This window comes from Callospermophilus lateralis, unplaced genomic scaffold (genome assembly GCF_048772815.1).
Source record: "Callospermophilus lateralis isolate mCalLat2 unplaced genomic scaffold, mCalLat2.hap1 Scaffold_193, whole genome shotgun sequence".
NCBI lineage: Eukaryota > Metazoa > Chordata > Mammalia > Rodentia > Sciuridae > Callospermophilus > Callospermophilus lateralis.
In genome coordinates, this window is record NW_027512944.1 from 1,635,264 (window position 1) to 1,707,352 (window position 72,089).

Consider the following 72,089-nt stretch of genomic DNA (forward strand, 5'->3'; position numbering starts at 1 on the left):
AGATTCCAGCTAATGCGCAGACTAAACATACACATTGTCCTTAACAGCAGCTACAGCCTTCAGGATGTAGATTAACAATAGCACTTCTCACCTTCCATGGGTGTGTAGTTTTCTACACAAAGCCTCATGTCCTGTTTTCCCATCTCTCCTGCTTCAGCCCCTCTTCTTCCTGTGCTACTGAGTTATCTACATAGGTGAGTCCTACAGAGGCAGATGAAAATCAGGGGACAGGGAAGTAGGGTGCATCCATAACATCCATGCCCTGAAAGCAATCCCGTGGGATGATGATATGATTAAGGAATAAATTATACCATTTTACAGAAATAACTATAATTAGTACAAATGGCTTATTTTAATCTGTAGTTTTGCACCAAAGGAACAGATCGGTGCTGAAATTAAATGGAGGAACTTTTATCAATTGCAGAAATAAAGTCAGATCCATGGGTTAATTAGTGCTAATTAAAAGAAAAATGTGACCACAAAGAAAAAGATTTATTTAAAGAACATAATCCACAGCACTAATACTGGTACACTTTTAAATTCCGATGTTACCACTTATCAAATATATAGTATACTGGAAAATATTTACATTGTTTGATAGACCATTTGTAAAGCTGCATACTCATTCAGAAAGTATACTTAAAACACAAAAATATTTAATGATGTTGTAAATGTTAAGTTACCTTTGCATATGTTAAACTGAAATATTTTTATGTAAATATTTTTTAACTATTAAATGTACTAAATTGTTTTTGAGCTTTTTGAGACACATAAATGAATAACACATAAACACTGAGGAGTTATTAAATGAGTCCATGTTGAATTTCATTAAACTGAGATTTTAAAACCCAGAAAATTAAAACTATATATAACGTACCATCTGGTTGTTGTAAATTCAGGGTATGTTGTAAACAGTATAACCAGAATTTAGATAATATATATGAAAAATTATTCATTAACAAAAGGGTTTTTGTTGGCTGTTCTCATCCATTTTTGGTTCTTAACAGGGAAATTATGATAAGGTTAGGTTTAAAGGCTTTTCTAAATAAGCCATATACTTGATCAAAGTTAGAAATTGGTGGCAGAGCTCCATTGTGGCAAATTATATTCCCTAAGGAAAACATGTTTGTTCTTTTTACCACTTCATTATGAAGATCAAGTTTTGTCCACTTGGCCATGTAAAGGCTTCCTTGTCCCCTTCATGAGGACTCCTATCCAGTCTATATTCATTTCTCTCCACATACCCCATGAACTTCAACAACTCTCACATACTTGCTCACACCAAATAGGAATTTCTTAGCCTGAGAATCTCCTCTCAGCTCTTTCCATGCCTCTTTAGGAACTGTAACCTTTGCAGTTTCTAGATTTTCCGTCTGTATATGTGAATGCTCATAAGCAGAAACTTATTTGTTTCTCCAGATCTGAATGGCATAGATTTAACTCCTGTGCAAGATACTCCTGTGGCTTCAAGAAGATAAGATAAATATGTTCATTTTAATGTGGACATTGAGCTCCAGAAGCATATTGAAAAATTAACCAAAGGTTTGTAATTATCAGTTACTGACTTCTTAAGGACTTCTTAAGGAAAGTACTTATCTGGGTTTGTGTTGATAGTGTACTTAAAACAAGATCTTATTTCACATAGTTATGAATATTGACTTAAAGTCAAATCAACAATTTTTTTTTTAAATATGAGAATTAGCATTTGCATTATCTAGTTGTGTAATAATGTGGTTAAATATTATTTGACAGGGAAGTATTTCTCATAATACAGAGTTAAGGAAAGCAGGTTCTCTAATAATTACCTTAAGTCCTTTTAGGAACCTAATGATTACTTTCTAACAGTTAAGGAATTATTTTTTTTCTTTCAATAAGATGCATTGGGTAAAAAGATACTATAACTGGCAGTTAGTTTGTAAGAATATGGAAAGGACAATCTGGGCATGGTGGTTTCAGGAGGGAGAGAAATAAAATATCAAAGGAACTCTTTTAAATTTCTATTGTAATATAGGTGCTTATTGAAACCATTTCTATAGGTACTGCTGATACTTAAGTAACTTCTGTTTTTCTTGTGGTATTTAATATTTTATATTCTTTGGTAGTTTATGATTCTACCTGTGTACATAACTTACATTCTTGCTATACAATTTTGTTGTACTTTGTAGAATTAAATGATATGGAGAAATGTCACTCAGACATGGTAGAAGAGCTTGGAGTGACAGCCACAGTGAGTTATCAACAGTTGTGTCATCAGACTGTTTGACACATGTTACTTTGTAAAATCATAGGCTTCTGGTGACACATAAGAAATGTGTAGTCTCTGGCTTATGTGGTTTGTTTTAATTCCTTAGGTGCAGCTATCTTCTTTGAATTCAAACACTACAAGCCTAAAAAAAGGTTTACCAGCACCAAGTGTTTTGCTTTCATGGAGATGGATGAGATTAAACCTGGGCCAATTGTAATAGAACTGTAAGTGACATACATATAGGATTAATACTGTACTAATGGTTACTAGTTCATGTTTCTTCTTAGTCCCTCTTATCTAGAATGTAACATTGGAGTAAATCAATCATCAAAGTATTTTAAACAATCATCTTTCTATTGTGGTTACAGATACAAGAAACCCACTGACTTTAAAAGAAAGAAATTGCAGTTATTGACCAAGAAACCACTTTATCTTCATCTACATCAAACTTTGCACAAGGAATGATTCTGACATGAGTAATGTGGAATTTCTGTGAATTATACCACTCAGTATAAACCATCATAGCTCTGGGTAGCATATTCATCCTTCAGAAGGCAGGAAGTGAGCCGTACCTATAGGCCAGTGAGTCCATTGCAAAGCTGTACCACAGAACTAAAGTCCTGCACCTCATTGTTATGACTCCTTTGGATACAAGGTTTATTGTAGATTTTGAAACATGTTTTTACTTTTCTATTAATTCTGCAATTAATAGTCTTTTTCCTAATTTACCACTGTTCCTACCCTGCTTCCTGGAACAATACTGCTGTAGTAGGTATGCTCATCTTCAAACTTTAAAATACAGCAATAAGAATGTGCTAGAGTTTACACATTTGCTCACTTTTGCTCCAATATGGTCTTTTGACTTGAATTAACTTCAAACTTTTGAATTGAATTGGGTAGGATAGTTCCAGATTGCTTTGAAAGGAAATTGGATCAGTTATGGTCTGTCTTATAGGCTGTTTCTTAGAGCTGGACTAAATTCACCCTTATCTGATAGTTCTACTTAGAAATAGTGTGCCTTGACCAGATCAATATCTTATAGGGGAGTGACCCCCAGATTGTAGCTGTGATTTTTTTCCAGATGACCAGATTGTTTTTCTGAAAGTAAGCATATTTTTAGTCATGTTGATTAGTTGTTCTACATCACATTGCTATTGTTTCTAGGGTTAACATTAATGATTCTAGGGTTAACATTAAAACCATCTCTCTCAGAATAATTACAAATTTTTGGGTGGGTTTAAATCATGTCATCTAAATATAATTGAGTCAGATGCTAATGAGATACTGCAGGAACAACTGCTGTTTTTCTGACAACTGATAGTGAAACCTTAAAACCTGCATACCTTGTCTTTATAAAGTGATGGGTATGCAAAATCTGGAAAGATATTCTATTTTTTTTAAATATAGGTAGATACAACTGCCATTTATTTCCTATTTAGATATATTGACATTCATATGAAAATATGCAGATCATTAGCCTATTGTAATTTCACCATTTACATTACTTTTAACTTAATGATGAGACATAAATAAATCTTTCATAGTACACAAGGTGGATATTTTATACACAGAACATAAAAGTTTTGTGAGGAGCTTTTTTGTGGGTTACATGTAGAACCCATGTATTTTAATATTCACTATTTTAAATGAACAATGCATGAAGGGAATGCAATACTTGGCCTATTTTTAAACTAGTGTAAACCCTAATCATACCATCTGTTTGCTTTTTAAAACGAATAACAGTTATTTTAGCCCTTGCACTTCAAGACATCTAGTCTTTAATTTTTCAGTTGTCTGTTAGGTCAATTTTGTTTACTAGATGAATGTTAATAAAACTATATGAGGCTGAAAAAATTCTCAACCAAATTTAGTCTTTTCTTTCATCTGGATTGGGTTAATTTCACAAGTACAAAAATAGTTCAGTTTACAGTAGTTCTAGGAAATGAAGAATTTGCCTTAATAAAATGTTCACTCAACTGAAACTCTGAGTAGTCAAAATTTCCAGACTGTAAACTTCTCAAGAGAAGGGCCTCATCTTCTACATGTCATGCTTTCCAAGGTGCTTGGCAGCAATCTGTACCCTGTGGAGTACTCAGTACCTTTTTGTTTGATGTTACTGATGTTGAAGTTGCTCCCGTAAAATCTACTATTAAAATGTAGCAAAACTGATACATTGTTCTTTCTGTTTTTTCATAGACTATAAAACATGTATATCAAAGTGATAATTAAAAAAAAAACACCTTTTTTTTTGGTTGTAGATGGACACAGTACCTTTATATTTATATGTGGTGCTGAGGATCAAACCCAGTGCGTCACAGGCAACCCCAGCCCCTCAAAGTGATAATTTATATGAAGAAACATTTAGCATCCTTCACATAAGAATGCTTTTTTTAACCTCTATTTATTTATGTGATGCTGAGGATTAAACCCAGGGCCTTGCCTGTGCTAGGCAAGTACTCTACCACTGAGCCACAACCCCAGCTGCCACTAAAGAATGGGGTTATATGAAAAAAAAAGAGGATGCTTTGTAGGAATGTCTTTCATCAGCATTAAACAAACTTAAATTGAACATTGTCATTAGCTTAGCTTTAATTCAGACCTGAATGACCAAACCTCCCCCGCCAAAAAAGGTGGTTTTATCTTGAAGCAATTAACACAAAACAATCTGTATCTCACAAATTAGTTGTTTAAATTTACTTTCTAGTGTGGGAGGGGATGAGTCACTGGACAATAATTACAACTATAGCAGTAATACTTTCAGGTTGAAACACTACTGCTTCACAAATGAAATGATTTTAGTAACTAAACTCAAACACAATTTGCTGGAGAGGACTTCTAAAACTTTTGAGATACAAAAGTATAATTGAATCAAGGGACAGTATTCTCTCACAACTGGTATATGGGCAGCTACCTTGGGCTTTGCTACAGAAGTGGTACAATCAGATGGATGTAAGGAGAGGCAACTATGGGTGGGTTCAGAACTGCTCAGATAAACTACGTAGAATGCATTATAGCTTACTAATAGAATAAATACAAAAAAGGCTTTAGAGGGAAAACTACTGCTGCTTTGAATAAAAAAATAAATCTGGCTTTCCTTGAAAATCTATCTTCCTAGCTGACATCACCTTTATTTAAATGCTATTTTAAAATTAGAAGTTATAGTAACTTCAGCATTGCCTTGTGTCCTGTAGAGGTTGAAAGATACATTCAAAATTGGTGTTTGTGACTTAAATTTTATTTTACATGGTTAAAAATGGCATAAGCTATTATATGGTTTTCCTCTTACACACAGCTGCTGCTTCTGATATTAAATGGAGGCTATGTAGATTGAATTCTTCCTAACGGACTCATTCTTTTTGATTCTGAGTCATCTTCAGAAGTTTAGAGATTTTGTTTCACAGAGATTTTGTTTCACACTGAAGCTTTTTCCCCTATTTTGAGAATACTTAGGGGACATAAAAAGAACAATGATATATTCTAGGTTTCAACAATCCTATTACTTTCTAGTAAAGAATAGAAGAATATGGTCTAGCAGTAAACAGAAGTACCAGGCTTTTATAATTTTATTTAAATCTTAAACCTCTTAAAATGTACTGTTAAAATTGCTGAAATTAAAATTACAGCTCTGGAGAGCTAGTTGTTAGGAACATTGTTTTAAAGACTGTAGTTACAGATTCAGGACTTGCTTTAATTGATTTTTAAATAAAATATATTTGAGTATCTGTTAAAAAAAAGAATTTAATTCAGCCCATAGTTGCTGATTAAAGACATTATAAGCCTTAGAGTTTCATTCATTCTTTCTCAGAGGATTATACTTTTCTAATTTTTTTATCATATTCCTTGAAAATCAGTGGCAAGGTATGGGAAAGAGAAGAGTGTGTGTGTACAATTTTTTTAAAGAAATTTCCTTATTATTTTTTTTAAATTAATTTTTATTGTTGGTTAATTTCCTTACTTTTTATAGACACAACATACCACCCTATATTTACTGTTATAATGCAATAATGGCAAAAGCAGTAGAACTTCAGGCCAAACAACTCTTGCTACTAATGTAAACTCATTTTCAGAAAACCATTCTCACATGAACAGTGGTTAGAAAAAAGTACATGAATGTGCTACAAAAATAGAGCCACAAGACTTCTCACAAGTAAAAGAAATTCCTCTGTATAAGTCCACAGTTGACCAAGGTTCAGCCTCCTTAACAGTGAGCAACAGGAAATATGCTGCCAAGTCACCATCTTCAGTTCTGAGAGTGAGTTTACATGCTTCCCCAATGGCACAAAGTCTCATGACAATCCAATGAATCAACAGACACTTGGGAAATATTAATAAACAATTTTTTATGAACTATTACAACAAAGAACTTCAGCAAGAAGGAAAATGAAGTTTATGATCTTCGAGTAAACATTTTTAGCGTAACAGTCTCTGTGACCAGATATTTAAAGAGAAAAATCAAGGTTATAAAACACCATTTCTCTGTTATCAACTGGAATACACTAAAAATAGGATAATGGAAATACATGTTCTTAAAGCATTTCCACAGGAAATGTCCATAATTATGACATTCTAAATCATTTAGCAATTGTATATGCTACATTAACTAAAACAAAGGTATTCCTTATTGCACGTTTTAAAGTTGGAAGGATACTCTAGTTTAAGTGGGGGATATTTAGGGGGAAAATATTTTGGCTCCAAATGTATACTGCGCCAAGGCAGCTTCATTCTAAAAACATAAGGCATTTAAAATAAACTTTTATATTTTCAAGCCAATAATCCTTCAACACAATGAATAGTTCATAGTCCACTTTCTGACTAAGTGTCAGAGGTTAATTTTATGGGCCCTGTTTTAAGGCCTGTGAACAGCCCTCACTACTCTGAGAATCGGGTGTAGGTGGAGGTTCATCTTTAAAGCCTGAAGACATTAAGTCTTTTGCAGCAGGTGGTGGCCCATAGTCTTGGGGACCATGAGTTGGAGGTGGTAATGGGGCACCAGGAATGAAGTACTCTCTTGGGCCAAATGAGCCTAAAGGTCTAAATGGTGCAGGTCCTGGAAAAAAATCACGAGGGTCAAAAGGCAAATCCCATTGTCCAGGTGGAACACCTGGTGCATATTCTCTGAAGCCTATTGGTGGACGCATACAAGGACCTGGAAAATAAAAAGGAAGTGATGTAAATACCCAGAAATTTCTGAACTTGGGTGATTCCAAGTATGTTAATATAGTCTTTAATTTCTCCCAAGCCTAGAACATCAACTGGTGAACATCCTGACTTGCCAGATGAGGCAAACTGAAATAGAACAAGTTTAGGTTATAGCCTGGCCAACCAGCCATGAAGCAACATATTAAGGATTTAAACATGGCTCTACCTAGCTCCAGGCTTATCTTTTTTCTTTCCCTACTATATAATTGCAGAATTATTTCTATCTCAAAAGAGCTCCATTTATATTTGGAAGTACTATATTACCATGACAAGATGATAGATTATGAAATAAGAACTTGACTACATCAAAGAAATTTTGATAAAAGGAAATCCCACTATTTATTATTGTATCCATTAAAAATTCATGAAGTATTTCAGCATGGACTTTACACATGCCATCAGAATCAAAGTGCATGCCCCCCTGGAAAAGGCCTTCCACAGCCACCTAATTAAATCAGCAACATTTATTAGGTCACTGTTAAATCCTCCTCTTTAACACTTCCCTCTGACTTTTCTCAAGGTAAGGAGGGTTTGACTTTTCCTTTTCTATATTCTATAACCTACTGCTTATGCTTCCATTATGGGTGATTACAAACTTTATGTTATAGGATTTTCATATCTGTGACAAAATTTTAAGTTATGGCATGTGTCTCATCCACCTTTCCATCTATTGCAGTGCATATCAACATATTTTCAACAAACATCTGCAGAAGTAATATTTGTGGCTTTTCGCTATATAGCCCCTTATCCTTGTCTATGAGATAGCTATTGCCTATCTCAGTATAAGATTATGTAGTGTCCCATATATCCCAGAAAACTGGAGGAAAAGTTAAAATGTACTCAGTTGTATCCTTTCATTGTTAAGACCTGAGATAGCAACCAACTGTTTTAGCAAGCAATAGAAATGAAAGATGAATGTGATTTATAAGTCAATCACTACTGTTCAGATCATCATACCAAATGGTGGAGGAATTGGCCGAGGCCCAAAAGGCCCACCGAGCTGAAATGGCGGTCCATACCAAAAGGGAGGTGGTGGAGGCCGTCTCATCGGGGGTTCCATAGGGGGGCCCATGAAGGGTACCCCTGAGAAAGGAGGGGGCCCTTTCATAGCCATATTAACCTGCAATTTAAGATTTGAAAGCAGTTAAAAGTTTTAAAATTCCTATGTATTAAGACAAAGTACCAACAGCGATAAAAGCTAAAACCCAAAACAGGCACCTGTCCAGAGAATACCATCAGTGCAACAAAACTCTACCCACCCCTCCTGTGTATTCCCACTGACAGCTTACAGAAGTTAGAAGGATTCCACAAGAGGGAGCAGTTTGTTAGTGATTATATCTGCACAGGAAAGGGAAAGGCAAGAGGACTGGCAGAGGTTATTAACAGAGGTGATTTCTGACCAGTATGTCATGCTGTATTCACTACAACCTATTTCAAAGGGAGTCCCCCCCTCCCCATCACTTCCCTTTCATCACAGTAGCTCATTACTTCCATATTAAGAATGAACAGAATAAAATGAAAAATACATTCTGTACCCATGTAATAATAGCTACTATTCAGAGTATCTTCAGTAAGTCTTTCATAATTATTCAACCTCTAAGATCTTTAAGTAGACTGTCTTGTTTTAAATAAGAGGGAACAAAAGCAAATAGATTATCATAATTTGTTGAAGGCCACACTGCATATTAAAGGGTCTCAATCCCAGGTTTGCCTCCAAGCCATGCTTTTCCCACCTCTACTCCTCTATAACAACGGGTGTTTGCTCTCTTTTAAATCTTCTACTACAAAGGGGTTTGGGGGTCTTATCTAAGCTGCCCTTAGATTTCGCAGAAATGTATATTCCTGGAATATGTATACACTGGAACTTGAGAAGTATTTTCCAACACAATGCTATATACACAAATTAGGAAGACAAGGCTTTAATATTTACTTTCATTTTACTGTACACCATTTGAGGTATTGATTTATCATTTCCTATGAGTAGTGAGTTTGAAACTAAACAATTAAAAATTTATTTTATTATAGAGCTGCAGAAGACCTACCAGATATAATAGCAACACAGTTACAAGAGAATGCACTTATGTGAACAAATGAGACCATTGCTTGGGACTGGCTCAAGAGGTCATTTCAGATTATCATTGTTGCACTGAAAGAGTATTTCACTTTCAGAAAATCTGATACCAATCTAATTCAAATCACTCAAAATAGGGTTTGCACAAATGGAGGAATTCTTAAATAGCATTCTTCCAAACAAAAATAAAAATGATGAATTATATAATTTATAATGAATTTACTTTGCCTTAGAACATTCAACACAAAACACCATATAAAGTTAGAGTGATAACTTTTCACATTCTGTAGTTCATTATAGTTGTACACACTTAAGCCACATTTCCAAGGAGAAAAGTAAGCTCAATATTGCATGCAGTTTAAAGCAAACAAGATCAGTGTCATGCTCTGAATATCCTTCCCAGAAATGCACAGAATAAAACCCAATTCAGTTCTCAACCTCTAAGTACTTACTCCAACTGGATGCTCAGTTAAAGAAGTAATGGTAGAAACTGAGGGGGTCTCAGGTTCTTGGGGAACAGTTTGCTTTTTAAAAAACAAATGGGATAGTACAAATAGAACACAAAGAAGGATAAAGCAAAGAGCAAGTACTGTAGGAAAGCAACATGTTCCTGCACGACCACGTGATTCACAGTAACTACAGAACTTACCTTGCCCTCATCCGTCACCTTAGCTGGAGAAGAACTTTTGGAGCTGCTGTTCATGTGAGCTGGACCACATCCTGGGTCTGTTAGAGATCAAAGAATGGATTCAGACTTATTCTAACATGAAGAGAATAAAAATCCTGCATCCACAATTACAGATTCTTTAAAATTACTTGGTCTCTTTACCAGAGGCAACGGGTTTTCCAGATGCCTCAGAAGACCATTGAGTACGAGGTAAAGGTCCATCCATTGACCCTTGGGAAAAAAGATCAGAGCCCTTGTATGTATTTTTCAGAAGAAATAAACCACTGGTGGACAGGTCAGGGTTCAACAATAACTAGAAAGCAACATTAAAAATGGGTTGCTCAGGGGTTGGGGTTGTAGCTCAGTTGCAGAGTGTTTGCCTAGCATGTGTGAGGCACTGGGTTTGATTCTCAGCACCACACCATCTACAATTAAAAATATTTTTAAAAAATGGGTTGCCCAATACATAAATCACAATTTATGAAGAGACTTAAGTAAAATAAAGAACTGCCTTGGGTTGATAGAACAGCAAATTAATACGTACTGGTCCTAAACTTTAAGCTACAGACTTGAAGTATGTGTAAGTTGGCTTTTCTTTAGTCTGTATAACCTGACTTCCAATCTTACCAAGACTACAGTCCTATTTAGAATTGGAAATAAGACTCAGTATTTCATATTGGAAATATGTATGCTACATAAAGTTTAAGGCTACTTTTATAATATTTGGAAATGGAACACCATAGAGATTTAATTTAAAGATAAAGGTTTACACTTCACAGTGTAAAATTTAAAAGAAAAAAACAATACAGGGACCTCGAGGAAAAAAAATGTTTTCTATTCTAGAACAGATTTTACAGAAAACATTCATTAAGATAAAGTAAGAAATTATCTTCTATATATTGTACAGGCCCAAATTCTATGTTTTCATTAGAATATTCAAAAGGGAAAAAAAACCAAAACCTTGAAGTAGTTTACTATAAAGCAACATGTGAATGCTCACCAAATCCATTTCTAGGCATATCTCTTTGATTAATAGTAGCAGAAGGAGGTCTCCCAGCTGGCTCTGCTGTCAGTGAAGGGGAACAGTCTCCACCACTCACGGGGGATGGACCAAAAGAGCCATTATGGTTCAGTGGACCTAAAGACAACAATGCCGTGTTACTACTTTAAGGCAGCCTTCTCCCTGACACCAACCCCCACACCTCCCGCTTTAGCAAATCATGCAGATTATTTCATAACCATTACACACAGAAATAAAAAGTAATTTACATACATTCTGCACCAAGAAATAAAATAGCTCCTTTTACAAAGTGTCCCCTACCTCTCCGAGGAGGATTTTGTAAATTTAGTCTCCCTGGCATTGGTTTTACAATCACAGGTTCATCTTGCCGCATTGCCATCTTTTGGGTCATTTCCAGTAGTCTTGAATATTGAGAAAGAATGGGCTGAATTATGAAACAGCAATCATAGATAATATCTAGCATAACCTTAAAACACTATAAAACATACAGTAATATACCAAAAATCACATACTTCTGTCTCAAATTAGCAGCTTCCCTTTTCTCTTCAGCTATAGCTCTTTCTGCAGAACGAGCTTTGAGCTATTAAAGAGAAAATATTCAAATTCAGTTGCGGTAGGCTATGCAAAAAATAAAGAAAAGGGGAAAAAAATCTTACCCAATTATCGTGAGCTTTCTTCTCATGCATAGCAATCTGAAAAAGACAACACATTAAAAAAATGTTTTTAGGAATTCATTATTATAGCCTATAATTGTCTGTATTAGATATCAAAGAATTCTGCAACTACAGGACAGTATTAATTACTACCTGGTTTTTAAATGAGCGCTCGGTTTTCTGTAATTCTTCTTCCATCTCTTCAATTCTCTGCCTAAGAATTACAACAATTGAATAAAATTTGAAACATTCTGACCATTTTCCCTTTATTCCATCAGCTATACTTTTAAAGACTTTTATCATACATAAGAAAAACATTTCTATAGTTATATGAATCCAGTGTGATCAAAACTAATACTACAGGCCAGGTGCAATGCCACATGCCAGTAGTCCCAATGATTGGGAAGCTGAGGCAGGAGGATCACAAGTTCGAGGTCAGTCTCAGCAATTAAGTGGGAACCTATGGAACTGAGACCCTGTGTCTCAAAGTAAAAAAAAGGTCTAAGGATGTAGCTTAGTAGTAAAGCACCAAAAATAAATAAATAAAATAAAAACCTAATACTAATAACTTCTTTATCATTTAATTGCTAGAGATTCTGAATTGATAAATTATAATTTCCTTAACTGTTCATCAGTGTGTTCTCAAGTAATTCTGCTAGAAATATCTTCCTCCTTAAAACTTTTTCTTTTTTTCAAATTATATCCATAGAAGATTTCCAAGGTCTATCAAATGCCACACTTTTGTGGGTCTTGATATAACACACAGCAAACTGATTTCTTAAAGAATTACTACAACATACAAAACCCCCAGAACTGTTTGCATTGACCAAGTTCCCTATGGTCTTGCCCACTGGGTACAAGTAAATTTTTGTTAACATTTTTCATTTGTTAAGTTGAAATTTATTTTTTCTCCTGTGTGAATTGAATGTGTTCATATCCTCTTGTTATTTATACTTCCATGCTATTTTCTTCTATCTACATAATGTAAAAAAAAAAGATTAAAAAGAAAGCTAACACTAATTCATTAGACACTGACACCCTCCTTTAGAAACTGAACTCACTTGTAATTTTTAACTTCCTGTACAGCAGAAACCACCTTTTCATCTGCAGCTGACAGCTGCTGCTCTTTTTCTAGTCTCTCACATTCTTCTTGACTCTGTTTCCTAAAATAAAACCAGTTATCAAATCAAAAGTTTCTATTTGTGAATCCCACAATTCTATAAAATGCTTAGGCACATAAAATAGGAATTCAAACCTGCAATTTCATAAATCAAACTCTGGCAAATCACTTACATTTTCTAACTTCTCCTCTTAATTCTCTACTTACCAGTAAATAAAATAAATGTGAAAACAATATGTGCCCCAAGGGCAAGTCTCCTGTGTGTAAGATAATAAAAACTCACTTTACTTCAATGTGGAAGATCAGGACTGATCAACCTAACATAATTAAACATATTAGGATAAAGCAGGGGATAATTCTTTTCTCGTTTCTGCCATGGGTAGGACACTAAGTATATCTTTGTCATGGAGAAACTCTTTTCTCAATCCAAGACTGGTACCATAATAAACATATAGTCAGTCAAAGAAAAAATCTTCTAGAATATATCTTTTAGCTATGCAATTAACCACAGAACATTTTTCACACTTTAGATATCTATTTCAAAAGAATTGTAAATTAAGCAAAAAGACAAATCTGAATTTTGATAATGTCTATCAACCAGAAAAAGAAGCTAAACTGACCCACTATCAGAGTATTATCTACTGACAAGTTTTAACTCTGATCATGAAACTCAAGATGTTCATCTACTGACACAAAGGTAGCCACATTTAAGGATTTAAAAAATACTATTTTCTGCTATCCTTGTACTACTTTAGCCATAGTTCCAATTCAAAAGATAATTAACTTGAAACTTAATTTTCCATAAATCAGAACTACAGTAAAAAAGGATTACTGATACCAAATAGAAAAAGGGGATTATATATTCTTATATAGCTTCTCATTTAATTCTTCAGCAAGTATTTTATGAGTGGCTATAATATACTAGTTACCTTGTAAGATGCTAAAGAATAAAAGAGCTCACTGTTTCAGGTATAAATGATGCCTAAAGGAATATAATAATTTTCCCCACTGGCTTAAGAAAGAATATGGAGAAAACTGAATCTTGAAGGACAGAGAGAATTTTGTTTCCAATTATCAAAGAGTTAGTCTGAGAGCACTAAGAACAATCAAAACATCTTTATAAGAATATAAAACTGTGTTTGAAGGGATCCAAGCTAAAAAGTCAGTGAAGATATACGTATGTGGCCAAGATCCATTAGAAAAAGGAAACTCAGAATTACAAGTAAGGCTGGCACTTTAAGGTACTTTTCTCCTATTAAAGATAACACAAAGATATGAGTCTCAACCAAGCCTTCATTAAATTCCTGGGCTTAGAGGAAAATAGAGGCTACCAATAAAGGGACCCTTAATAAAAGCCCTAGTCTTTGAGTTTAGATTAGAAAGTACTGCACACTTAAGTGATGAACAGGCAAAAAATCCAAAAGGAACAATACTGAAACATTGAAAAGACAAGTCATTTTTGAATTATCTTAATTGCTGACTAAGTTTAAAGTGACAAACTTACTCAAGTAACCTCAACACTTTTCTATAAGAAGATAACTTCATCTTAGTCCTCAAATTTCATCTATAATTATCACAACAATGTTGGCTAATCAAAACTGACCAGGCACTCCATAAGACAAAATTCTGTGAGAAAAAATGCCACAGAAAAGGAAACCAGCTAATGGGGTTATCTGCACATGTTTTAAAATCACTGCACTTTATATAGTCAAAAAAGTAAAGTCAAGAATATGAATTTCAGGGCTGGGAATATAGTTTAGTTGGTAGAGTGCTGCCTTGCATGCACAAGGCTCTGGGTTCAAACCCCAGCACCACAAAAGAGGAAAAAAAAAGATTATGAATTTTGTCAAAGGATTAGAAACTATAAAACCAATAAATAGTTGGGTGTGGTGACCTACCTACAGTCGAAGATACTCAGGAGGCAGAGGCAGAATTATGAGATTAAAGATAGCTTGGAAAGCAGTAAGACCCTAGTCCCTTATGAGAAAGAGCAAGGAGTCTGGGGAGGTAGCTCAATAGTAGAGCACATGGCTCAAGGTCCTGGGTTTGAGCTGTAGTACTGAAATAGGACTGGGGTTGTGGCTCAGTGGTGAAGCACAGGCCCCACATGTGTGGGGCACTGGGATCAGTCCTCAACACCACATAAAATAAATAAAATATTGTGTCGGGCTGGGGATGTGGCTCAAGCGGTAGCGTGCTCGCCTGGCATGCATGCGGCCCGGGTTCAATCCTCAGCACCCCATGCAAACAAAGATGTTGTGTCTGCCAAAAACTAAAAAATAAATATTAAAATTCTCTTTCTCTCTCTCTTAAAAAAATCCTATAAAAATAATATATTGTGTCCATCTACAACTAAAATAATATTTTAAACCCTGAATTTTTTAAAATCCTAAACTCAATGAATGATTTTAGCAGCAGATTTGGGAAGTAAAATAAATCCTAGCACTTTTAAGACAGTTCAGAAGAAAATATCGAGAAGAAGTAAATCCAGAATGTAGGAGGCAGGGGAAATCAAATTCTAATATGCATTATTATAATCAGAAGAGAGAATGAGGTAAAATCAACATGTAGAAAAAGACTCAAAAATTCATCCCAAGCAACATAACTGCAAGAGGAAAAGTGGGTGGGGTGGGGAAAACTACACCTAGGCACTTCCCAATACAACTGTTAAAAAAAAGAGAAAGGACTACAGAAACTAGAAGAGGGATAAGACCAAACAACAATGATAATGGACTCCTTAAAGAAAAAATTTAAAACAGATGGTAATTAATTGGATATTTTAAAATTGCTAAAACTAAGTAACAGTCAAAATTCAGTAGCCAAAAGAAAGATCCTTTAAAAATGGAAACTGGGTTTAACTCTAATCATGAAGTTCATGTCAACCTAATACAGATTATAGCAATATTTAGTGAATAAAATACTATTCTCTGTTTATCCTTGTACTACCTTTGATACACTAATCAAATCTATCATTAAAGGACAATGTTCAAATAGAATGAAAATAATTTCAAATAAGAAACCAACAGTGTAGAATGCAGAACTACAGAAACTTTAAATATGTGTATAAATTGAATGAATGTCTTGTGGAGTTCACAGTATATGAAGTACTAACATACAATGCCACAACAGTTATCTGATTCAGGAGCTACTTAAAGCCCATAAAAAAAATAATAAACCTATTAATCTATGTCAGGTTTTTATTAAATCCAGAATATATACCATGGCCTTTAAAATATGAGAAGATGAATAAAATTATAATTATATAATTATAATTCCATTATAATATATGATTACATCAAGCTTATACAGGGGATGAGGAATATAATTAAAAATATTTAAACTATTAGAAAGATACAAGGAAGAAAAAAAGAACAGGTCATCAAATAGAAAGCAAATTCTTCATAAACCACAGGCACATATTGACATGGACAGACTTATATTTTAGAAAGTCCACTCAAGCAGCTATAGAGAAAACTATTAAGAATTTGAAATAAGTTATATACAAATATAAAAAATGGAGAATGAAGACAGATGATCTAGGTTAGAAACAGAAAAGATGACAGAGGCATGAACTAACATAGTACCTGGGGATGAGTAAAAAGAGTACAAACCACAGATGATGACTGAATAAATTTTGGAGGAGTTGAGAAAAATAGTGCTACAATTTAATTGCATTACAAAGAAAATTAATTGCCATTTAGGTCATTCAGATTACTAGTAGGGACAGAGAAAACAAGTGTTCTTTTAAAAAAAAGTGATAAAATGAGAAATGTTTCTTTGAAACAGGCCAAGAATTTAGAACTGGCCTGAACAAAAATTTGAGATTCTAAAAAGGTCGCTTGGAGATCACAGAATTTTAGAAAAGTTAATGGAAAGGTTTCAATATTTAATGCATTAATTAGGCAACAGAAGTCAAAATACCTAAAAATAGTTAGGTCTGTAAGAAGGTCTGTCTTTGCTTTACAAGATATATATATATATATATATATATATACATACACATATATATATGTATATATACATATACATATATATGCCAAAGAGTAAAATCAGGTGCAAACAAATAAAATCTGACACAACCTATTTTTAGAGAATTCAAGTATTTTTGTGGATTAAAAACTTCAAATGAACTTTCAAAAAATAACTAGCTCCACACTGAGAAGATTAATATATAAATACATACTACAAACAAGTACTTCTGTAATCATAACTCCTAAGGTCCTTGCCACAGTTCAATTTTGTGTGAACATCTGAGATATTCAAGTCCAAAACTAGTACCAATAATAAGTAAATATTATCCCTTTTTGAAGTTTTTATTCTACTAAAACATGTCATTCCAAATCACTCAGTATTTTTAAAGGTCCAGAGTTAGAGATACAAGTTCAAAACATTAGAATTACATAACTGATCACAATGAAAGGTAATTAAAATAAATAGGGGGATCATAGAAAGGGTCTAGAACTTTGAGAGGTATTTCCACATCAGTGACTGTTAATACCATTTTACCACTTCCTGCCTTCATATGAATTTGACAATTGATTACGATGTCCTCACAGCCTTAGTTTATGGTTCCAACTACCTCAGGACTCTTAAGACTGACGATGGAAAGAAAAATGCAACTTATAGGAAACAAAACACAAAGGAAAAAAGACAAATCTCTACTTATTACAACTAGAAGAAATTGTAAATAATCTTAAGAAAAGATAAAATTATCTATTAGTTCACACAGTGATAACAATAACAAACAATGAAAATCTTACTTTTGTATTGCCATCTCATCTTTCTGGTAGAGTTCATTTAAAATCTCCACTTTCTGCCTTAGAGTTTTGCATTCCTCTTCCAGTCCAACTTTAGAAGACTGTAGTGAATTGCAGTCACCTTCTTCTAATTTCTTTATTTGGTCTGTAAAGGATAAAACAGCTTATCTCTATATGTGTACAAAGACTTAAGAACTTGTTTGAGGGACTAGTGCCAAGAAAAGTAAGAAGCATGAAAGCAAGAAGCCATTCTTTATCTTTCCAATAAAATTTTAAGTCTTTCCAACATGGCAATTTCTTCTCAAGAAGAACCCACCTTCTAGATTACATTTTGTGGACATCGAGGCTCTTAGCTTAGGTTGTAAAAGTTTTAGATCCTCTTCAACTACTGATATTGTAGTTTGTGTCTAAAAATTGCAGAAAAGAGAGGTATTCTTAAAAGTGAGGCACAGGAAGAATTCACAGGCACTATGGGACTCTTACAAAGAACTATACCCGAGAGACATCCATCATCTGCTTAATTTGATCTTTGATCTTCTCATTCCGATCACCTAAAAAACAAAAGACTTTAGCTTTTTCTTTCCTTACTTTTAACTCTATATTCTCCTAACTTCCCCAAACTAAATAATGATTGTGTTCAAACACCAGAAGAAAAAAAAATCAATTGAATACCTAAACTGATTAGACTAATGACTTTTAAGAGAATTGCAAGCTTAGATTTAAAAAAAAACAAGAGAGAGAGGTGAATTTCAGGCTGGGGTTGTGGCTCAGTGGTAGAGTGCTCACCTAGTATGTGTGAGGCACCGAGTTTGATCCTCAGCATAAAAATAAATAAAAGTACTGTGTCTGTCTTAAAAACAAAACAAAAAAAGGTGAATTTCTAGTTTGCACAACTAAAATGTTATCTATGCTATTCTTGTAAGATAAAAGCTTTTCTTCTCTCTCAGATCTATCTTCACCTGGACAAGTAAGTCTTATTTAGAAAGATTCAATCCTCTATTTTCTCCCTGAATCTACTACCAGGTGTGGTTTGAAATACTTGCTATGTAAGCAATATCCAACTTGGGAGAAAACATCTGGAAATATTTTCCTCATCAGTAAACACTGTTACACTCCCTCTCTCTAGCTTTCTGATAGTCTCTAGCCTCTGTTCTCACAGCCTTAGTTTATGGTTCCAACTACCTCCGGACTCTTAAGACTGACTGTGGACCGTAAAACCACAGAGCCATAGAGATGATGATTATCAAAATCAACTATCATCTGCATAAGTTAAGAAACAAATTTCTCTTACTGTACAATGTTCAATACTCTAAGTATTGTATAGGATATGACTATTGTAGCTTCAGTGTACTTACTAATTTTCAATGGGATAGAAAAAGTCAGTGTTCTTCACATGCCTATTGCTACATTATACCCCAGCAACCCACCTCTGCCAATGCAACAGACATATCTATAGATCCAGTGATATGTGTCTACAACCCTGAAGCTTAAGAAGAAAATCAGCCAGCTGAAAAGTGGCATCTGTATAAATGCTTAATTAAAGACAGGAAAGCAAAAAAAGGATTCAACCTCCCTGAGACTGATCTTACCTGCTACCTCTCCGTTGGTTAATTCATCTGACTCATCTTCTCTATTTTGATCCTCAGATTCAGATTCACATCGTAACCGATTCAACTGTGTAATATAATTAGTCAAAACCTAGAAAAGAAGCAAAAGGTTGGAAGACTCTCGATTTTAATTCAGAAGATTTCAGGAGAATTCATGAGATGAAACATGTAATGTGATTCTGAAATCTTTGTAATGTTTTGAATAAAAAATAAATAAATAAATAAATAAAAAGAAACATGTATTTGGAGTATAAACTTACATTAATAGTATCATCTTTGTGATTAAGAGCTACAAGTAAATCTTTCTGGGACTTCTCAAATGATTTGATTTGTTCACTGAGTTCAGCATGTGATGTACTCCAGTCTTTGACTTCCTGCTGCAACTGAAAAGTCAAAACACATGAATTCCTGTGGGTTAGGGAGGGGTTTTGCACTGGATACATCAGGACTACAAGACTTAGACAAAGAAATAGAGAACCATACTCCTCGGTGGCCTGCCTCAATCGAGGGGGTTGAGACCTTGGTTAAGGAAGAGGGCCGAGTGGCCCCAACTCTCACAGCTGCAGTAAGAACATCAGAGCTCTCAGGAAGTTGACCCTGTTTATTGCATTCCCCAGAAAATTGCTGCCAATTCAAATAATTTACCTCCAGCAGGAATGGCTGGGCACATATGACTGTCTCCTAAATTTAGATTCCTTATTATGTAATCTTCCCTTGGCCAGTGAATCAGTAACTACTCAAAAGAGGATCATAAAATACTTAATTTTCTGGTTTAAAAAGTTTCATTGAGGCTATGCAAGTAAATAACTGATTGACATTTGATAAGAAAAGCAATAATCCAAAAATCCAAAACAGATGGAGAACATATATATGCACTCAATTTAGGGAGCATGTTTAAACTTTGCATATCTAGAAAAGGTCCTACATGAATATTCCTTACCTCAGAAACAGATCCAAGAAAGATACAAGATAATGATATTCACTTCTCTAGTTTACATTATGTATGACATCAAATTTTCTTTACCTGCTCTTTCGTCTTCTTAAGTATGGCATTTTCTTTCTGAAGCTGACAGCATTCCAACTTCACCTTCTCTTCACGAAGCTTAGCTTCATTAAAGACAATTTGAAGCTAATGCAAAACACTAGAGTTAGTGAATTAATTCCAAAGAAAAAACAAAGTTATACTTTCCCAAACCAGACATCATATAGTTCTCATTTTTTGCACATTTTAGCACACTTCAAATTTTTGGTCCGCAACAAAACTAAGATGTACTATTAATATCCCATTATGCCAACTATCCCATTAGCAAGAGTTGGCAGCTTTACCTCTGAAAATTCAGAAGTATTCACTGAAATGACATCTTCAAGCTTCTCTATAGATTTCTTATTTTCCATTATCTGCCAGGTGAAAACAGAACACAAAATATGCATTAGGATTTCAGTAGAAATAGTGATGTGTGTGTGTGTGTGTGTGTGTGTGTGTGTGTGTGTACACACATATATATATACTAAAAAAGATAAACACAACAAAATATTTGTCAAGCCATCCCATTACATTTCAGGTAAATGCAGGGGATCCAGCTTTGGACTAAGCAAAAAATCAAGAACTGAAAGAGATGAGGGAAAATGAAGTCATAAATATTTCATGGCATCCACAACCTTACTGTTTATGAGATAACCAGAAAAAAAGGTCAAAGTATAGAAAATCATAATGCAATAATAAAATGTTTTAAAGCATAGAAAATTAATTAATTACTGTTTCAAATAAACCAGTTCAAATTGGTAATTTTTTTCTAGTGATAGAGAAAAAAATTTCCCAAGATAATTTTTAAAATTTTCTTATCTGAAGTAAAAAATGATAAAATTTAAGGGAGAATAGACTAATCTCACATACAGAAGAATTCCCAAAAATTTATAAAGATATTCGCTCCTTAAGGAAGTGGACATAACTCCCCAATCTTTGTTTGCAATGCCTGGGATTGAATCCTGGGCCTCATGCATGCTAGGCAAGTGCTCTACCATGAGCTGCATCCTGAGCTCGTAACTCTTCATACTTTAACTGTGGGCTGTGCATGGTAACTTCCAAAGAATATAATATGAAAAGGATTGGAAAGAATTTTACAGTGAAGAAATCTGATAAATACTACCTCAGCTAGGTGATCAAGCTTACTTGGGGGTAGGATATTTCAGAACACACTCCCTACTATCTTTTGCAACTTTTATGTAATTACAGAAACTTATAGAAATTGAAAATGAAATATGTAAGTAAAATTTTTTTAAGTACAGAAAATTGATTAATTCATTACTCTTTCAAGTAAAAAGTAAACAAAGACTGTTCAATTGGACAATAGTTTTTAGTTGATCTGCATGTTTCCAAGAGCAGAGCAAAGCAATATGAAAATTATCCAAGGTTGAGAATAAAAATATTTCCTAGGCCCATAAAAATAATTTGTTGTATCAGTACTTAAAAGTTCCACAAAATGGGCACAGATGTGGGTTCAACTTCCTTGACTCCTAATCTTACTTTAGTTAACAGCTGGACTAATTTCAACTTAACCAATTTTACAAAATATTTCAAAAGCCAAATTAAAGCAACACTTAGCAGCAAAACTCTTACCAAGTCGTGATTCTTAGCATTCTGTTCTCTTTCAGATTCTAACATAACATGAAGACTTTTAGCTCTCTCATCCAGAAATTCTTTAGCTTTTTCAAGAAGCTTTATTTTATTCTGGGAAAAAAAGGTGTCAAGATTACTCACTCATTACATTTACTTTTGAGTTTAGAATGTAATTCCCCCCAAAGAAGGGATTTTTACCTTATATTTAGTTGCTTCACCAGAAAGAATCATATTTTGTTTCATGGTTTCTTGGATCTGTTTCTCTGATTCCTTCATCTATGTAAATAAAGCACTCAGAATTAAGATACACAAATTATAGTGCTACTATACAAGTTACTTCCAGACAAGTGACCCTTTCCAGAAGAAAGCAGTACTTAATACATATGACTGCTTAGAATTTGGATGATTTGTAGGAAATAATGAAATAAAAACTTTAAAATATGATTTTTAAATTAAAACAGGTAGAAATGATTCAAGCTAGAACCAAGGGAGAAAGAAACAAAAAAATAATTATACCTTCTCTTCATACTTTGAAAATTTCTGTATCAATTCTTCATCTTCTTTCATGAAATTGATTATCTTTTGGGCAATTTGCTGTTCAGTGACTAAAAGGGGGAAATACACAAGATTATTACAATCACTAAATGAAATTCAATTACTCAATCTACTAAAAGCAAAGACATGCTATATGGTACTATGAGGAAATACTTCTTAGCATAACTATTATGCTTTTAAAAAGCAATCTATGCTTATTAGCAATAAGAGTATAAAATTATTAAAATTTAAGAAAAATATAAGAACAATGATATTTTGCTGGGCACGGTGGTGCACACCTGTAATCCCAGTGGCTCAGGAGGCTGAGCTAGAAGGATACCAAGTTCAAAGCCAGCCTCAGCAAGAGCGAGACACTAAGCAACTAAGTGAGACTTGGTCTCTAAATATAGGGGGTTGGGGATGTGGCTCAGTAGAGTGCCCCAGAGTTCAATCCCAGGTACCCCTCCCATCCAAAATGATATTTCAATTTAAGCTCATTTCACAGATGGGAAATACAGTAAAGTGTTGTAGCTTGATATTCCTCCCTTCTCAAAACACTTTCTTTTCAGAAAATGGAATCATTTAATTCTTTGCAAAGAAAAACGGAAACGAAAGCATACTGATTCACATTACCATTCTTTAAATTATCTACTCAATTACTTAATGCATGATTAAAACATTAGCATAGAAATACTCTTCAAATGTAATACATCTGCATTACATCAACATTCAAAGTTAATCTGCCCCAAATTAAAACTTATCATCTCCCTATCCACAATTTGTTCCTCCTCTTTATCTCCTATCTCAGAGTTGGAACCATCATCATCTACTCAGTTATCCATGCTAGCAACCTAGGAATAGTAAAATTTTCAGGAGGTAAAAAAGTAATAGACATTAAAAGTCACTGTATCTACTTGTAACATACATAAAACACACATCAAACACCAATACAATACAAGTTTAAGAAACCTAAAAATTTACCTTGATATACTCTATCTTTTACCTAGAAGAGAGAAAAAAGATTAAATTTGATGTCAAACATCTGCTCAATAGAAACAGCATTCCTAAAACAACAGTCAGAATCATAACCAAGTGAGAATTTAATAACATTCTGGTTCAGAATAATAAATTTATAGGATTAAAAATAAGTAAAAGTTAACAAGCATTTTAAATTTAATTGGTAGTTATATTTCATAAATAGGCTCTGACATAAAAACACTAAGATATGTACCTTATTTCACAGTAAAGATGTGTGTGTGTATGTGTGTGTGTGTGTGTGTACTCAAAATCATTTACTTGAGAATTCTAAATAACCAGGATAAAGTCTAGAAACAATGACTATTCAAAAGGAATCTGAGGAAACGATATTAAGGCATAATCTTTGTACTAAGATATGCCACTTTCACTCACCAGAAAACATCTTAGAACTCCAATTTAAATTTGGCTATTGGCTGAATTTAGAAACTAATAGGCTACATCATCTTATTTCTACAAACCACTAAATATATAGCAAGAAATCTGAAAGGGAAGACTGCTAGAAGAAAATGCACAAGCAACAAGAGAAACGACAATTAACATATTCTGGAAAGGACAAAAACAATAATTTCCTAAAGACAGCAATAAACTGCCTGATAATAAAACCTAAGCAGAAATTTTTTTAAAAACATCACTAAATTTCTTTGTAACTTAGCATATACTTGTCCTTTCAAATGTTATAAATGGTGATGGGATACTCAGATGTGTCCATGGATCATCCATGGGATCTTCGTAATAGGAAATTGCATTCAGAAAACTCCAACACAGAAAGAAATGGCATTTCTTTAATGTCATAGCCTTGCTAACCTTTTACTCAAAATGACAACAGAAGAAAATGGGAAGTAGCATAAAAGCAGTCATCTAAGGAAGAGACTAAAGCTCCAAAGTCAAATGCTGAAACTGAGGAGCAACAGCTAGGAACCAGATCCCACATAACCTAGTGAAAAGAGAAACAGGTACTGGGGTTCTTGAAATGAAAGAAACAAGAGAGAAATATAAAGTGTTTTCATGTTTTTCCCTTCTCTTTATCCTTCTATTTCCTTTTTCCTTTTAGCTGAGAAAAAGTTCAATGAGATTGAACTGTGAAAATTCCTCACAGGAATCCAGGCAAACGATTCTTCTATTTAAGAAGGGAATGCTTTTTAAGAGATTTTACACTCAATTGTACAAGGAGAGGAAACTTATCTTAACAATGATATGTCTGATATAATTAAGAAATCAGAAAAAGAACACTCAGATTTGAAAAGATTTGTATCCAATGCTTTTGGCCTCTTTAACTGTTAGGCTTTTCATATGCAAAGTCCATTTACCTAAAATAATTTTCTTCCAATTATGTTAAATAACTATGAAACAGAATGACCTACAGTACAAACATATGTATGTATAAGCTTATATATATATAAGCTTATACATATATGTACACACATACACAGAGATAGACTAATTCTGCTCAGAAAAAAAAGACTTAATGAACAAAACATTTAATGGATTTTTGGATAACACATAATCTATACTTCCAAATAAAAAGGTATTTTCCGAACATATGATCAAATCATAAAATCTGGGAAAAATATATATAAAAGACTGGAAAAATCATCTTATCTCCTTTTTCTCATTTTACTGTATTTCTTTGTAGCATTTCCCCCTGTTTATATGTGTTTATATTAACATACAGTTCATCAACATTTAAATCTTAGTTTCTGCTTTTTTTTCCACTTCACATTTAATTGTGAGCATTTTCTGTACCTCAAAGCTTTGAAATAGATAAATCTGCCTACTATTCCATTAAGCGAACATACAATATCCCCTAAATGAATTATGTTGTGTTAAGTCTTCAATCTAATACACTGTTCCACTGAAAAACATTACCAAAATCTTCAAAGCATAGTTATTTCTTTAATATAGACTACTAGACATATATGCTACATAAAAGGATATCTAACCTATCCCATCTTTTATCCCACTTTTAAGACTTCTGATACATATGAAACTACTGGTCAGGATGGCTTTAAGAATTACCAGTTCTACCAACTGCACCCACACTAAATTATTTTATAAGGTTAGTTTGACTTAAACCACTAATTTGTGTTTTAGCAACTGAAAAGGAAAAAAGGGGGGGGCAGTGACTATATAAAATAATCCTTGTGCTTATGTGCTAAGGTATAAGTAAGTTAATTTACTCACAACAAGAACAGTTCTCCAAAAGAAAATGACAAAGGATACCAATCCAAAGAAAACAGTGAAAACTACAGGCTCCCATGGTAGTCCATAAAAATCAGGCCCAGGTTGATACTCATCAGGCAATATAGTAAACAGCTGAAACAGACAAATTAGAAGAAATGGGAAACCTTAAATTTATAACAAAACAGTCACAAAGAATCATGGCAATTCTAAACCAACCTCCTCGTCAGAAATCCACCTCCTCAATATTTTCCAATAGTTTCTTCAAGAGAAAGGATACTGACAGTCTCATATTTTTTGTTCACTTGCAGTGTTTTCAAGTATAATGAATCTAAATACTTTTTTAAAAAATTTATTTATGTATCTTTAGTTTCAGGTGGACACATTATTTTGTTTTTATATGGTGCTAAGGATCGAACCCCTAACCCTAACCATCTAACCCTAACCCTAACCCTAACCCTAACCCTGTGCCTCATGCATGCTAGGCAAGCGCTCTACCACTGAACCACAACCCCAGCTTGAATCTAAATACTTTAAATTGAGCATACTTTAAATTTTCCAGTTTGTAACAGGCCCTATATCATCACATTGTCTAACACCTGGCTAGAATCCCTCTGGATCATTCTTTTCTTTTAGATAACCTGGTTTTTATAATTTAAAAAATTTATTTAAGACAAAAACTTAAATATATGAAAGAACTAATTAATTTTATGGCAACAAATAAAAACAATGAAACAATAAAAAGATTTCAAGCCCCTTTGGGTATCATTTGATAAGCTAGAAGAATACCTTACTATTCTGAAAAGTGTTTAAATAAAGAAAAGGAATCAAATATTTATCTCCTGCCTTAACTATACAAACCAAATAACTGTGTAAAGAATAATCAATCATAGCCAGGCGCCGTGGCACACACTTGTAATCCCAGTAGCTAGGGAGGCTGAGGAGGGAGGATAGCAAGTTCAAAGTCAGCCTCAGCAAAAGGGAATTGCTAAGCAACTCAGTGAAACACTGTATATAAATAAAATACAAAATAGGGCTGGGGATATGGCTCACTAGCCAAATGCCCCTGAGTTTAAATCCCAATACCACCCGCCCAAAAAAAAGAATAATCAAATTTTTATTTGTGTAGGCATCCCATCCTTTAAATGAAGAAAGAAAAATCCAGCAACTCAGACCATTGCTATTTTGCAACCTATAATATATTAGCAAATCTCACCAACGTCACTGTTGACTAGTAGTCAACATCAAAGGAGAGGATATGCATATGTCAATGCAATATTTCCTATTAAGTTTTCATAAGAAAAAGAATTGAACCTAAACCTGACTATGAATTTCCAAGAAATATAAAGCAACAGAGAGAAGCTGAGGTTGTTAGCTCTGCACTTGCCTAGAATGCATGGAGCCCGAGGTTCAATCCCAGCACCACCAAAAAAAAAAAAAAAAGGCAATAGAGAAAACAGGTTAAATTGTTGTACCAGGGGGATGTCATTTATTCACCAAAACTACAATATATCCTAGAAGTCCCACAAACATATTTTTTTCAATTATTGCAAAAAGTTACAACAAAAGGAGAAATCAATTAACTTATATGAGACTTGTTCTCCCACTGAAAGCAACCAGAAAGTTGGAATATATATATATATATATATATATATATATATATATATTGGTACCAGGGATTGAACTCAGGAGCACTTGATCACTGAGCCACATCCCCAGTCTCAGCCCCATTTTGTATTTTATTTAGAGACAGGGTCTCACTGAGTTACTTAGAACCTCACTTTTGCTAAGGCTGGCTTTGAACTCATGATTCTCTCTCAGCTTCCTGAGCCACTAGGATATTAAGGCATGTGCCACCATGCACAGTCAAAATATATTTTTAAAGAGCTATTTTTCAGATAGAAAGCCACAAGGAACATGCAACTGTCACCCCTAAGAGAAGAAGAACAAATAGGTGAGCATTCTACCTTGAGGCACCCTCTAGACCTCAGTTTGGGAAGGGGAACCCAAATGGGGCCTAACAGTCTCACTGAGGAGAAAGAGACCAGAGTTCCAGGAGATTAAGCAGCCAAAAACATGTAGAGAAAACTACCAGAAAGATGGGAGCCACAAAGAAAGAGAGTTCCAGAAATTTGCATGGAGGTGGTCTTGAGTTTGGGGCTACATTCTAAGCAGTACCTGCGAGGGCCAAGAACAACTATAAGCTAACCAATCCCACAGTTGGCACTGAGCTGGGAGAAGTCTGGATTCCAGCTAGCCAGAGAGAGTTGACATACAAAAACAGTATGGTCAACAAGCTCATGAAGAAGTATTTGATCCAGGCATGATGGCACATGTCTGTAATCCCAGCAGCTCAGAAGTTTGAGGTAGGAGGATCCCAAGTTTGAGGCTGGCAACTTATCAAGAGCCTAAGCAAGTTAGTGAGACCCTATCTCAAAAAAAAAGTTCACTCAATATCATTAATTATCAGGAAATAAACTCACAAAGACATACCCACTAGAATGGCCCAAGTGCTAGTGAAGATGAAGTCAAGTGGAAGTCTCCTAAATTGCTGGTGGAAGTATAAAATGATTGTGGTCATTTATTAGCATGGCTTGACAGTATCACATAAGATAAAAACATACATTAGACGTAGGAGGCAATTGCACTCCTAGATATGAGTCCACTTATAGGGGCATACATATGAAATAGTACTGTAGGAAAAATGAATCTATAGTTTAAAAAAAAGTTATCAGTGGTTGCCTGGAACAGGTGGTGAAGGAACTCACTGGGAAGGATCCCAAGGAAACCCCTTTTCTAGTGAAAAAACTGTTCTATATCTTGATTATGGTAGTTTTTACATAGGTATCTACATTTGTTAAAACTCAGAGTGTGATTGCTTTGGCAGCACATATACTAAAATTGGGACAATACAGAAAAAATTAGCATGGTCCCTGAGCAAGGATGACACCCACATTTGTGAAGCATTCCATAGTTTTGTGGAAACAACTCTTCAACAGATGAATGGATAAAGAAACTGTGGTACATATACAAAATGAAATGTTACTTATAGCATTAAAAGAGAAAAAAATTATGGCATCTGCGGGTGAATGGGAATATCAGGCTAAGGGAAGTAAGCCAATCCCAAAACCCAAAAACTGTATGTTCTCTCTGAAAGTAGATGCTGACCCATAATGGGGGTGAGGTGGGTGGCAAGGGGCATGGAAAGAATGGAGGAACTTTGATTGGGCAAAGGGGAGGTAGGACAGGCGAGAGGGCATAGGGATAGGAAAGATGGTGGAATGAGATGAACTTCATTACCCGAGGTACATGTAGGACTACTACACGTGTTGTGTACAACTAGGAAAAGTTTTGTTCCATTTATGTACAATGAATCGAAATGCATTCTGCTATCATGTATAACCAATTAGAACAAATTAAAAAAAAACTCACTGATATTGGCTATCAAGGAATTACTGTTAAGTTGGGTGATGGCCCGTGGGTTCATTATACTATTCTCTATGCTTTTCTTTAAAGCTTTTCTAATTACATTTATTTTTTAATTAGTACATAGAAATAAACATTATAATTATTGAAGTAGGTAACATGACATTTTGATGCATGTATACACTATGTAAAGTTTAAATCAGGTTAAATATATCTACCTCCTCAAACATCATTTATGGTAAAACTTTCACAATCTTTTCTTCTAGTATTCTGAAATGTACAGTATGTTATGGTTGCCTATAGTCCCCTACTATTCTCTCTGCTCTTATTTGAAAGTTTCCATGATAAAAATACTAAAAATAATTTTTAAATTAAGATATAACTTCAAATATTTAAAGGATTTCTATGTAGAAAAGAATTCAATTTTATAGAGGAAATCATGTGGAGGAAAATTTGGAGTCAATACAAGGATGAACTAGACAACAGAAGAACATATAGCCTTGAAAGAGAGTGACTCATGCTAGGAAATACTGGTGTAGAGGCCTCATAACTACTCGTCAGGGCCACAGTAAAGAAAATTACACCAATGAGTGAGAAACTAGACTAACAGCCTTCCAAGGTTTCTTCTAACACTAAGATTCTACTAAGATTCCATTGATCAATGAATCTGATTGGTGCACATCTCCCAAACACATCAGAGCCTATTACTCTCCAGTCCTATCAGATATCATACTACTTGTTTAAGATTTTACATTGACTTGTTCATAATTTTTGCATATATTTGTTAAGTCCTTTTCTTAAGACTTTCAAAAATCACAATCATGCCTTACACCTGTTAGACTCTTTTAGTCCTCGCACAATGTCCTGTACATACTGGGACATCAAAATGCCTTTTTGAAGGCTCCTTTCAAATCAGTCTCATAACATTGTGCCTCTTCTTTGCCACTCACGTCAATGTCTTACCTATCACTGCAAAATCACTGAGCATACCTGCACCACATTCGTGTACCCTGACCTAGACCTAGAGGAGGGCTCTGTGCATACCTAAAAATATGAATAAAGAAAGCCTTCCCATATCGTGAGGCTGTAAACTTTCCAAGTGATGTTGATTCATTCTGATAATCAAATTATGACTGTGGAAGACTGGGCTTTAATCACTGGAAATATCATTATTCTAACTGCCTGGCTTGTACATACTCCTTACCCAGGTGGCTGCCACCACCATGAACAAACATGGAGCCAACTGAAAAATGATTCATTTCTCCCCATCACATCTTTTCCACCCTGGTAGTCTTTCCTCCCCAGGTATTCATTGTCTTTATACCACCTCTGACAGACTACATGAGAATTAGGGGGTGTGTGGGGGTAAAACACTACAAAATGCCAGACACCTCACCAGACACTTTACCTTGTCAAATCATTTAATTCTTATGATTGGAGTAAGCATTATCTACATTTTTCAGATGGGGAATCTGATATTCAAAAGTTTAGTTATTTGCCCAAACTTCTAAATGATAACCTTGGGATGTGAAACCAGATCTACCTGGCTACAAAATCTATACATTTTACAAGGAAAACAACAACATCACTTTTCTTACACAAGTCTTGAAATAACACAACCTACAGGGAACAACTTCAGTTGAGAAGGATTACTGTCACAATGGCCCTATGACCATCTTCACCTCCAAGCTCTAAAAGCTTTCTCATTCCTATAAATTAAACTCTAAAAGTCCAACATCAACAAATACCATGAGGGGGAGGTAAGTCCTAAAATGCTTAGATAAGCTTCTAGGCAGATTAAATGTCTTGTTTGGATCATGATTTTCTTTAGAAAGGTCAGCCTTAAGTGACTCTTTCTAAGAAACAGATCTAACCTAATTCCTTTCATTCTTAAAACTTTCTAAGGATCCCCAATATTAATGGTCTAATGCTACTTTGGCTCATGACTTCCTTTAAGATTTGCTGGCCTCTCCAACAGACCATTCCCCTCCAACTTCACACTTTATACAACACCAACTATTCACCTTCTCCTGGCCTCCCCAAATATCCTTTTCTTCATGTTTCCATTTCTCTGAACACATTTCTTCTGACTGCCAGCTTCCCCCACCATCCTCCACCCCAGCCTGACTAATCAACAACAAACCACATGTCACACTCCTGTTTGCCCTTTGCCTGTGCTTCAAACACATCTCAACTACTTTCTGACCTTATTGATCACCCTTCCAACCATAATAAATGCATTTATGGACAATAATGTTCTACCATCAAATAAATACCTCTGTTTCTGCCATTATCTTACTGTGTTTCAAGAACGAAAGGTTCTGAGGGGAAGAACCAAGTTTTTACAGGTGTACAAATGTCCAGCCTTGGTAGACAGCAAATCTTCCTCATATGCTAAACTAAGTAGCCATTAAGTCACACCCCTATGGCTTTTGTTTTAGGAGCTATCTACTCAAAGGGTCAGGAATCTTTTTCATAAAGACATTTTAAGTTCTTCACTTCATGACCAGAAGCCACTTAAAAACTAATAAATAATCAACATTCTAATTGAAGAAACTATGTCAAACTTACCATCTTAGTGAAATAAAGCAAGTATGAATATAACAAGGAAAGCATGTTGTCCAAAAGGGTGGCATCTGCTGGCTCTTCCACCTTTATCTCCTTTAGTTTTTCTTCTGTATCAGCATCATCAACAGGAGTACCTTCTGTTATAAGTAGCTCTAAAATTGAAAGGGGAAATGGCTATTTTATTTTATGCTATAGAATAAGAATTGTCTCTCTTCAGTTTCAATATTCATCGAGTGTTTCACTAAATATATGAGTCACAGTGCCTGGAATATGTGGCTCTCCTAAAGACAATTAACACAGAGAAAAAAACTTCAACATCCTAATTAGAGCTGTCAGACCCTTCAATTATAAAATGAACAATCTCCAGTCTACTCTCCACTACTTCCATGGCCATACAACTGCTACCAGAACAATATTTACTAAAGGAAAATTTTTAAAACCAGAGATATATAGACAGGGTCACATTCAACAAACATGGATTTAGTGCTGGTGAAACTTTGTGTTAAAAATTTTAGGAAAGCTGAAAGAGAGGGAGTCTTGGTTTGCAGATTTACAGGTGGAATGAGCCAAGGCTTAACACAGCATCTGGCACCTGGCAGAGATACTCAACAACTATTTATTGAGTGGACAGATGACAGCTATTTAAAAAGAACACAGTAATACCAAGAGAGACTAAAGAGAATTGGGTACAGACCTGCATTGAGGCTCTGTGAATGAGGTAGAATTCCAGTTAGACCTGAGAGCTTGTAGGGGTGGAATTTCAGTATGAGTTACATGAGCCTGGAGTATGTTTGATTAAACAGCTAGGAGTCCAACATGCAGTTATTAAGAAGTTGGACCAGTTGGGCTGGGGATGTGGCTCAAGCGGTAATGCGCTCGTCTGGCCGTGCGGCCAGGGTTCGATCCTCAGCACCACATACAAAAAAAAAAAAAAAAAAAGATGTTGTGTCCGCCGATTCCATTCACCACTATTTTTTTAAGCTTTTGCCTACTTTTTAAATTTTTTTTTAATTTTTGATGGACCTTTATTTTATTTATTTGTATGCAGTGCTGAGAATCAAACCCAGTGCCTCACATGTTAGACAAGCACTCTACTACTGAGCTACAACCCCAGGCCCTCCATTCACTATTGGTCTATGAATTTGACTGCTGGTGAAGTCTGCCCATTGGCTCAGCATCTCAGCACCTGAGACACATTAAATGACATTTGGGAAGATTTTACCTATAAAGGTGATTGACATCATTTTGTGGTGGAACCTAAAAGGGCAGGGAAATAATTCATGCTTAATTTTGTAAGCCAAGTTTTCCCTAATCTTGAAAGTTTTGGAGCATGAAAATAACAAATCTTAATGATGCGTTATTCATTTTCAGAACCTTATGGAGTTAAACACAGTTCATAAGTCAGTAGTGTTCATATATGGATGCAATGTCTTCTGGAAAATGGGAGAACTGATATGTTATTCCTTCCCAAATTAACTGAATCCCCCCCTGCTATGAGTTCTCCTACACTCTGTGTGCAGATGTGGGGGGTCAGGATCAGTGCTGCTAAGCCCTGCACTGGTGCAGGATAATGCTATAGCTATACTTACAGACCAGAACCTTTAAAAATACAAAATACAGTAATTATGGCTTCATAGCACCATACTGGATGGATAAAATAAAACAATTAGTCTTCATCTAATTTACTGATAAAATGAGAGTGAGCAACACAAAAGTAGAATGCTGTTGATGCCATTATTGGGGATTTTTTAAAAAAATTGTTTCTCATCTCCCACTGGATACTGTGCACTATGATGAAGTATTCATAAGTGTCAGTCTAAAATGGATTGCAGTTCTGTACTGTTTCCTGTAAGTATATAGTATAAAGATCTGGACCATTGACTGCATTTGAAAAAGTTTAATTACCATGTCCAGGAAGCAAGTCAAAACAGGACTTGAGGTATATTACATTCCATTTAGAAGAAAGGAAAAAAACACAGAATTTATGAGACTATGAACAGTGATTCTCAAGCTAACTTGTACCAGGCCAGACTTTCCTGGAAGGCCTGCTAAACACAGAATGTGGGTCCCACCCCCAGAGTTTCTGGTGCTGTTGGTCTGGTTGAAAATTAGTTTTAGAGCATAAGGCCTTTGAAGAATAATATTTTAGTTGTAAATGGTTTACACAAGCTAGTCATAGCTAAACATTTGCTTTTAGGTGAGTTACAGTCTCTGGCCTATTTTTGATTTCTAGTCATCTTTATTCTTTATTTTCTCTCACTTAAGAGATTTTTTTTTTGAACTCACATGTACCTAGATGACTCTCTGCTCTATTTTGTACCTTTGGCAACAAATATCCTTGAAAGCCTTCATTATGATAATGCCTCTACTTTGTAGAGAAAAATTGACAAGCTTTACCTGGGTCTACTTTCTCAGTATTTGGGATCTGAGACACTTCTAAGACACCCATGTCCTCAGTCACAGGTTGACTCAAGAGGCTGGGCTCTTCAGGATGGTTCATATTTAAATGATGACTCAGGAGGCGAGGCTCTTCATGAAGATTTCTATTAAGATTATTTGTGTTCTCTTTAGGAAAATCATCTTCATGGGGTAGCTGCATCTCTACAGGGGAGAAGAATGCATTGAGCCAGCTGTATGACACTATCTACCCCCACTTAAGCCCAATGATCAGCACTCCCCCTCAGCACACAGCTCCAGAAACCTCAACACTGCCCTCCATGTCCTGGCATGCGCCCATGAGAACAACTGGGCAAGGATATGGGAGGGTTAATTGTTTTCATCCCATTTAAAGGATGACTAAACTATACAGTCAAATTTATAAAGAAGCCTTTAATCCAAAGTATTTTATAAACAAATACATTTATGATAGAGGCTTCAATAACTTACCTTCCCTTGGCAAACCAACATACAGCCACATGAATAAATGTGCAGAAGAGAATTCTGGTCCAGAACAAAAATGTGAAATGTCTATTCTGCTCAGAAATAACAGGAACTCTTTCATTTACAAGTGTGCTGGTCTCACCGAGCCAGTATAGAGAAGGGAATTCCGTAAGTCTAGCTTGCTAATGTGCCTTTCAAATATGTTCAAAGTAACCTAGGAGCCAAATGGTGAACCTATCTCCTTCCTGAACTCAGGACATAGACCAATAGGATCCAGAGCAAAGATTATCTCTTTACAGCTTCATATTCTACCCTGAACATTCACTTGTACTTTGCATTCTTATCCAAAATATATCTGCTTTGATTAAATGTACAACTGTTTTCTTCCCCAAATTATCAGGTAAAAATAGCATTCTTGGGAAGTAAATTTTTCCAATGGCTTTATGTCCTTCTGAAATTGTTATCATATACTCTCAGTTGAAATATTTCATTTTGAAAAACAATAGATAGAGATGATCAAATATGAAACCAGGAAACAGAAAGCTTTCATCAGGATATTGGCTCATTGTCAGTTTGTCGAATATTTAATTGAAAGGCTTCTATGTGTCAAGCACTACATTATAAGGCTTGTCATCCTGGTTCCATCCTTGATTAATATGCATGCAAGGACCTTAGAACCCAGTGGAGTAAAACCAGAATAAGTGACCTCTCCCCCAAGAGACTGGAAATAGCATGGTATCCACAAAAAATAAATGCTGGGGAGGGGAATTCAGGCAAGCTATCCATTAAAAGTTATTCTAGGGCTAGGGTTGAGTGACAGAGCACTTGCCTAGTGCAGGTGAGGCACTGGGTTCGATCCTCAGCACCACATAAAAAGAGATTAAATTATAAAAAAAAAAAAAAAAGTTATGCTAGTCACTCCACACCCACATGATCTAGTACAGATATTTTATGATTAAGAAATTATGTTTAATAAAGCCCTTTTATAATTTTAACATAAAATCTGTACTGTTAACAGGTCTACTTTTGTGCATTAGTTTCTCATTTATATCTTTCTCTTTAGCTTTTTATAAAATTTCTCTTTGAACATGCTAACCAATCCCAACTGTCCTAAAGGAAAAAAAGAATAAGCAATGTCCTTTCATGCTCTAGCCCCAAAGAATGAATAAAGGAACATATGGGGCTCCTGAGTCAGCCTTCTTTCTCCTTTAGGCACATGGAAACTGAACAGAACTTTACAATAATACACAAAACACCTGGATGGAACAACTCCTTTTCTCCAGCTCAAGCCGCAGGCAGTTATTTACCTTCAGCTTTAGCCCAGATTTCCTCTAGAGGCGGCGCTGTTATCAATGGAGCAGTCTCCTCCACTGTGGAGTGCTTGTACCTCACAAAATAGATCAAGTATTGGATATCATCCAGCACGGCAGCCTCTTCAAATATGTTACTTTCCTTTATTCCTATGTCTCTAATATCATTCACACGATTATCAAGCATTTGCTCTGCTACGCTCAAAATGTGTGACTCAGAGGCACGGAAGACCTTATCTAGAACTTTTTCCACATTATAGGGCAGGCTCTCCTGCTGTGCCGACTTCAGCTTTAATGACATTTCCTGCAACATGGCTTCCAGTTCTTGGCCATCAAAGTACTTCAGGAAGCGTTGCAAGGACTTTTGTTCTGTAAAGAAGCTGCGGATTATGGGCAAGTCTTCCTCCTGATCGCAAAGCTCTGGCTTTAGGGCTATATGTGGACTCTGTGGAAGTATATCATCTTCAAGGTCTGCAGAAGCAGGACCCTGGCTTTCTGTGTCTGTGATATGCCCTATGTCCTCAAGGTCCTCTTTTGAGATTTCTTTTCCAGTAGCCTTTTCTGTAGACCCTGAAGTGTTCAGATGTTCCTTAGGGTTGTCTTTTTCAAGATCGTCAGAATCTTTATCCTGAAATACTTCACTTATCCCTGAAGTCTGAGTGTTTTCCTCATCACTTCCATCAAAGAGTCCCTGGGCTTCCTCATCTGCCAGAGGACTTTCCTCCTTTCCCATTTCCATATCACCTCGTTCCTTGTTCATCATGTCTACCCTTTTGGCTGTGGTTTCACTTTTCTTAAAAATCTCCCAAATTATACTCGTTTCTTGTTTGTTTTCTTTGGTTTCTAGATCAGGATTGATAGTCTCTAAAATTGCTTTCTCAAGAACGTGCTGGTTAACATTCTGAATCCCAGAATGTTTTTCTTTTGACTGTTTTGCACTTACAGCATTTTCATCCTCCAGTAGCTCTTCAGGGGGATAATAATCCTCCTCTACTGCTGCTGGCCTTTTGGTATGGAGACCCGGTACTTCTACCTCGTCAGTTTGCTCTGTTTTTTTAATTTCCTGTGTCCCCTGTGTTGCCTTATGCTGAATCAATTCTTCAGCCGAGGACTGCTCTTTACCCTCGTCCTTGGAAAGCCCTATCTTCTCATTTACATGACTAACTGTAACAATCACATCTCTTTCTTGTTGCCAAGAAAGATTTTTTCCGGGACTGGGGACCTCTTCTTCCGGTTCTCTTAACAAACCAATTCCATCTGGAGAGGAGAATCCAGATTGATTTTCAGTTTTCAGAACTAGTCCCTCTTTAATTTCCTGAGGTTGATGCTCCACTGAGTCTATGTGCAGGGTTGGTGTACTTACTGAACCTGGCTCCTCCATTCCATCTTTGGATGCATCATTTTGATTATCTCCCAGGAATGTTGCAATACCCAAAGATTCTGGTGGTTTACTCTGTTCTTGGGTCATCAGACTCCCTACAGCTTTATGTAGAGATTTATTCTCTAAGCTATCTTCCAAAATCTTCTCTCCAGGTGAAGAGAGTTCTTCATTCACTTCTTTTGAGATATGGATAACTGCTTCTTTTAGGTCATTCTCGTTGTTTTCAAAGGCTGATTTTAATGTGTCCTTGCCCTTTTCAACAGCTGGCAATGAGCTGAGCTTATTGCTTTGGGGAGAAGTATATGCAATCATCCCTTCTATCTTCTCATCCTCTAATTCTGAAACATCTTGCATCAGGTGCTTCTTAGGCTCCTGAACATCTGTCTCTTTTCCTTTAATATGAAGTTCGATGTCCACTTTTGGCTCTTCATCATTATATGTCTTAGAGGTTTCCACAAAAAGACCATATTTTGCACTTTCAGGATAAATATAATCTGTTGCTGCTTGTGGTTTCTTCTGTTTTCTGTCTGGAACTAAAGCTTCCTCATCTTCTTTTTCTTCTTCTGAATAAGAATTCCACAAATCCATCATATCTGTTTTCTCATCACCACCTGTGCCAATATATAAAGTATCCTCCAAGGTTGTCAGTATATTTTTATCATCCTTGATGCCTGGGGGCAGAGTTACCTCAACCTTATCTTCTTCATTTGAATTTTGCTCTTCACCTATTGAATATTTCTTCACTCCAAACTCCACTGAGAATTTCATGCCTTCTTCACTTATAAAGGTTAGTAATGGGAGCTCCCCAAAGCTTTCCTCATTCTCCTCTTCTTCCTTATCAAATGCATAATAATCAGCATCCAATTCCTCATCATCAAAATCTTCGTCTAATGAAGTCACCAGTCTGGTCGTCTCATAATCAGACACAAGTGCATCAGCAGTATAGCCAAATTTGGTTTTCAAGTCTAATGTCATTTCTTTTTTCAAAAGTGTATAAGCATTAGTCTTCTGTTCGTTTGAGACCTGAGAACTGTTGCTGGTTTTGTTGTTTTCACTTTCTTGCACTTTCAATTCATCTTGTAGTATTTCTTCAAAGGGTTCAAATGAAGTTTGTTCACCTTGAGCATTATCTGTTTGACTATCTGCATGAGGATGGTTCTTCTGAGCCAGAAATTGTTCCTCAAGATCCATAGTGTTTTCTGAGAATGCACTTTCAATTTGCTCAGAGTTTGCTACTACTGGTTTAGGTTCAGGTTCAACATCCTGGGACACTTCAGGAAATTGTTCCACTTTTTCTATAGCTTTCTCAGAATCTTCATCTGCAGAATCATACAATTCCAAAAATCCTAGAAGTTCTTCTACACTATAATTATCAAAATCATGTCTTCCACCATCAAAACAGACTAAATCTGTCTCCTGTAAGGAAAAGGAAAACATTAGTGTGTCAATAACAAAGTGTCACAAAAGCAAACTCATCCATGCTCCCAAATTCAGGATTGGTTCTAAAGAATCTTTGGGGTCAACCAGATTACCCTCCTCCAACCCCCATTGGCTAACTCCTTCTATGGCTGAGTAAATCTGTCTTTTTCTAGACTACAGTGTTAGAAAGTCTATTCTTTCTTTCTTTCTTTTTTTAACATGGGTCATATTCTTTAAAAAGCATAATGAGTAAAAATGGTGACAATTTGGTTTCCAACAGCCTGACTCTTGGGTCTCTCTCAATTTGCTCTGAGCATAAGTAGGGAAAGGCAAGGTATCACTTGTAGGATCCTCCAGCTCTAAAATCTACACCTATGTTTCAGGAATTTAATTCTTAATCATTTGCTCAGGAGAAGCTGGAAGATCCTGCAGCATTGAGAAAGATGAATCAGTTTTAAAGTATCTTACTGAGATACAAGTACATTTAATGGAATAAAGAATGATATTAAGGAGGCTCCTCACATTATTATTACCACAAGAACAAACTGAAAACAAGATTCAACAAGTTATACACCTTCCTCTTCATCAGGGTTTCACAGTCACTAAGACCTCTCTCAGGACTATCTATATATTTATTTAGTCTTCCTTCTTGCCACTAGTAAGCAAATTGACATATAAATGGAGCCATAGTATGAATGGAATTTTTTTTAAAAATTTCCATCTCCTAATTAAATCTTCATAATATTCTGTGGGGGTTCTGGGGGTGGGGGAGGCAGTTCAATGTAGTAGGGATGATTGATTTCCTCTCCCCATCACATGCATTTCTAAGCCATGAGGGATGCATGTAATGGGAAACATAATGAAAAGGCAGAGTTCAAAACAAATGAGTTCTCTGTAATCAGTGAACTGCTGTCACAGCTTAAATCCCAAGAACTAACTCTCTTTACCAACAATGAAATCCAACAAGCAACAGAAGTGATTTTATGGCCCCTGAGATTATGAAGAAATTTTAGGAACAGCAACAACAAACAGGATGACTTTATCCATTCACCCCATCTAATCTAAGAACTATCCTAGCCTAGCAGCTTGCATATTCTACAGCCACTACAAAGAGCTGCCCAAAGATGTTTCAATGTTGGTGGGCATCAATTACTACACAATTTAAAACTCTAGAAAATAATCAGCTGAAGTGAGAATTCTAGAACACGAAATCCTTTCAGTCACAAAATCAATTTAAGTCAGAGCACAATACAGGAATGCTGTATAAAGGAAGCAGTTGGGGCCTTAAAAGATCTGAGACTGAACATCACCTGAAACGCTCAGGTCCCCTTTTCCAAATCTATAACATGACTACGATCCCATATATGACTAAGAATAAGAAAACCTTTGTAAGTACGTATTTCTAGCCTAGTATAAAAGTTAGAGTTTATTAATTTAACCTAAATATACTTAAAATGTCTAATAACTATCCAATGAGTAGTTTTCAAGTTGGAATACCTCCTTTTGCCTGTAAAATGAAATTATTTACCTCTTAAATTTAATAGCCAAGTACAAATATATTACATTATTTATTTTTCACACATAAAACAGAAGAGAAAAGCCCTATAGTTGAGTAAACAGCCTTCTATAAGAATATCTGTTTCAATATATTAGAAAAGTCTCAGATTATAATATAATCACCCTTGAATGCCTTTCAAACTTTTTTTATAGATAGTCTGATTTCAAATGAAAATCTGATACACAAATGTTATAAACACATTATAAAACTTTCAGAAGCAGTTAACTGAATATAATGGGTGGATTTATAAGCCAGTTTACAATTGAGAACAAAAAAGAAATCCATAACTTACAACTGTTGAAATTTGTAGCTCTTCTTTAGTATATTCACGAACTACCTTGATGAAATCTTTTGGAAAATATCGAAAAATATGGCCAACCTATAGTGCAAAGGAGACAAATATAAAATAAATTCTGTACAAGGAATATAAATAAGAGATTCTCAGAAGTGGCAGGAAATATACACATAATAGATAGGTATATGGTATAACCAAGAAAGAAAGTTGCTATAACAATTACACTGAGATTATTATTCCAAATAAAAATTAAGTACAGAACTGTTAAAACAACATTTCCAACCACTGAAGTTTTCTTTTTTACATTTAGCTTAATTCTCAACACAGATCATATAAAGTTAAGACTTCTGAAGTAAATAAAAGATCTGCATAGGAGATTATTATATATTATATGGTTAAAACTATATAAATCAAAGCTGGTTATAAATGCAATTCCAAATAACCTGTAGCAAGAATTTACCTGTACATTTTGTAGCATTGCTCATAAACCAATATTTATGTCTTTCTTAACCAATACACAACAGTCATGAAAATTAATAAGTAAAAACCATACAAAATCTCTAAAATGTATTACCACTATAGCAAATGTATTGATAGTATATGCTTTCCTAGCTTTTTCCAAATCTACTTTTACAAGTACTTGGGGAGAAAATAATATTCAATATAATGCATACTAAACCACATATCAAGCTTCAGTTTCACCCAAAATAAATCCTCTGCAGAAAAGAACCCCATTTATTTTCAGCACCAACAGCTAAATTATATGAAGTTACATAAAGTGTACAAAAGGTATATAAAGTTCCCCTTGAGAAAGATACTCTTATTACTAACTACTGACTAAAAGGAACAGAAGATTCTTGCCAATAATTAAAGGAAACTGATAGGCAAATCAAACGCCCAAAAAAGAAAATTAAAAAAGGCATCTTATCACTAACTCTAAAATATCCCCATTCATGAATGTTCTTGTTATATCTAGAAACCATCTGAGAGCCAGTATTAGTGGTAGAATACTGCCATGAAGATTAGATAAGATGGAGCAATTAAAAGCTTCATCACTGGCAGATAGAGTCTGAGACTCTAGAAAACCAACAACATTGCAGAATGAAAACTAAAAACTCAAAAGGAGAATCATTTTGAAAACTAAAGAGTTTTTAATTTCCTAAGTATAACATTCATGACATGAGAGGCGAGTCTGAGGGGAAATACACTTTTCCCTTCTGATGAAAATTCTATTAAGGTTAAATTTGGAAAAGGAAAAAAAAAACAGAGATGTATGGAGAAAGGAAACACATTTATCTCTTCTTATTCTGTGTCAATTGAGACCATAGATTATATAAAGCTCCATAATTACACACTGGGTGGTATCCCATTTCTTGTGATATGAAAAAAAAAATGATGCAGAATCATGGAGGCTCATGACTGGAAATAATTTTTATACCTAATTTTTCATCCATACATCATCCCTGCCGAGGTGCTGCTGATTTGATTTGTGGGTGGGGAGCAAAGAACTGCCACAAGAGAACAAATTCTGCATAAGCTACTATCAGAACAAATGTACTTAAGTGCCACTGCCCTGAAAGGAAATATTCAAAAGGAAGATGGATTAGACAGGGGTCCTTTCCTAATGGAGTTTTTCACTTTATAGGGAACTAAGATAAAACACAACCTGACTGAAGGCAAAGAAGACAAATGAATGCCACAGGAGCAATGCAAAGAAAGTGCCACCCAAACACTCATCAGTCGGCAAAGATCCTTTCTGGTCAGGTGCTGAAAGCAGGGCTCCTCAGGAAGACAGGATGAGTGCTGCCACCCAGAATGGCAAGAGTCCTAGGGATGAACATAGTTAACAGGCTACAATGTGACAGGAGAAAATGTAAATCAAGCCCATTTATCCAAAAGTTCAAAGAAGGGGAGAAAGACGACTACTGTATGAAAAATGCCACTTAGGTACATGGAAAAACAGTTCCAAGTTTAAAGATTACGAATCCTATTTGGTATACTTGAAAGAAACAATAGATGGTTCTTTATATGGAGTACTGCAACTGGGACTCTGTCCAAATATAAAGTTTGTACCTAAAGGCACCAAGTTTCAAGATCATTCCCTAAGAATCAGAAATGGCAACAAAATGAAACTAGTTTTCCCATAGGGATTACTCTTATTTTCTGCTGTGTGGTATTTTATTTAGGGTGAGAACTTTCAGGGATGCAACCCGGAATGTCTCTAAACTGGAACATTCCTACAGTCATCAAAGACCCTTGCTACTATTTTAAGTAAACAATCCACATATCACATTTAAATGAAAAGGACAATACTCATAAGTCTCTCAATGAGGTCACTCCTAGTGAATCTCCCCATTTAAAATATCAAAGCATGATATAAACAATGTCATGTCTTTCATCAGAAGATCCATACAACTGGCTAGAAGTAGAACCCCTGGGGGAACCTTCAGGCATAGATTATAGGAAAAGCAGGAAATGGATGACCCAGAAGTTGCAAAAAAGAAAAAAAAAGCACATAATGAACATAATATTCTGCTTTTTTAGAGTAAAAACTGCACAAATGATTAGGTAAAATACACAAAAAAATCAACTTTAAATATGCATGCCTGAGTTACTATCTCAGACTTAATTTACAGGATTAACTCTAATGTCCTTGAATCCTTCCTTTTTGAAGCAACAAAGCTAAGAATTGTCAGGTTTTCACCATGACAACCTTTATGATGTGTAGAGCCTTCTGGAACTTGATGTGAGGGGTAGCAACCACAACCAGTTCAGTTCTGTTTCAGAAAGTCTACTGACTTTCTATGCTGTGCCAGGCCTAAGGCATGTTAGGAGCACAAGGCCTGGCAGAGAGGTTAGGTTAACTCTACAAAGACCCCAAGAAATCAGTCATTTAAATCTACACTGCTGAAAAACCCATCAAAAGTAAGAATATAACACCTGTCAAACTTTTACTTACACTTCTGGCCCAAAGTTCTGGTGATACCTCTGCCAGTTTATAGTAGACATATACAGGGTCACCTTTTTTAAAATTCACAAAACGACAATCTGGGCCTCTGAAATCTTCAAGAGCTTCACCTCGGTACATTAACACTGTATATGAACATTGAAAAAAGAAAAACAAACATTAGAATTTGATTTTTCACAATCCACATTGACCCATCAGGAAATATGAATCCCACTATGAACAAAAATCAAGTTTTTCCAGTACTGGAATCACTTTTAATTCACCTGCTCAAAGTATCTAAAATTCTTCAAGATTTTATTGCTATAAAATACAATATTCCCTGCAATTAGACAAGGGAAAAGGAAGCTTCTCTATTTTTCTCTGTGCTGAGAAATAAAAAGCAATGTGGCTACCACCAATCATGGCTGGTTTCAGTGAAACTCTTGGTTCTTGCAGGCCTCAATTTTTTTCTGATTCATAATCATAAAAAGCTTCATTTTGCAAATATGTAAATCCAAGTGTAGACACGGACAGGCTTAAGTATGGCTTCATGCAGAGGTAATAGGGAGGGAAGAGGGAAGAATATCCAGGAACCCCCAAGGGGTTAATTAACTTGAACTAACCGCTAAAAGATATTACCTTTAAGTGGCTGCAAGTGCTACCATGCAGCCATAAACACTGTCAATTTCATTTGCAGCAGAGTTGCTGTCTCTGTGTTCAGGATCTGGGTAAATTACCAGGAAATGTATTTTCTCTGAGCAAATATTGTTGACTATATCCAACATTAAGATTGTTTCAAAACATCCTCATTCGTATTTTTTTTTTAATAAACAAAATCAAAAGTGGGTATCCTGTCTGACAAGGAACAAGTTTAACCATGAGAAAAGGTCAGGCAATACCTTCATGCTTAAAATGCAGGACTAGAATCACAATTGATCTAGAAACTGGTAGAAGCAACATTTTTCTTTTGGTTGACCAAATACACAGTTTCTGATTTAAGATGAAATGGACAATAGATGTATGTACAAAGAAGAAATGGAAATAACACTTTTTCTAAAGGCCAATTAGCAGTAAAATACACAAGAATGTGTGTTTTATAAAAATATATGTCTGAGGAACAAACACAGATTTGGAGAGGGTAACTTGTTATTTTGAAGCTAAAATAGGACTATTTTCAAAACTGTCAGCATCCTAATTCATATATAATTAAGAGGCCAACTTGAAGGTGAGAGACACTTTAAGGTGGGGAATTCTCATCACAAGTGGAAATGGCAATGTTTCTCTTGTTCCCCCTTAGGTCATAGAGGATTTACAAATCAGTAATATATTAGGTGACAACATAATGCATACTATGGAGCACCTATTTAGTTATTTTTTTTTTTTGGAGCACTTATTTGGAAGGCACACAAGGACACCTGACATACACACCTCACTACTTCCTACAACACAACACAGACCCACCTGTTGTGTTTGGTCACATCTGTTTGGACACAGGCCATTTCTCAAGTTATGTTACCCCACTGAACCTTACCAACACCATGTCTTAGTACCGAGGAAGCATCAGTGATGAGATTGTCCAGGTAGCCCACGTAGGATAGCGCTTGATAGCCAAGAATAGCAAACATTCTACCATGCTGGAAGCCTGATTTTGTTCACCCAAAACTGAAAGGAAATATCATGGCAGCTGCTTTGCTTTTCTGAGTGTTTATTTACTCCAGCCTTAGGGTTACCTCTAGGAACTGCTTAACATATATTGGAGACATCTTTTTTCTTTATTGGAGTGGAACAAACAATTCAAATTATAAAATTTGTTTTTGGTAACACCAATTTAGGCATAAAGAGCTCAATGGTAAACTTCTTGGCCTTTTTAGCATGAATATTTTAAAATATGTACTGCTTACAATTTATGGACAACACGGTCATCAAGTTACAAGGTTACTAGAAACCAAGCGGGAGGCCATAAGAAGTATTCTGGGCCAGTAAATATATAGAGGAAAGAGGTTCCAACAACACTAGCGACTGAGTCTAAAACTGAATTGGCTTATAAAAATCTTGGAGTATTTATTATTGTTATTGCAACAAACCTCTTCATCTGAATCTGAATGGCTACATCCTCCCCACCGCCCACCTCCAATCCAGGACTGGGAAGCAATTCTGTCTGCTTCCTGCGCACAGAAAAGGCTGCAGTTCCCAGGTGGCCAGTGCAGATCCTTGGCCTCTTTCAAAAGCAAAAGATTACTGGCCCACCTGCTACCCTACCTCAAATATGAAGGGAGGCTTCTATGCACAGAAATGACAGGATTGAAGCAGAGTCGGGGCCGAGACCTCGGAACACAATGCGTGCCTGGACTCAGTGCTCTTCCCAAGCCTAAACTCTAGTCCCTGTTAAAAGGCAAAACCAGCCCAATCCCCAGTGCAGCAAAAGGACAAAGGGGCCAGTGAGCCTTTCGCAAGGAGCCCCACCATCAACCTGCCGCTGGGATTAGGGCCACCGAGCCCTGGAGAGCATCTGCCCTGATACTGCACCGGCCCAGGTCCCTGTGGCGGGGGCAGAAAAGCGCTCTGCTACAGCGTGGGGAGCCCCAGGCGCGTGGCGCGCAACCCTGTCACCCACTGAGATCCTAGCCGAATCCTGGAAGGCAATAAACTGAGAGCTGTCCCTGGGGAATCCTGTTTCCCAAACCGCCTCAATCAGTAGAGAAAAATAAAACGCTGGCAACAAGTGGGAGTCGAAGCCCCCGCAACCCGAGCAGGCTGGCCGGGGTGCCAGCAGAGTCGGAGGGGACACACTCAGGGTCCCGAGGCTCTTGTCACTCCTGTGCCCCACCCATCGTCCTGCGACCCCCTAGCCCAGCCTGCGGGGCTGGGGACTGGGGGGGATCGGAGCCCCATGCAGCCCCGAAGAGCCACCGCGGAGACCCCGGGCCGCCCGCCCGCCTGCGCACTCACTGCTGCATTCATCGTCTGCACAGAATTTGTGCTTCCAGAAGCGCTGGCCGGTGCTCGGGTCCAGTTGGCCCAGCACTCGCCAGGTGGGACAGAGCACGAACAGCCAGAAGAGCAGCCCCGGTGCTGCAGCCATGTTGTGGTCACATCGGGGAGCCGGTGACGCTGTGGAGTAGGCTGCTGCGGGCGTCGGGGCTCAGGGGGCGGGTGGGTAGCGAGGCGCGGAGGGGCGGTGCCCGGGAAGGCCTCAGCCTTTCCCGGTTGACACGTCAGCAGGGATATATGGGGGTCGATGCACTGGCTCTACTGGGGAACGCACGGAGCCAGAGCTCCCCGTCCTTCTCTAGTGGAGACCTTCTCCTCAACTGAAGACCTTCTCCTCTAGTCGCTGCCATGGCAACTAGGGACTCTCTTTCTCGTCCAATCACCTGCCTTTGCTTCTGTGCCCTCAGAAGCCACCCTCTGCGTGATTCCATTTGTCACCCACCCATCCCCCGCCACTCCGCCAACTGGTCCTTTCTGGCTTTCCTCAACGTCTCATTTCTGGTCCATCCTGAACTAGCCTACTCCACTTCACCATCACTCCCATCCCCCATTCCAGGTCTGGTACCTCCTTTTCTGAACTACCAAATCCCACCCATGACTTGTGAGAGCTAGTCTATGGTTCCAAGCTCCCTCCCCTTCAAACTCCTAGAGGTTCCTTGAAGCCCCACCCCAAGATCCCTCTGATTAGGAAAGGGGAAAGTGGGAAAGTTAATGGAACTGTGAGTGAGGGTGTAAATTGGAGACTATGGCCTGCTTTTTTTAAGGCGGGGACAAGTGAGGGCAGAGAGATGGACAGTAGTCTTCAGGCTAAGATCTTGAGATTCTTATCTTTATCCATAAGGGAAGAAATCATTTAATTCAACAGCATATTTTTAACTTTCATTTTGTGCTACCATTCTTGCCAGATGCTGGACAAAGCCCTAGCATGGTGTGGGAGTGGATGAAAATCAAAAGACAAGATATCTGGTCCTGGTCCAAAAAAGTCCACAACTTAGTGGGAACCAACTGTCAAAACCGAGTGTCAGAGAAGAAAGCTATTAGCTAACATTTCTTGAACACTTTCTTTATCTCCAGTTGTTATTCTGAAGGTTTTATACATATCAATTCATTTAATCTTCATAACAATAGTACCTTACAGTAGTAGTAGGTCCTATTCCAATCCTTATTTTAGAGTAAATTGAGGCAGTCACACATCCAGTGAGTAATGGAGCTAAGTTTCAAACCCAAGGAGTAGACTCCATTTCATCACAACCCATCAACTAACAAGCAAATGTTGTACTTTCTGACAAAAGGAGCAAAATCTGATTTAAATCATAATATAGCTGAATTACTGATATGTACAGTTAAGAGGGGGAAAGGCACAAGCTAGCCAGCCCAAGGAAGAGTGTCTGCAATGCTCCCATCCATGGTGGAGCCATTCTCATTTGTCTGTGACCAAGGGCTTGTTACTATAGTCTCTGCTAAAGTTATTCATCAACCTGCAACAATGAACCCATCAGTTGTTTCCCCAAATTAACTGAATCTTTAAAACTTAGAGAAAAGAATGTAGTCCACCATGTTCATAATGTTAAATAAAGAAAACAATGGAAAAAAGGTGTGCACAAACATTTGTCTACAGGGGCCATGAGAAGTCCCCGTTGGTCCAGTGTACTTCTGTGCTTTCTGGAGAACCAGTGGATCATAGAGAGGAACTGAGTCATTCTTCATTTCTTTTCTACCATGTATTTATTATGTTATAAAATGTATCTAGTAGGCATCTCTAACAACATGTTGAAAACTGAACTCATTTTTCTCTCAAAATCTGCTCCTTTCAGTCTTCCCTATCTCAGAAATAAGAATGACAATTTAATTCCCATTATCCAGGTGCTCAAAGCCCAAAACTTACAAACCATCTTTGATCTCTTTTCTCTCACATTCCAACTCCAGTCCATTAGACAATATTATGTCTTTATTTTTATAATTTTATTGAGATATAGTTGACCTACAGTAAATTCCAAATGTTTAAGGTGTACAATTTGATAAGTTTTGACATGAATATACCCATGAGACTATCACCAAAATCAAAAGAGTCTTTCATCCTTCTTTGTAATCCCTCCCCTCTCCTTTTATGGCTGTCTCCAAACATCTCCTGTCATTATAGATTGTTTTGCATTTTCTAGAATTTGATATAAATTATACAGCATTTTATTTATTTATTTTTCTGACTTCCTTCTTTCCAAATAAGCATTTGAAACAGGCCCAGAATCTGACCACTCCTCTGCATCTGCTAAGCCAATATACAGGCTAAACCCACATCATAAGTTACCTGAATGATTTCCATAGCCTTCTTCTGTCCTTGCTTCTGCCCTCATTTTCCCCCAATATGTATTGTCCTGATGGCAACTAGAGTGATATTTTTAAATATAAATTTGATTGTCTCTCTCTCTCTTCAAAATCTTCCTGTAGCTTCCATTTCCAAATAAAAGGCAATGAATTTAGCCAGGCCTGGTTGTACTCATCTGTAATCCCAGAAGCTCAGGAGGCTGTCAGGAGGATCCTGAGTTCAAAGCCAGCCTCAGAAATGTAGTGATTCCCTAAGCAACTCTGTGAGACCCTATCTCTAAATAAAATATTTTAAAAAAGACTGTGGGTGTTGCTCAGTGTTTAAGTGCCTCTGGGGGTTCAATCTCTGGTATCAGGAAAAAAAAAGGAAAAAAAATCCACGACTTTATTATGGACTGCCCTGCCTTATTATGGACTGCTCTTAATCAATGTGACTCCCCTCATCCTTTTCTCCCCATTTCCTAACATTCTTCTCTTGCTCTGTTAGTTCCATTTAAATACACCAAGCCCACCCCTGCTTCAGAGCATTTACACTTGCAACTTTGCCTCAACCTTAACTCCCCAAATCATCTGACTAGCTAACTACCCCCTCACTTTATCATGTCTTTGTAACAGTGGCATTTCATGTGATAAAGGCCTTCCCTGGCCACCCTACACAAAATAGAGCCTCTTGCCATGACTATCAAGCCCATCACCCTGCCTTTCTTTCTCTTCAGACTTGCCTTACCACTTTAGACTTCTCTTACTACTTGCCTTACATTTGTTTATCTACTTGACTGCTCCAACCCAACCTCAAACACAATTTCCAACACGAGCAGGAAATTAGTTGTTTTGTTCACTACTGTTACATCAGTGACTAGGGAAATGCCTAGAATGTATGAGAGAGTTAACAAATGATTTGTTGGATAAACTCATGGTTCCAATGATATTATAAATATACTACACTATTAACCTAAACACATATATTAACTATTAAGCCCCCATATATAAATAGTACTGAGAGGACATAAGCTATGGGAACAAGGCATTTAAGGCATTTATCCCAATTTACTCCCTGGAAAGAATTTTTCAGGCCACATTCAGAGAAGGGAAACTCAAATAGAAAATCTCCTGAGTTGAAGAGATGGATTTTAAAGTCTGAAGAGACCGATGCAGCTAGAAGTCACAGATCAGAGTAAAGGAGAGAGTAGAGAACTGCAGAGGGAGAGAGAGTGTGTACATGTACTAGCTCTCTAGACATCTATGGAGAGTTCCCCTGAAGTCTGTGGCTAAGCAACAATGGGCACACATGTAAGGCCAGAGAAAGAATCTTCAGAAAGGAACAGGATAGAAGGTGGTGGTGATTGTTGGCATCGAGATCAATTTTTGTAATCACCAGCTGGAATGAAAAATCTATAATAAAAGGGCATCAAGTAACACAGTCAGTAAAAGGCAAAAATTAGCCCAAAATTGAAGGTAATTCCTGTCTAGCAGAATCTTAAAAAGATAAAAATGTTTCCAAGATAGTTCAGAAAAAAGCTGTACACAGCTCAAGAATATTTAAAAGAATACAAAATATCCAATACTCAACAAGGTAAATTCACAATGTTTGGAATCCAATAAAAATGTATGAGGCATGCAAAGAGGTAGGAAAATATAACCCATGTTGAAAAGAAAATTAATAGAAATGATCATTAATTACATTGTGATAGAGTTATTATACAAGGACATTAATACAGTTGTATACCATATGTTCAAGATGCTATGGAAAAGCATAAGCATGTAAAGGAGAAAAAAGAAGATATAAAAGTGATCTAATTCAAACTCAGATAAAACAATGGCTAAGGTGAAAATTACACTGAATGAGATTAACAGCAAATTCTACATTGAAGAAGTCAATATCAGCAAACTGAATATGCAGTGATAAAGACTCTCCAAAATGAAACACGGAGAAAGAGACTGAACTGAACAGAGCAACAGTATGCACAGCTTCAACCAGTCCAATATATGTGTTATGGTAGTTCCTAAAAGAGGTGAGAAAAACACATTTGAAGAAATAATAAATAAAAATGTTCCATATCTGATGAACACTCAGATTCACAAAGCTCAATGAACAAGAAAAATGAGAAAGATGACACAAATATACACTAAATGCTTAAAACCAGTGCTAAGAAAAAAATTGAAAAGCATCTACAGAAAACAGATACCATTATGTACAAAGGAGTGAGAGTAAAATCTCAAAATTCATTCATGAACCATGCAAACCAGAAAACAGTACATCAATATTTTCAAGTGCTGAAAGAAAAAAACACTGACATCCTAGAATTGCATTCCAAATGAAAATATATTTCAAAATGATGTAGTCTTTAATGCAAAAGAATTAAGTTGAACCCTACCCCACATAAAAATTACCTCAAAATGGACCACAGACATAAATGTAAGAACTCAAAATGGACAACACATATATATGTAAGAACCAAAACCAAATGTAAGAAAGCATAAGTAAATCTTGGAGTAGACAATGACTTCGTAGTTAAGACACCAAAGGCCCAAGCAACAAAAGAAAAAATAATAAAGTAATAAACTTCATCAAATTTAAAACTTTTAAAGGCTACCATCGAAGAAAGTGAAAATACAATCATAGAAGAAAATATTTACAATTCATGTAGTTAGAATATAACTACCTAGAATATATAAGCAATTCTTATTGTTCAATATGAAAAGACAAATGGCAAGAAATTAGAATAGACATTTCTCCCAAGAAAATAAGCAAAAGCCAATAAGCAAATGAAAGGATACCCAGCACCATTAGGGAAATGTACAACCTCAGTGAGATACTACTTCACATCTATTAAGATGGTTATAATCAAAAAGGTAATAATAAGTTGGCAAGGATGTGGATCAATGGGAGCCCTCACACACTACTGGTAGGGATAGACTACAAACCTAAATGTAGCAGCTAAACCTCTACAACTTCTGGAAGAAAATATAAAAAGCTGCTTGGCAGAGACTCTCTCAGCCTCATGCTCTCTTTTTTTTCTCTCTCTCCTCTCAGAAATAGATCAGACTTAAAAACTTTGTCTCATGCTGGGCGTGGTGGTACATACCTGTAATACCAGTGGCTCAAGAGGCTGAGGCAGGGGGATTGCAAATTCAAAGCCAGCCTCAGCAAAAGTGAGGCACTAAGCAAGTCAGTGAGACCCTGTCTCTAAATAAAATACAAAATAGGACTGGGGATGTGGCTCAGTGGTGGTATACCCCTGAGTTCAATCCCCAGTACTAAAAACAACAACAACAACAAACTGTCTATTCTATATTCATTGTTATGGAAATGCAAAGGTAAGCTGACAGACTAGGACAAAGTATTGGCAAAACATATATCTCTCAAGAGAATGATATCTAGAATACACAAATGATTCTTGCAACTTACTAATAAGAAAAATGACCCAATTTGAAAGGATGGGCAGAAGATTTTTTTCTTCACCAAAGTAGATACAAATATGGTGAATGTGCACATGAAAGGATATCCAACATAATTTGAAATGTAAATCAAAACTGCAGTGTTATTACACATACAGTAGGATGGACAAAATTTAAGACTGATCATAACAAATGTTGACAAAGATGAAGACTATGGTATCTCTCTTAGAACTGCAGACTATAACATGTAGTACAAACAATGGCACAAACTGTTAGAAAACTGTTTGGCAGTTGCTTTAAAAATTAAATCACATCTGTCGAGATATTTACTCCAGAGAAATAAAAGCATACATCCACACTGAGACTTGTGCACAACTATTCATGGTGGTTTTATTTGTAATAGTCAAAAAATCCCCAATGTTGGACTGTGGGAACATGTCATGCCTCAGAACCCTTATACTCATATTAACCATATAGTAGACATTTGATTACTAACTATTCCATGGATGTAGAGATTGATTTTTTTACTGTTAATAGAACTTCTCTTTTATTAAATATAACAGCCAAAAGAAAATCACATATAGCACAATGAATTATCACAATGTAAACATATCCACTAAACCCTAACCCAGGTCAAGAAATTGGACATCAAATGCACCTTCATGAGCCCTCTCTCATTGCTCCCCTAATTATTCCCTCCGCTCCCCCAGAGTTAGGCACTATTTTAACTTCTAATAACAAGGATTAGTTTTGCCTGTTTTGTTACTTTATTCAGTGTAATCATACACATGTGTTCTTTGGTGTGTGGCTTTTTTAGCTCCATATGTATTTTTATAAGATTTATCCAAGTTGTTAAATGTGAATGTACTTCTTATTTTCATTGCTTAATAATTTTCCACTGTATAAATATAACCTGGTTTCCTTAAAAAAAAATCCCCAATGTATATCAATAGGAAAATAGATAATAAATTTTGGAAACATACTTAGCAAGAATAAAGAACTATTGATAATAGCAAAAACAGGGAGATTCTGAATGAAATAAACTAGAAAAAAAGTAATATGCATTGAAAAATTTGTTTTTTTTTTTTGTACTCCCTAGTACAAATATCCAAGGGTGCTCTACTGCTGAGCTACATCCCCAGCCCTTTTTTTAATTTATTTATTCATTTATTATTATTATTATTATTATTATTATTATTACTATTATTATTTTTTGCTATCAGAGATGGAACTCTTGGGAATTCAACCACTGAGCCACATCCCCAGCCCTCTTTTGTATTTTATTTAGAGATAGGTCCCACTGAGTTACTCAGGGCCTCGTTAAGTTGCTAAGGTTGGCTTTGAACTCCCAATTCTCCTGTTTCACCATTCTGAGCCACTGGGATTACAGGTGTGTGCCACCATGCCCAGTTTAGTTTTTATTTTGAAACAGAGTCTGGCTCAGTTCCCCAAGTTTACCTCAAACTTGCGATCCTCCAGCCTCAGCCTCCTAAATATCTGGGATTACAGACTCTGCCACCACCTCCCAGCAGATTCAGTTATATTTAAAGGTAGAAAGTTATAAACCAGGTGAATCCTAGTAAAGGTCTTAGTAAAAAATTAATAAAAATAAGAGCACTATGCTTGGTCACAATATGGTAAGTCAGAAAATGACAACAAATATCCATTTTCTTTCAGGTTGACCAGAACAATATCATTTCTCAATGGATTTCAAAGGGTCTCCTTCCTTCTTTCCTTGCCCTCCCTCCCTCCCTCCCTCCCTTCCTTCCTTTCTGAGTTTTGGCGTGTGTGTGTGTGTGTACATCATCTTCTGTGCCAGTGTAAGAGGTTTAGGCAATGAATCAACCTTTACACCTGTGCCTAAGGACCCCAATCTTGGATCTATCTCCAAGGGTGGAGGTGACTCTAGATCCTCATTATAATCTCAAGAGTGGGAACTCCTAAAAAATAAACAGGTCTTTCTTGGTAACACCAGTTTCCTCTTTGGTAAGAGTTAGTGTAGTGGGAGGGTGGCAAGGGCCCTACCCTGCCACAAAATAAATGCTAAAATGTATTTTGGTACAAATTGTAAACACTAAAGAGTTAAAAGTAAGAGATGAGTCTTGGGATTTGAGTTAGACCTGGATAAGTACATAGGATTCAGATTCTAAAAAGAGAATAAAAGGCAAGTGAATTAAACAGCATAAGAAAGACTCAGCAGAAAGAAATATGTTTAAAGGACAGTAAAGACACCTCATTTTGCTAAGAGGAAAGGATTCTATAAAGGATGACATATTTGTGTGCTTAGGTCAGATTATGAAATTCCTTGAAAATCAAGCATAAGGATTTAGACTTAATAGAATAAAAATGCAGAAAATATTAGACTTTAAGTAAAGGGATCATATAACTTAAGTGGAGTTTAAACAAGTATCATGTCCTTAAATCCAGGGAAGATGGAGTTTTAGGCTGGGCATGACCAGTAGGGCTGAGGCATTCCCCACAATTAAAAAGTCATGTCGAAGTGTACTGTACTAATGGGAGTGAGTTATATACAAGGCAAGGACTTCTGCCAGCATCTACTGTTTGTCTAGCCCTGACAAATATTATTCCACTTTCAACTGTACAAAGAAAGAAACTCAAACATCTGAAATTGCCACTAATATATGGCATGTATATGAGTTCCTGTTTCTGGTTCTGCCTAATTTACCTTGGCATTCTTTTCATGGAGGTCAAATATTTGGTGTGTTGAAATAAATGCAGAACAGATAATGGGGACATGTGGCCTATACATCTCAATTTCCACAGTGCACTGTTTGGCTTTTTTTTAATATTTATTTTTTAGTTTTCAGCAGACACAACATCTTTGTTTGTATGTGGTGCCGAGGATCGAACCCGGGCCGCACGCATGCCAGGCGAGCACGCTACCACTTGAGCCACATCCCCAGCCCTGCACTGTTTGGCTTGATCCATTTAGTTTTCAGAAATATAAATTACTTCCTTACCAGAACAATAGCAGAGGTAAGGAATATAGCCAAAAGGATTGTAGTAAGAGTCAGAAGTCTAATTGTGTGACTATAGGCAAATCATTAACTTTTCTGAGTCTCAGATATTTCATCTATACAAATATGGGTCAAAGTTAAAATTGTATAGTTCATTTTTTAAGAAGAAAATGAGATAATATATGAAAGATTGCCCATTTATGTGGTTTAAATAATTAAACAGCAAAATCCTGGCTGTTACAGCCAATATAGACAATTGACAAAGCAACAAAAGTCTTGGCAATAAATGCTTTCATCACTAAGGAGCCATTTTTAGATAGTGCCTACTCTGGAAACTGTTCTCTTCTCACTGAAATAAGTAAGGCTGATAACATCCTCCCAAAGTGTGCTTGGATGATCACAAGCACCTCTTGGAGGAGACAGGGAGAGTGGAGGAGAAAATATGTTCTTTGGGATAACATATAGTCTACCAGAGCACACATTGAAGCAAAGCAAGCCCTCCTGAATCTTCAGCATTTTAACTGATGCATGCAGTATAAAATTAGAAACAGGATCATAAACACTATTATGAAGACTATACTCAGTGGGGGACACTGATCAAACATATATGGGAAAGTAAGTTCTCTGCGATTAGTATGAAAGCTCAGTCTTACCCAAATCCACATGGAATTTGAAATGGTTTGGAATACATAAGAGGATCAGTGAATAACATCAAACCCAAATGATGAAATAGAGAATCTGAACATGATCTTTCTCTTATTTCTCACTGATCCCTTAGAACCACCAATAGAAATATAATATTAACTCAACATGTAAATTAAATTTTCTAGAAGTCATATTTTAAAAAGTAAGACAGATGAGCTTCATTTAATAATACATTTTACATAATTCAATATATTCAAAATGTCATCCTTTTAACTTGTAATCAAAATAAAAATATAACTGTTATTTTACACTCTTCATAATAAGTCTTTGATATCTGACTTATGGCACATCTCAGTTCAAACTGGGCACATTTAAAGACAGTCGCATCATAAGAAAGTAGGGATTGTAAATTAACACTAGGCCATATCATACATTTGCACTTATTTTAAAGAAAAGCCAAGTTTAAACGTATGTTTTAGGTTTTAAAATATTTTTGGCCAACCTCTCTTGATACTTACGCAGAAGTGAGAAAAGATGATTGAAGGTATCTCAACATCCCTCTTTTTTTTTTTCACTCAGAGGTTAAGATTTCTGTTGCAATAGCTAGGGATTGCATTGTCATTTCAGATGAATCTCAAGTCTGTAATCAAAAAGTGTAAATCATCATTAGGTTCCTACACTTGTCATTCTTTTATTATTTTTCATTTTTATCTTAAATATATTTACTTCTTGACAAACATAAAGAAATAAAGAATTATATTTAAATGGATAATAAAACAATTTGACTGCATATAATCCCTTTTCATTTTAGGTAGACCTACTGGTACAAACAAGTCACCTGGGTGGTCTATTTTTCTTTGGTAACAGGGATTGAACTCAAGGGCTCTAGACCACTGAGCCACATCTCCAGCCCTATTTTGTATTTTATTTAGAGATAGGGTCTCACTGAATTGTTTAGGGCCTTACTTTTGCTGAGGCTAGCTTTGAACTCAGGATCCTCCTGCATCAGCCTCCAGAGCCACTGGGATTACAGGCATGCAGTACTGCACCCGGCACCTGCTCTGTTCTCCTATTTAACTGCAACTGTGTTTTCCTTGCAGTTAAGGAAGAGACCTTGGTAGATTACTTCTTTGCACCAGGGTTTCTTGACAGAACTCTATTGGTACTTTGGTTTGGACTCTTCCTTCTAGCTGAAGGTTATATACTATCTATGGGCCTGGCCAAAAAATGTTACTAGTTTCCTCAGTCATGGTGAAACAACAACAAAATGCCCCCAGGCATTTCTAAACTTCTCTTGATAAGATAGTATCACTCTCCCTGTTTGAGAGTCACTGCTTGAAACTTAAGTTAAACTCTGATCATTTAACAAAGCACCTTTAGTTGTAAGTATCCTTTATTTTGTAGTTTGCAAGTATTCTTTGTTTTGTAATTTCTCTTATCAGCTAAAAAGAAAGGATTATAAAAATCAACATTTAAGGCCGGGCTTCATGATGCACACTGTAATCCCAGTGGCTCTGGAGGCTGAGGCAGGAGGATCTTGAGTTCAAAGTCACCGTCAGCAATTTAGCAAGGCCTTTAGTAATTATGGATTCCCTATCTCAAAATAAAAAAAAAATGTAAAAAAGGGCTGGTGATGTGGATCAGTGGTTAAGCACCTAGATTGAATCCCCTGTGCCCATCCTCCACAAATCAACATTTTAAAAACCAGAAGCACTAAAACATCAAAGAAACCCAAAGGCCCTTGTAAACATGACTGACTTTGCTTCAAAGGTTTTTTGCTTTTTGTTTTCCACTTCAAGTTAACACTACCTTTAAAAAAAATCACATTTTTGAATTTATTTTTTCTGACATCTAAGAGGGATCTTACATTTTTCTACTTCCCTTTCCAAGACTATTCCCTCTTTTGCACTGTGTAATCTTAAATTTAAATCTGAATTAGTTGCATTGATTTTTCTTTGTGTTAATAGTCAAATTATGATACAATTTGAATTATTGAAATGCATATGGAGGGGTTTATTTTCTTATTTTTAATGAAAACTCATGTTTTTAAAATTAGCACCTAGGGGACTATAGGTGGAGACTTAATATGTAGAGTCATCAGCATGATAATTGTAATTAAATAAACACAAATCAGTTCATGATAGCTGATTTCATTTACCATTATAATCAACTTTATCCTCTATAAAACAGCACAATTAGTCCTAAATTGACATTCACTGATTGTATATTAGAGTTTCAAGGAAAACACTGAAGAGTTAGTGACTATCATAATGATTGAGATGTGTTTTGACATCAGTAATTATTATTATTTTTAAGATGGGGGTCTTGCTATGTTGCCTAACCTGATCTTCGACTCCTGGACTCAAGCAATCCTCCTGGCTTGGCCTTCTGAGTAGTTAGGACTACAAGTCACCAAACCAGCCCAGTAATTATTGTTTAGTAGATCTCTTTTTGGACACTAAAATCACTACTAATATGATTGTATATGTTTGAAATTGGTTTTATGAGCAACATACAGATTTGATGCAATTCCCATCAAAATACCCACGAATTGGTGTGAACATACTTTGTATACAACCAGAGATATGAAAAACTGTGCTCTATATATGTAATATGAATTGTAATGCATTCTGTTGTTGTCATATATATATTTAAAATAATAATAATAATAATAATAATAAATGTCATTTTTCCAGAACTAGAAAAAACAGTCCTGAAATCCATTTGGAAGAATAAAATATTCAGAATAGCCAAAATGATTCTAAGTCAATAAAGCAAGCTGGAGGCATCATCACAACACCTGACTTCAAATTATACTACAAAGCTATTGAAATAACCATTGCATGGCTCCGACATAAAACCAGATACATAGACCAATGGGAGAGAAGAGAAGACACAGAAAAAGATCCAACACAGTCCATAGTCATCTGATCCTTGACAAAGGTGCCAAAACATATTGGGAGAAAAGACAGGCTTTTAAACAAATGGTGCCAGGAAAATTGGTTATCCATATGTAGACAAATAAGACTAGACCCTGTACAAACTTGAAAGAGATCAAAAGCCCAGGAATTAGACCAGAAACTATGCAAATCCTTGGAAGAAAATATAGGTTTGAGACTCCAGCATATAGGTACAGGCAATGACTTTCTTATTAGAACTCCTAAAGCTCAGAAAATAATGTCAAAAGTTAATAAACAGAATGGCATCAAATTAAAAAGCTTCTGCACAGCAAAGGAAACAATTAGTAACATGAAGAAAGAACCTACAGAATGGGAGAAAATATTTGCTAACTACTCTTTTTTTTTAAAGAGAGAGAGAATTTTTTAGTATTTATTTTTTAGTTTTTGGCAGACACAACATCTTTGTTTGTATGCGGTGCTGAGGATCGAACCTGGACTGCATGCATGCCAGGCAAGCGCGCTACCACTTGAGTCACATCCCCAGCCCTGCTAACTACTCTTTTGACACAGGATTAATATCCAGACTATATAAAAAACTTTAAAAAACTTAACATCAAAACCTCAAATAACCTAGCTTAATTGGGCAAATGAATTAAACAGATACTTCTCAAAAGAAGAAATAAAAATGGGCAACAAATCTATAAAAATGTTCAACATCATTAGCAATTAGGGAAATGCAAATCAAAACTACAGTGAGCTTTCATCTCACTCTAGTCAGAATAGCAGCCATCAAGAATGCAAAAGATATAGGGCTGGGGTTGTGGCTCAGCAGCAGATCGCTTGTCTAGCACGTGCGAGGCTCTGGGTTCGATCCTCAGCACCACATTAAAAATAAATAAATAAAAATAAAGGTATTGTGTCCAACTACTTAAAAAAAAGAATATGAACAATAATAAATGCTAGAGAGAATGTGGAGAAGAAGGGACACTTTTTTCTCTGTTGATAGGATTTTAAATGAATATAATCATTATTGAAATCAGTATGGAGGTTCCTCAAAAGACTAGGCAGGAAACCACCATATAACCCAGCTATACAACTAATCAATGTTTATGCTAAAGAATTAAAGTCATAATACTAGAGTAGTACATGCATACCCATGTTTATAGCAGCACAGTTCACTATGGAACCAAACTAGGTGCTTATCAAGGATGAATAAATAAAGAAAATGTGGCATATACACACAATGGAGCTTTATTCAGCCATGAAGGTGAATTATGTCATTTGCTGGAAAACGGATGAAACTTGAGAACATTCTGTTACACAAAATAAGCTAAACTCATAAGGTCAAGGGAGCATATGTTTTCTCTCGTATGTAAAAGCAAGAGAGGAAAAAGGAAAAGAAAAGTGAAAATCAAAAGGAGATCAGTAGAGTGTAGGAAAGGGACCAGGAGAGGGAGGAGTGAAGGGAAAATACTGGGGAATGATATTGGCCAAACTGTAGTGTTATATTGTGCATGTGGAAATATGTAACGACAAATACTGCCATGATTTACGACTATAATGTATCACCAAAAAAATGGAAAAAATAAAGAAAGCAAACAAAAAGAACAAAATTGCTTTCATGTATGTATGTATGTATATACACAGCTTAGCCAAACATTTGTTGTGAGCATAAACATTAATTAATACTCTGGAACAGTGATGAGCAAATCATAGCTGTCAGCCTGACACTGTTTTTTTAAATTGTTCTCTTTTTTCCTTTTCTCTCTTTCTTTTTTTTTTATTCTTCTCTCTCACCCTCCCTCCCTCCCTCCCTCTCTCTCTCTTTCTTTCATATTTCCCAGGCTGGCCTGAACTCCTAGGCTCAAGTAATCTTCCTGCCTCAGCTTTCGGAGTAGTTGCGACTGTTGGAGCACACCACGGTGTCCAACAATAACACTTGCTTTTGTAAACAAAGTTTTATTAGAACACATTAGCTTATATTATTTACCCACAGTCCAGGCTGTTTTTGTGCTACACTGGCACTTGAGTAGCAATGAAGACTTGCCTACAAAGTCTAATATATTTATTATCAGTCTCTTTTCAGGAAAAGTTTGTTGATCCCTGATTAGATTATAAATTATAGTCAGCAGAATAAATACATAAACATTTCTTTTCTTATGAAGAAAATTGGCTGTATGAAATGAGATAAATGATCTGTTAATTGCCAAGATAAATGCCTCTTCCTTATAGAAAGTGTGTATTCAGGACTAGAAATCTTGACACTGTGTCATGTCAAATGTAGGAAAAAACCTGGCAGTTCATTTTGATGAGAGTTAAGAAATTTCTTTTCCAGGACTTTTTGAGGTGTATCTAAACTTTGTAGATAATACAGGGAAGAACATTTTAATCTGCAAATAGATTATGTTCATTATTAGTTTGTAATCATTTCACAACTATCATATAATATTAAAGCATCATAGGAGACTACCTATTGGATTGTAATAGAAACTTTTATGACTCTAGACATTAACTTGTATTTTTCTAGTTAATGTAGACCCATACTTTTAAGCTAGTGCTGTTGGTAAAATATATGATTACTTAAGTCTGACTGCCTTACTAATTTTGACCAGTTTATTTTTCAGATATCCATTTTGGGGTTTACTCTTTCAATTAATTTTGGGTTCCATGGGCAATGAAATTGTTGTGGAGTATGTAAGATGTTGCAGTTTCTATGTAAGTTCACCTAAGTGCCTCTACCACTATTGATGGGCAAGGATATAAGTAATTTAGTACTTTTACTTGAAACTGTTATAGATCTACTGTACTGGAGTTGTTTTCCTGACAAAAAAGAGTATAAAACTAAAAAAACTAAACATTTTCAGGTATTAATTTCAGACATGACTGTAGGCCTGGTGCACAAAACACACTTATACAGGGAGAAGAAGCTCAAGTAAGATGGTGGTCATACTGAGTTAAGGAGAAAATTATCAAAGTGCAAGATTATCATAGTGGTTGGAATTTTGTGGACAAGAATGTCTGAGTTATGTATGGTGGGTGCAATGTGATTATGTGTGTGTGTTAGAGAGAGAACACTAAAAGCCTGGAGGAAATGCATTTTTGATAGGAATGTACCAGATGAGACTCTTTAAGGCTTAGCAGAGTTTGACTGCTATAAAGACTGAAGATGATGCTAAATGGCAATGTTGGAAGAAATTAGGTTTCCAGCAGAGTCAGGTTGCAGCAGCTTCACTAATATATCAGGTAATTAATTAAGAGTTCAGAAATAAGCCTTAGCAAAAAGAACCACACACAAAAGAGTAAAGGGAAAATGGTAGACCTACATTTGAAACCAAAATTGATTCATGCTAAAAATGTATGTGGCAGCCAGAAAGGAAAAAGGAAAAGAAAGGTGTGTGTGTGTGAAAGGAATCTCACAACAATCAAAGGGAGATCAGTAGAATAGAGGAGAGGGATCAGGGGAGAGAGGAAAGCAGGTAAAAGAGAAATACTCGAGAATGATATTGGCTAAGTTTTATCACTATATTGTACATATGTATTAAAATATAACAACAAATCCCACCATTATGTACAAGTATAATGCACCATGAAATAAGGAAAAAAAGAAAAATAGCAAACCTAGCCAGGCGCGGTGGAATATGCCTATAATCCCAGTGACTCAGGTGGTTGAAGCAAGAGGATCATGAGCTCAAAGCCAGCCTTAGTAAATCGAGGTGCTAAAGCAGCTCAGCAAGACCCTGTCTCTCAAAATACAAAATAGGTCTGGGGATATGGCTCAGTAATTGAGTACCCTGAGTTCAATCTCTAGTACCAAATAATAATAATAATAATAATAATAATAATAATAATAATACCAAATCTAATATGATCAAAACAATTCACCAGTAATTAGCCTGCATGACACATAAAACAGAATATCCTTTATAGGAAGACAACATAATCCAGACTTCCTATGATGTATCATCTATAAATGACCAGAATATAATTAAAATTTTTTTTTGCTATCAGGGATTGAACCCAGGGGTGCTTAACAATTGAGCCAGAACCTCAGCCCTTTTTTGCATTTTATTTAGATACAGGGTCTCATTGAGTTGCTAAGTGCATCCCTTAGTTGCAGAGGCTAGCTTTGAACTCTTGATCCTCCTGCCTTAGCCTCCTGAGTTGCTGGGATTATAGGCATGTAGAATATCATTAAATTTTGCCAGAATGCAAAGCAGATAGAAAAATGAGAACCACAAAAGAAAATATCACATATAAAAAAAGTTCCGTGAGCTGACCCAGATGTTAGGATTAGCAGAAAAAAAAATTAAATAGTTTTTATAACTAATTTCAAGGAGTTAAAGAAAAGCTTAATCATAATGAATAAGTAGATATGGGTGTCAACATATAAATGAAAAATTTCTTTTAAAAGAAATAAAAAGTATAGTATTTGAAATAAAAAATTCATGAAACAAATCTATCATCAGATTGTATAGTGCAAAAACAGCAAAAAGTTAACTTGGAGATAGACCAATAAAAATTATCTGGTCTAAAAATCAGAAAGAAAAAAATAGAGACTTGGTTACTATCAGTACAAAGTGACCTAACATACATATAATTAGATTTCTAGAAGAATAGAGGCATAAATTGTACAGAAAAAAATATTTAAGACATTGATGGCTAAAATTATCCCAAATTAACAAAACAGATGTTAACAGATTTAGGAAACTCAGTGAATACTAAGGTTAGTTACAAAGCAAATCACATCTAGATGCATCAGAGTCAACTGTAAATAATCAATTAGGAGGAAAAAGGTCTTGAAGGCAATTAGAAAAAAGTGGTGTGCTATGCATTGGTAAAAATGACTAAAATGATAGCTGACTTCTTATCAGAAATGAGAGGTTAAAGTTAACGGAAAGGTTTAAGGTGCTAGAAGACAAACACCGCTAATCCAGGATAAATACTCTTCAAAATTGAAAGCAGAATAGACATTTTCAAATAAATAAAAAGTAAGAAAATTCAATACCAATAGATCTCTACTATGAAGAATGCTAAAAGAACCTCTTCAGGATAAAAGGAGATGATCCACCAGGTAGAAACAGATGCACTGTGTGTTTTAGTTCACTGTGTAATAAACTTAATGGTTTAAAATAAAAATTCTTTGTTATTTCTCCTTATTCTATGATTTGGTTTTACATAACCTGATGGGTCCTTTGCTCTAGGTATTTATTACTGCTTATGTGGTTTCCTTTAGCAGGGATTGTTTAACCAAAGGTAGAACTGACAAAATAGCTTCCTTTACATGTCTGCTAGCTCAACTGGTTGGGTCAGCCTCATCTCCTCAAATGCTTTTAGTCATTCAGTCATTCTAAAATTTTTTATTTGTTGATTAGATAACTAGAGGATAAAAGTAGAAGGTATACACCTTCCCAAGGTGTTAGGTTAGGATTGGCATGGCATCACTTTCACTGAAAATATATTTTGTTCATTAAAACAAGGCAAAAGACCAGCCCGGACTCAGAGGGTGGGAAAATAGATATTACTTCATAATGAGAAGCAACATGATACAGGAATGTGAAGAATTTGGGCTAGATATTTTTAAAGACAATGCACGATAAACAGAAATGAAAAGTACTAGAAATAGTAAAATGTAGGTAAATATAAAAGGCAATATGTATACATATTTATTCTTTTAATTTCTTGGAAACATGACTAAGGTAAAAAACATAATGTATACAGCTGTAATATGTATGAAAACAAAGCACAAAAGACTTGGGGAGATGTGAGAAAGTATCACAATTTAAACTATTAAAACTGTGATAAATTAAAGAATGCATTTCATAATTCCTGGAAACATTACTAAAACAATAATGTATAGCAATACAGCTAAAAGTTAATGATAAATTAAATAAAATTTAATTTTTATTTAATGGAATTTTATTTAATTACACTAAATAAAAATATGAATAGAACGAAAACAAGAAATAGATAATAGATAAAAATACATCATGAATAGTAAGCCAAGAAGAATGCAGAGGCTATACTAACATCAGATGAATTTAAATTCAAGATAAAGAGTTTTATAAGAGATAAGAAAGACATCTCATCATACCATAATGTGTTTTTTTTTAAGAACACAGAACCATAACATCATACAACCAAACATTAATATGCTCCAAATATAAAAAAGCTGACAAAACTGAAGAGACAAATCCATACTTTGAATTTTTAACACCCTTTTAATAACTGATAGTAACACTATAAAAAATCACTAATGATACACAAGAGTCTGAACAAAACTATCAACCACCTTAACCTTATTGACATTGACAGACAATGCCCAACAACTCCAGAATATATATTCTTTTCTAGTCCTCATGGAAATTTGCAAGATTATTCTTGGCAAAATAATGAGTTTCAAAAAAAATTTAAATATTGAATTTCACAGTTTGTTTCCTGATCACAGTAGAAAAACTGGGGTATTCTTTAATAAAAATGGTCATTAAATGAAAGCCCTGCAAATCATCAATAAACAGTGTTTTAGTTATCTATTGCTATATTTTAAAAAATTCCAAAATTCAGTGGCTTTAAAAAATAACCATTTGCTGGGAGTGGTGGCACACACCTATAATTCCAGTGGCTCCGGAGGCTGAGGTAGGAGGATCATGATTTAAAAGCCAGCCTCAGTAATGGCGAAGCACTAAGCAACTCAGTGACACCCTGTCTCTAAATAAAATACAAAATAGGGCTAGGGATATGGCTCAGTAGTCGAGAGCCTCTGAATTCAATCCCCACTACCAAACAAACAACCATTTTATTTCTCATAATTTTTTAAGTCAAGACTTTAACCAAGGTTCAGCTCTAGTGTCACCTAGGCTCACTCATACAGCAAACACCTGATTTAGACTACAAGGTCTGAGATGGCTTTGTATGTCCGGAACTAAGGTGCTGACTGTTGGCTTCATGTAGTCTCCCTTTCCATGTGGTCTTTCATATGTCAGGGGCTTTCTTCATATGGACTCTCCCTCCAGCAAGATAGCCTGGGCTTCTTTACAGTGTGGCACAGGGTACCAAAGAGAAGAAAAAATGAGTTTGTGCCTTTAAAGGATACAGTCAGTCCTTCCTCAAGTCTCAATCTTGGGTAGGATCTTGGTCCATGCATTTTGGGGGAATTTATAGTTGGATGACATTTTAATCTACATCACTATGTGAAATGTCTTTGTTTTTATGATTTCATTTTTGCTATATTGTTTCTTTCCCATACAATTAACTACAATATAGGATAATCTATTAATGATAATGTCTCTTCAATTGGTTGTGTGAAGCTTGCTCTATAATAATTTATACAGAAAGGACTCATGGGAATAATATTATCTAAATGACAATTTCCTGATTTAAAAACATATAATTTGTAGCCAGTACAATAGTGAATGCCTATAATCCTAGATACTCAGGAGGTTGAGGTAGGAGAATGGTAAGTTTGAGGAGAGCCTGGGCAACTTGGTGAGACTCTGTCTCAAAAAAAACAAAAACAAACAAACATTAAATGACTGCAGATGTAGCTCAGTGGTAGAGCAGTGCTGGGGGGAAAAAAGGTCATTCATCACCATACTAAGATACTCCTTAGAGAAAAGTAATTGCAAGAACATTGTTCTCCTCCCTTGGGATATGTTTTTTTTTTTTTCTAGATTGGAATCTAGAAAGCCTTTGTGTGCTTTGTGCTCTCATTATGGTTATGTGGCTTTTTAAATCTTGTTCATGCCATTGGATGTAATATTATATATATATATATATATATATATATATATATATATATATATATATATATATTTTTTTTTTTTTTTTTGGGGGGGTGGTGCTGGGGATTGAATCCAGAGCCTTGTGCATGTGAGGCAAGTACTCTTCCAACTGAGCTATATCCCCAGCCCCAGTGGATTTTTTTTTTTTGGAGGGGAATCTCTTCTCAACACATTTTGTGCCAGATTGTACTTGAGAAAGGGAAGTGATATGTACAGCATGGAACGACATTAGTTTCTGATTTTCTCATTTTTTTACCTTTTTTTAAAAATTTATTTTTTTAATTCTAATTTGTTATATATGACAGGAGAATGCATTACAATTCATATTACACATATGGAACACAATTTTTCATATCTCTGGTTGTACACAAAGTATAGTCACATCAGTTGTGTCTTTTTTTAAGAGAGAGAGAGAGAGAGAGAGAGAGAGAGAGAGAGAGAATTTTTAAATATTTATTTTTTAGTTCGGCGGACACAGCATCTTTTTTTTTTTTTTGTATGTGGTGCTGAGCATGGAACCCCTGAGCATGCCAGGTGAGCGCGCTACTGCTTCAGCCACATCCCCAGCCCCTAGTTGTGTCTTTATATGTGTACTTAGGGTAATGATGGTAATCTCATTCCACTGTCTTTTCTATCTGCTATTTAGATGTGTTTGAGAACTTTAGAAAAATCAGAAAAGCTCTTCCCTATTTTCATGAGAGCATGAATTTTTAGCCATATAAAATCTGTCCTCATGGGTTTTGTTTATATTTTTATACCTCATGAAAAGGGAAGAAATGTTCGCCAGGTCAAGCCTCTAAACTAGAAGCTAATAACCATGTTATTTTGTGTGCTCTCTTCCTCCACATCATCATTTAGGTTTGAGTGAGGCCAAGAACTAATGACACAAAGAACAGAAGGAACTTTTCTTGTGATTACTGTATATTGTTTAAAGACAAAGAATCAACTATTTGTAGCATTTTGAAAAATCCACATATAAACTTTTACTAGACTTTAAAATTTCTTCTTTGATACTCTGGTTCTACTCAAATGGTCCACTCTCAGAGGGGAAATTCAGAGAATCCTGGGAGAGTCATTATTTGTGAAGTCCTAGTTATGAACAAAAATTCTTTCTTGTGAAGACTTTCAAGCTGCCTCCCTTTTGCTTTCACTCATTAGTGCTGGTTTTGTTACCTGATGCTATTAAAAAAAAATCTGATCCTTATCTCACACATCCCTTTCACAAATATTGTAGAAGTTCATTATGATCCCACAAATCCTTGTCCACGGCCATCTTTCCCAGAATTCCTCAACTGTCTCTCATTTCACAGGGTTTAATCAACCTCCTTCCATCCTATTTCATATAAAGTAATCAACATTCCTTATAAAAGCTGACAGCACTTGGGTCCCCAGAACAATCCTTGTTGAGAAGAAAAAAAGAAATTCATGACCAAATATTAGAGAAGGCAGCCGAGTCACTTAAAAGCTAAAATTGTAATAAAAGAGAAAAGAATGATCAAGGAACCAATTAAAAGACTATGCATGTATTTTTCTTGTAAGAACCATCAACCATGCTTCCGTTTGCACAGGGCGTCAGAAAGCGAAGCAAAATCCAAAAGACCTTCGGTTAAAGTGACATCTTACTCCCCTAGTCCAGCCGCCGTCCCCTCTCCACAATCTCTATTTGCAATGGAAATCTTACACCTTCTGGATGGGACAGAATGATGTAAATCTCTGGCCAAACAAATGGGAAGGCAGCAGCCTATAAATTCCTGGTTCACTTCCGTTAGCCGGTACCCGCTCAAGGGGCGGGCAACTCCATTTTCACCATCAAAGGAGGAGTTGGGGCGGGGCTAGGTTTTGCGCATGCTCCGAAGGCAGGTTTTTGGGCATGCTCAGAGCAAGCCAGGCTAACAATTTCCAGTGAGAGCTTTCTTCTGGAGTGGGAGGCGGTTTACTGTGGAGCCGCTCTGGTAGCTGGGTAAGTGCTGCAGATATGATTGTGAGCTTCTGTGTTTAGAAGAAGACAGAAAGGGTGTGCTTGGATATACCCGTGTTTTCCTTCCCAGTTTTTTTTCCCTAATGCTCTAAAACCTTGGGTTCTGGGAAATGAGAGCAAGGTGGAGAAGCTTTGGTTACTGTGGCAACCATGTGTTACCGATTCTGGTTTTTGAGGATTTGAAAAGAGAGAAATTGTGTTATAACTCCTCAAAGTACATGCTGGGTCGCATTCAGAGTCACATCAGGTGTTTAACCATGGAAATTGACTTTAAAAGACTTAATTCTGGTAGTAATGTGGAAAAGCAGTATTTTAGGCAGGGTAACTAGTTAGAAAGCTAATGCAGTGATTAACACAATTTCAGGGTGTTGTAGAATTCCAGAGAAGAGGAAGTATTGTAGAAATTCTAGGAGGTAGGATCAAAAGCTTTAATGCTTTGCTTGGGTCGATGTGGGAAATGAGAGAGAGAGAGACACTGAGCCTCTTGAGGATTAATTCCTAACTCGCTTTGGCATTTGTATTTCTAGTTATGTTTGCCACTTGAGATATCATTGCCTCCTACCTATCCCTTGTCCTAGTTCTAGTCATGCCTAGCAGTTTTGTGTTCTCTGAATTTCCTTGTCCTCATTTTGTGTGTGGGTATGTGTGTATGTGACAAGTTTCATAATTTCACTCCCTTAGTTTTATTCAACATAATATGGAACAATAGTGCCCCCCTCTGGGTTGTTGTGGGGATTAGTATGTAGTGTGAGTGTGTGTGATGCTGTGTGGGAGGGATAACCTAGGGCCTCATGCACACTAGTCATGCACTTTACCACTGAGTTACATCCCTAGCCCCAAATTAAATAATAGACCAGGTATGTAGTAAAGATCCAATAAATATTAGCTACTATTTGTACTGTATTTGTTATTTGCATTTTGTTGTTTCTTTCTCTAGGCTTGAATTTTTTAAAACTAAGGGGAAATATCTTTATGTGCTTGAAACATAGTAATAGTTGAGTAATGGATTATTTATTTTGGCTGTTTCTGACATAATTAAATGCTTTTTGGGTGTGTGGGGGGGTACCCTGTTGAACCCAGGGGCATTTAACCACTGAGCCACTTCCCCAGCCTTATTTTGTATTTTATTTAGAGACAGGGTCTTACTGAGTTGCTTAGGGCCCTGCTAAGTTGCTGAGGCTAGCTCTGAACTGTGATCCACCTGGCTTTAGCCTACTGAGCTGAACTGAGCTGCTGGGATTACAGGCCTTGACAAATTCATTCTTTACTTTAAAAGAACTGCCAGATACAGGTTGGAGTTGTTGTTAAATGGGTAGAGTGCATGTGTGAGGCACTGGTTTCAATCCTTAGCATCACATAAAAATAAATAAATAAATAAATAAAGGTATTGTGTCCATCTACAACTAAAAATATATATAATTTAAAAAACCTACAATGCAATGGATCTTGCTGCTCAAGTGATATTTATTACTGGCTGTTTTTCTGTACAATTCAGAAACTTATGGATTAAGATATACCAAAAGTAACTGATATTCTCAGTTTGGAATAGTTATGAGTGATTTCAGTGAAGAATTGACAAAGACCATTTCAGAGGATGGGACCAGGTGGAAACATCTGTGCTCACTGGTACAGGAATGTATTTTCCTTGGCTTCAGAAGCATTTAGAAACTGTAGGTAAGTAAAATAACAGAACCATTTTAACTTTAGTGCAAGGAAGTAGATTCAGTATGTATACAAAATGAACCATGCTGGTTTAGTTTTTAAGAATATATAAGTTGTTTTCTTGTTTTGACTGTAAGCAGAAAGGGAATCATAAGAAATATTCTTTTTTCTTTTAGAATCCTTTTCTTTTGAATTAATATATAGTCTATATTATGTTGCAGCCACATTTTTTTTTCAGCAGTGCTTTCTGAGCACTAATATGTAATATAAAGTCTAAATATTGGGGACTTACACATGAAGAAGATATAGTCTCTCCTTTTGAGAAGCACATAGCTTTCAAAAAAATAATATTTTCCCTCATTCTTATCTAATGCAAATCAAGCAAAATTTTCTACAGGATAAATTCCTTAAAGATATATACAAGAATCAGTTATTTGTAATTGCCATGTTGGGTGGTATAACCCCAGGAATACGTTTGAAACAACACTTTCTTTATTGCGTCAAAATGTCTTTCTTATCCCAGCCTTCTTTCTCCTTTGGCAGTGATTCCTTGGCTCCTAGGATTAATTCCAAACTCACTTTGGCATTTGTCTTTCTTGTTTAGTTTGCCACCCGAGATATCACTGCAATGAATCTTGCTGGTCAAGTGATATTTATCAGATGAAAAGGTGGCTATTTTTCTGTACAATCCAGAAATTTTTGGATTAAGATATACCAAAAGTAACCAATATTCTCAGTTTGGAATAGGTATGAGTTATTTCAATGAAGAATCCTAGAGTTTAGCTCCCATTTAAAAAATTTTCACTCTATCTTTTTATTTGATGATCTCAGTTAATCCTCAGTAAATTTATGTGCTAGGCATTTGAATATGAAGAAACTGAGTTTCACAAATTTATACTCCTAAGTATTGCTATCAGGAATCATGTCTATCTGATTTTAGAGCATTCACTTCTAACCACTGAGATAACCTGAGCATAATATTCCTTTAGATGAACAAAGAATATCTGAAGGAAAGTGTATTTTGTTAGTTTTCTGGGCTAGTTGCCAGGGATTGTTGCTGATTAAACAGCTTGAGTATAGGTGTTGTTAAATGCAGCCTCTGATTTGGATATCTGGATGGGGCATTGTATTCTGCATTTCTAATTAGCTTCTAGGTGATTCGAATGTTGCTGGTTTCAGAACCACATCCAGTAGCCAGCCTCAGGATCCCAAGATGATATATATGTACCTTATTAGTGATTTATATGTACCTAGATCAGTATAGTCTTTGCACTGTCATAGTTCTTTCTTTTTTTTTAACTGTGTCCTACTTTGCACAATTTAAAAATTTTGAAATTTTCTTCTAAAAAGTTTATCAGTTGCAAGAGACAAATTTCCAGCACATGATGGTGTTTTAATTACATTAAATTATATTACTTTAAAAAGTAGATCTGGTAGAATCTAAATAGCAGAGATGTAATGTCCTTCCATTGCCAACCTTAAAACATTCAATGAAAAAACTTTTTATAAATGGAAATTTTGTATTGTTCCTGTTTTTGTAGTACATTTTGCAGTAAAAGTATGTCTGTATTTGCACTTATTTTTAATGTCCTATAAGTTTTTAAGTTTTAAAATTTCTTGTGGGTTGAGATATGTGTTAGTTTTAAGTATTCAAGTAAATTTTAATTTTTTAATCTTACCCCAGTTACTTCATATATCATTAGGAATGTTAACTTTAGAATGAGAAAACATCTGGCATTAATTCTACATTTTTAATGAATGTAAACTCTGAGAAACTTTAGTCACATAAGGAAGTAGAATGGAGTTTAGTTAAGCAAGTATCAGATCTTCGACTCATGAGTTACTCACAAAAAATTACATGGTCTATTTAAAATTATTAGAACATTCTACAGTTTTGATAAAAGAATTGGGAATCACTTGACTTGCAAAAGTAAATATTAGAATC

General features: G+C 35.8%; 1 protein-coding gene and 1 non-coding gene across 2 annotated transcripts; one reads left to right on the forward strand and one right to left on the reverse strand.

The window, feature by feature from the left end:
- Positions 1-6,248: 6,248 nt before the first annotated feature.
- Positions 6,249-46,573, reverse strand: LOC143388425 (transport and Golgi organization protein 1 homolog). The gene is made up of 29 exons (XM_077108198.1): positions 46,441-46,573; positions 43,504-43,637; positions 40,542-40,628; positions 35,889-38,688; positions 34,099-34,302; positions 31,705-31,853; positions 25,711-25,842; positions 23,473-23,494; positions 22,474-22,562; positions 22,156-22,233; positions 21,958-22,068; positions 20,667-20,738; positions 20,365-20,469; positions 19,601-19,723; positions 19,323-19,431; positions 18,229-18,284; positions 18,050-18,140; positions 17,737-17,878; positions 12,918-13,019; positions 12,010-12,070; positions 11,860-11,895; positions 11,716-11,783; positions 11,504-11,604; positions 11,183-11,320; positions 10,345-10,413; positions 10,165-10,241; positions 9,968-10,039; positions 8,402-8,564; positions 6,249-7,391 (listed from the first exon to the last, which is right to left on the reverse strand). Exons 1-29 carry the CDS (start codon positions 46,571-46,573, stop codon positions 7,078-7,080), a joined length of 5,838 nt encoding a protein of 1,945 aa, XP_076964313.1. The 3' UTR covers positions 6,249-7,077.
- On the forward strand, positions 28,579-28,685 carry LOC143388438 (U6 spliceosomal RNA). Its single transcript, XR_013090003.1, has one exon. It is a non-coding gene; the product is annotated as a U6 spliceosomal RNA (small nuclear RNA).
- Positions 46,574-72,089: the final 25,516 nt, after the last annotated feature.

Bases quoted from the DNA above. Each gene is read 5' to 3' on its own strand.
- LOC143388425 (XM_077108198.1), bottom strand. From the start codon at position 46,573: ATGGCTGCAGCACCGGGGCTGCTCTTCTGGCTGTTCGTGCTCTGTCCC. The intron at 13,020-17,736 runs GTAAGATTTTCA...GTTTTATTTTAG, and splicing joins GATGAGATGGCAATACAAAA to GAAACAGAGTCAAGAAGAAT. The intron at 7,392-8,401 runs GTATGATGATCT...TTTATTTTCCAG, and splicing joins GCCAATTCCTCCACCATTTG to GTCCTTGTATGCGTCCACCA.